Genomic DNA, 72,089 nt, shown 5'->3' with positions numbered 1-72,089 from the left:
AGTCTCTGCTCATTTAGCAACTTTGTGGTTCGACCTACTCTTAGAGATCGGATCATAGAAGCACAGGATAAAGACCCATTCTTGCAAAAGACCAAGAACGAGATTGGTACTGATAAGAGAAAGGATTTTGGAATAGCTTCGGATCAGGTACTAATGTTTAAAGGAAGAATTTGTGTACCAAATGATGAAGTCTTAAGGAAAGAGATATTGGAGGAGGCTCATTCCACCCAGTAAGTCGTACATTCTGGTGGTACAAAAATGCATCGAGACATTCGAAATACATTTTGGTGGAGGAATATGAAAGAAGTATAGGTTCATTTGTGGCAAAATGCATAGTATGCCAACAAGTTAAAGCGGAACATCAAAGACCGGCAGGCTTATTAAATCCATTAGACATACCTGATTGGAAGTGGGAGAATATCACAATGGACTTTGTGGTAGGATTTCCAAGGTCATCAAGAGGACAGAATGCTATATGAGTAATAGTGGATCGTCTAACAAAGTCCGCTCATTTTCTTCCAATAGAAATGACATTCAGTCTAGATCAGCTGGCGTAGTTGTACATTAGAGAGATTGTAAGATTGCATGGTGTCCCTGTGTCCATTGTATCTGATAGAGATCCGAGATTTACATCAAAGTTTTGAAAGAGCTTGCAAGGAGCCATGGGAACGAAATTGAATTTTAGTACAACATATCACCCTTAATCTGATGGTCAGTCTGAAAAAACCATTCAAACATTGGAAGATATGCTAAGGGCTTGTGTTCTAGATCTAGGAGGCAGTTGGGAATCATATATACCTCTAGCAGAATTTGTATATAATAACAGGTTCCAAGCAACTATTGGAATGGCACCGTGTGAAGCTCTCTATGGTAGAAAATACTGATCACCTGTTCATCGGGACAAAGTTGGAGAAAAGAGAGTTTTGGGACCGGAGATCATTGAAAGAACATTTGAAGCCATTGATAAGATCCGTACCAGGATAAAGGCCGCATAAGATAGACAAAAGAGCTATGCAGATACCAGGAGAAAAGACATGGAATTTGAAGTTGGAGAGAAAGTCTTTCTAAAGGTGGCACCAATAAAGGGTGTACTTAGGTTCGACAAGAAAGGCAAACGACGACCTTGTTATATCAGACCTTTTGAAATACTTGATAGGGTTGGAAATGTGGCTTATTGATTGGCGTTGCCACCTGAACTATCGACAGTTCACAATGGGTTCCATGCATTGATGATCAGAAAGTATATGCTTGATCCTGATCATGTGGTCAACTACCAATCCTTGGAAGTACAAAAGGACTTATCTTATGAGGAATTATCGATCAAGATACTGGATCGAAAGGTACATAAATTACGGAACAAGGAGATTCAACTAGTCAAGGTGCAATGGGATAATCATGGAGTAGAAGAAGCTACTTGGGAAAGAAAATAAGAAGTTAAAGACAAATACCCAACACTCTTTGTCCAACCATAAGGTAAATTTCAAGGACGAAATTTTATTTAAGATGTAAGGGTTATAGTAGCCGAGAAAAATAAAATGGAATTATGCTATTATTTTGTAATGATCTAGCACCACGAGCCTAACCCATTTTAGAAACGACCTATGGAAGATCAACCCATGTAAGATTATGAAAGCCTAAGTCATAAGTTAATTAAAAGCCCAGTAATTTAAGGATTAAGTTTAAGTAAAATCGATTACAAAGATTTAATGAATAACTGGGTTCTCACAATGGTCATCTACATGAAATTTCATATAGGCAACCCAGGTTCGAATCACCATGTAGATGTTTTTTATAAAACTTTCATATGAATTATTTTTATGGCTTAGAGACTCTTCAAATTCTTAGTTAAAGACTAAGTTTAATAAATTTAATAATAATACAACTCCCCTACTTAATTTTTCATTAAAAAGAAATGTTATAAAAGTGGAAGGTCACTTTTTCACTACACTCCTCTTCAAATCCGAACTTCATCTCATTTTCTCTCAAAAAAAATATTTCATACCAAGTTAAGCTGAAGGAATAACAAGGGTGAGAAGAATGAAGACTTTCTATACATTTTGTTCTTTTATCCAAGAAAATTCAAGGTAGGTAGAGGTGCAAGTGTTCATTTGTTTTCAAATCTGATTTTTTTATAAATGTTTAAATGAAATGGTACCTTCGGGTACGGCGCTTCAGCACTATAATAGTTTGAATGATCATTCTCCGGCTCTACGTGTTATGATAATATTATAGTAATTGGATTTTGTCGAAAATCCATCTACGTGCGACGGTATGAATCTATAGTTCGAAATTTTTAATTTGATAACGAATTGCACCGGTGGTATCTATTGAGCTTCAAACTGGGTTAATTCCCTTCCTACAGGTTGAATGGATTTTTCTTGGGGCATAGATGATGGTAAAGGATGATGCAACATGTCATGGAGAAGCCGGTGATTTACATCTTTAGTTGATTTTGAGATGTTTACGCTTTCTTTAAATTTGATTCCTATGAATATTGTGTGAATCTATTTTATGAACACTCGTTATGAATAAATTACGCTTGAAAGTAGATATGCATCATAGGAATAAATTTACAAATCACCGTATACAAAAAAAAGTTTCTTCAGAAATTTCAGTTTCTGCCTTATCTTTAAAAAATCATAACTCTTTCGTTACTTTGTATTTTTATATGAAATCAATTGCATTGAATAGCCTAATAAGTTAGATACTGAATAAAATTGGAATCATATCAATCCAATATCGGTAAAAGGTTATATATCACATAAAGTAAACTGTGCTGGGCGCTGTCTCTGTTTTTCAGCTTCTACCCTTCTTTTCAAAAATTCATAACTCACTCGTTACTTGGAATTTTTGGATGAAACCAATTGTATTTGATATCTCATGGATTAGCTACTGAATAAATTTGAAATCATGTGGTTTTGATGTTCGTGGAATTTTATAAGCCATTTCAAGTGAACTGCACTGGTTTACCTTTCAACCGAGTCGCTGCTGAGTTTTGAAAAATATTTTAATACCCCATATGACGTCGACGGAAGCTAATTTTTTACTATGTCATATTATAAGGAGTTTACTACCTTAAATTTAAATTTGACGAAGTTTCAAGATCAATAGCTATGAAAACAAATTTATTTTGACAATTACTGTTTGAGATAAAAAAAACTAGAACAGTAACATTACTTTTTAAGTTTTGACAAAATTTCACGTCAATAGTCGTTACATGCATGGAACCCATTCTAAAAATATTTTTTTGAAATTGTTTTTTTTTAGAATTGGATTATTTTTTAAATAAAAAAAGAAAATTCTTTAATTAAATTTTGAAATTTAATCTTTATATCTTCTATTAAAAATATATTGAACTAATTTTACGGCTAAGGTACAATGGTTTGAGTGACGTTTCCATCCATGCGGGTCGGAGCGTTACACCGCTGGACACGAACACCTGAGCTTCATGGATGCTTATTCAGGTATAACCAAATACCCATGTTCCAACCTAATAAAGAGGCCACATCTTTCATCACAGACCGAGGATTGTACTGCTACAAAGTGATGTCCTTCGGATTAAAAAATGTCGGTGCCACATATCAAAGGTTGGTCAACATGATGTTCTCCGACCTCATTGGCAAAATCACGAAAGTCTACGTTGATAACATGCTGGTCAAAAGCCTCCAAGTAGGGAATCACGTAAGTCACTTGGACACCACTTTTCAAATTCTAAGGAAATATAAGATGAAACTGAGCCCGCTGAAGTATACCTTTGGGGTAGCATCAGGTCAATTTTTGGGATACATTGTGAACCAAAAAGGGATTGAGGCAAACCCCGAGAAGATAAAAGCCTTATTAGAGATGAAGTCACCCCAGCAGCCAAAAGAAGTGCAAAGCCTTAACGGAAGGATTGTTACACTCAGTCGCTTCATCTCCAAAGCCATTGATAAGAGCCTACCCTTCTTCAAGATTCTGAAGTAGGGGAGAAAGTTCCAATGGACTGAAGAATGTGAGGTAGCCTTCTAAGCGTTGAAGAAGCACTTGGGAGAGACGTCCCTACTGTCTAAACTTAAGCCGTGCAAGACACTCCTCCTTTATTTGGCAGTTTCGGATGAAGCAGTCAGTGCGGTGCTCGCCAGGGAAGAGGAGACACGCCATCTACCAGTATACTATATCGGCAAAGCCTTACTTCTGACAGAGACTCGCTACCCAGACATGGAAAAGCTTGCTCTCTCCCTTGTTACCGCGTCAAGAAATTTAAGGCCATACTTTTAGGGTCATTCAATTGAACTACTCACTAACTTTCCACTGAAACAAGTGCTACAGAAAATAGACGCTTCTAGTCGATTGCTAAAATGGGTAATTGAGCTCAATGAGTTCAACCTGCTGTTGAAACTCCGAAGTACCATCAAGGGCCAGGCCCTCGTGGATTTTGTTACCGAGTTTGCCAAAGCCTCAGAAATGGAGGCAATAATGGATCCGACAGAGCCCCCAACTTGGAAACTATTTGTGGACGAATCGTTAGGAGAAAGTAACTCCAGAGCCGGAGTTATCCTGGAAAGCCTAGAGGGCCATAAGCTAAACTGCGCAATCGGGTTCGACTTCAAAGCCTCGAACAATGTCGCAGAGTATGAAGTCCTCTTGGTAGGCCTCAGGCTGGCTAAAGAAATGGAAGTTGAAGAATTACAAGCTAGTAGCGACTCACAACTTGTGATGAGTCTGGTCAATGGAAAATTTGCGGCCAAAGACAGTGGCATGGCCGCTTATCTGAGACTAGTTCTTCACTTTGAGAAGTTCAAACTGGCCCCTCGCCTCGAAAATACACACGTGGACGTCCTGTCTAAACTTGCCAACAACAAGGATTCTGACTTGCTAAGAATCATCCCAATTTAGCATCTGCTGAACCCCTCCATCTTCGAAGGTGAAGAAATAATGTGAATTGAAGGTACCCCACCTTGGATACAACCCGTCATAGCCTATTTCAACGATCAATCGCTACCACCATCAAAGAACGAAGCAAAGAAGTTGAGAAGAAGAGCTGATCACTTCATACTTCAAGATGGAGTGTTATATAAAAGAGGCTTCTCATCACTCCCTACTCCGATGCGCTGGAGGGGAGGAGGCCATGTACATCCTGAGAGAAATTCATGAGGGAGTCTGCGGTAACCACTCTAGTGGAGCAGCCCTGGCATAACTTTGAAAAGAGGCTTATAGCACATCATATGGTGGTTACGATCATTGAGTATGAGGTTGCGTAACCTATTGACATCGATTTTCATTAAATACGTCATTTATGAACATTTTCATATGCATGCACAACATATGACATGGTTGAAAAATTCTGCATCCAAAACATGATTTCAAAGTGAGTTTCATTATAAATGTTTTATTGACCACTACTAGGGCATCGAGGCATGTGAGGCATGCTTATGTGATATGTTTGGCATTGCGAGTGTTACTTCCTGGGTGATTGTAAAGGTAGACAGGGGATGGGCCTTTGGTGATCACGGGAGGGCGGACCACTCGACGTGCCCTTGTGATATTATGATTATTGGCACTTCCGGGTGGGAGACTTCTTGGGTGATCATAGGGGTAGTCAGGGGATGGGCCTTTAGTGGTCATGAGAGGATTGTCCACTCGTTGGTGTCGATTTCATATTGGCCATTTGATTATTGATATTGATATTATGCAGAGCTCTATCCGGTGCATAGTAGGTGGGTCAAGGGCCCAATGAAATGAAAGATTTCATTTCATTGATATTGATACTTTTTATCGTGATATTTAAAGTAAATGGTATGGTGTCATATTTCGTTATTACTCATGTTCAGGACATGCAAGATTTTGCTTACTAAGCATTGGCTTATGTAGTTCTTGCATTGTAGGTGAACATGGAACTACATAGAGAGCATGGCTAGCTATGGAGCTCCTACAGGATTCCAGAGTTCGATGTACATGGATGACGACCTGTAGGGTTATTTTGTAGGCTGCCATCTGTGGGTTATATTTTGGAATCCTATATAGTGTACTTTTGAAATGGTCTGTAGACATATTTATAAGCTCTAAATATATATGTTGGATTATGGCAATATGATTTTGGGTTTCGATATATTATATGATCGTGTTACATGTGATTAGAAGTTAACAAACTCGAAAAAAAATATATGTAAAATTCTATATCTAGGTTGTGTATAGATATCAATATTAATTTGGGGGTGTGATAGAGAGTGGTATCAGAGCGAGCTTATAATTCTGTAGACTGTCAGTTGATCTCGGAATATGAAAGAGCACAGCTATGCCAGTAAGTTTTATTTGTTGCATTATTTTTTGCATATTTCATGAATGATATTGGCCAACCTTTATTTGAGCCATGGTGAGAACCAGAGATGCTAATAGTAGTAGAGCTAGAACTCCAGGGCAAGAGGCATCTGTTCAAGATGACTGTCGGGATGTTGTTATTGATAGGCTTACAGAATTAGTTGAGCGCTAATCTCAACAAATTTAGCAATTAATACAACAAAGAGAAAGGAAAGAACAACAAAGGGCGGAATTCTTACAACCACAACAAAGGGCTTAACATATTGAGACAGTTGGAGAAAGATTTAGAAAACTAAACCTTCCAATATTTGAGGATGCTTTATTTCCAACTGCAGTAGAGGATTGGTTGAGAACTTTAGAGAATATGTTCAGGTATACGAGAGTTTCAGAAGTAGAAAAGGTGGTTTGTGCATCCTTTATGCTACGAGGTAGTGCTGGACATTGGTGGGATACGATGAGTAGCATTGAAGATGTAAATGCCATGACTTGGGAGAGATTTAAAGAGTTATTTCGTAATAAATATTTTACAGCTCCTATTTGAGCCATGAAGATGAATGAATTTAGAAAGTTAAGACAAGGAGGGATGACAGTGGGAGAGTATATTTGTAAGTTTAAACAACTATCCAGGTTTGCTACCCACATGGTTAATACTGAGGTACTAAAGGTAGAAAGATTTCTTGAAGGGCTAAGACCAGAACTATATAGAGATGTAAGCATGGCAGGAATCCTAGATGTTTCATATTCTCAAATTGCGGAGAGAGCCTTAGTTGCAGAACAAGCCGAACAAAGGATTAGTCGTGCTCAAGAGGCTCGTCGATAGTTTAGGCAAGGCCAAGGACAGCATTAGCCTAGAAATGAAAAAAAAAAAGCATGTGTGATTCTTAAAGAAAATTGAGAGCTCTATGCAGATTTAATTATGTTAGAGATGAAAGATTATGATATAATTTTAGGTATGGATTGGCTGTCAAGATATCAAGCTACTATAGACTGTAAGAGAAAGTCAGTAACCTTTCAACTTTGGGGAATGAGCCATATACATTCATTGGGATCGAAAAAGATTTTAGAGTTCCAACCATATCGGTATTGAAAGCTCAAAGGTTACTAGATAGTGGGTGTGCAGGGTATTTGGTTAGTGTTAATGCTATTGAAGCACAACACAATCCGAATCTTAGTGATGTGCTAGTGGCACAAGAATTTCCAGAGGTATGATTTACCTGGGGTACCACCAGATCGTGAGATAGAGTTTGTAATTGATTTAATTCCAGGAACATCTCCAATTTCCAAGGCTCCATATAGAATGGCCCCAACTGAACTGAAAGAGTTGAAGTTACAACTACAATAGTTGTTAGATAAAGGTTTTATTAGACCTAGCTTTTCACCATGGGGTGCACCAGTATTGTTTGTTCGTAAAAAGGACGGTACTATGAGGCTGTGCATCGATTATCGAGAGTTGAATAAGGTGACAATTAAAAATAAATACCCATTACCGAGAATTGATGATTTGTTTGATCAACTTCAGGGTGCATCTATATTTTCGAAGATTGATTTCCGATCTGGATACCATCAACTTAAAATAAAGGGAGATGACATTTCTAAGACATCATTTAGTACAAGATATGGTCATTATGAGTTTCTGGTAATGCCATTTGGGTTAACAAATGCCCCAGCAGCTTTTATGGATGTGATGAATAGGGTATTTGGAGACTTTCTCGATAAGTTTGTAATTGTATTTATTGATGATATCCTTATTTATTCTCGTACTAAGGAAGAACATGCGAAACACTTGAGAATAGTTCTGAAGGTCTTAAAGGACAAGCAGTTATATGCTAAGTTTAAGAAATGTGAGTTTTGGTTAGATAGAGTTATATTTTTGGGACATGTAGTATCGGGTGAGGGTATATCAGTAGATCCAAGTAAAGTAGAGGCTATTAATAATTGGCCATGACCTACAAATCCTTCAGAGGTCAAAAGTTTTATGGGTTTAGCTGGATATTATCGTAGATTTGTGGAAGGATTTTCCAAAATAGCTTCTTCTTTAACGAAATTAACCAGAAAGAGCACTAAGTTTGAATGGACAGATGCTTGTGAGCAAAGTTTTCAGGAATTGAAGAAAAGACTAACTTCAGCCCCTATCCTTTCAATCCCATCTGGTATTGGAAATTTTGTAGTTTATAGTGATGCTTCAAAGAATGGTTTGGGAACTGTATTGATGCAAAATGGTAAAGTTATTGCATATGCCCCTAGACAACTAAAAGAGTACGAAAAGAATTACCCTACACATGATTTGGAACTCGCCGCAGTTGTGTTTGCACTTAAGATATGGAGGCATTATTTGTATGGAGAGCAATGTGAGATTTACACTGATCACAAAAGTTTGAAATATCTATTTACATAAAAGGAATTGAATATGAGACAAAGAAGGTGGCTAGAGTTGGTAAAGGATTATGATTGTGCTATAAACTATCATCCTGGTAAGGCTAATTTTGTAGCTGATGCATTGAGTAGGAAGTCGACATCCACTGCTGCAAGTATGATTGTAACTCAAAAATCAGAATTGATAGATTTACAAAAAATGGGTATTGAAGTTGTGTCACAAGGATCTATAGAGGCTAAACTTGCTGCGTTGACACTTCAGCCAACTTTACTGAACAAAATTCAACAAGGGCAACAAGAAGATTATTATTTTTCCAAAATAAAGAATGATATACATGATGGAAAAGCTTCAGATTTTCATATATCGGCAGATGATATCTTGCGATTTAGAGGACGATTATATGTACCTGATACAGAAAATATCCGAGGTGATATTTTATCTGAAGCTCATATGACACCCTATTCTGTTCATCCTGGAGCTACTAAAATGTATAGAGATTTGAAGTTGCACTATTGGTGGCCGAACATGAAAAGTGAGATAGCCGAATACGTGGGACAATGTTTAACTTGTCAACAGATAAAAGTAGAACATCAAAGGCCAGCAGGAACATTACAACCATTACCTATCCCGGAATGGAAATGGGAAAGAATCACAATGGACTTTGTGGTGAAATCACCAAAAACGACTAAAGGATATGATAGTATTTGGGTTATTGTAGATAGGTTAACAAAATCAGCCCATTTCATTCCAGTTTGTTCCACTTACTCCATGGACCGATATGCTCAGCTTTATGTACAAGAAATAGTCAGACTTCATGGAGTACCACTATCTATTGTCTTAGATAGGGATTCTAAGTTTTTATCTCTCTTTTGGAGAAGCTTACCTAAGGCTTTGGGAACACAATTATCTTTTAGCACAACTTATCATCCTCAAACTGACGGGCAATCAGAAAGAACCATACAAATATTGGAAGATATGCTAAGGGCTTGTGTATTGGACTTCCAAGGCCAGTGGAGTAAATTTTTTACCTTTGGTAGAATTTGCATACAACAATAGTTATCAGGCTACAATTGGTATGGCTCCTTATGAAGCATTATATGGTAGAAAATGTAGATCTCCAGTTTATTGGGATGAGATTGGAGAAAGGAAACTATTAGGTCCAGATATGGTACGTGAAATGGCTTAGGTTGTGACACAAATACGTCAACGGATGCAAACCGCTCAAAATCAACAAAAATGTTATGTAGATCAAAGAAGAAGAATATTAGAAGTTACTGTGGGAGATCAAGTATTTTTAAAGATAGCACCAATAAAAGGAGTGATGCGGTTTGGAAAGAAGGGAAAACTAAGCCTGAGATATATTGGTCCCTTTACTATTATTGAGAGAATCGGGAATGTTGCCTACAAACTTTACCTTCCTTCATCGATGTCTCAAGTACATAATGTGTTTCATATATCCATGCTAAGAAAATATATTGGAAATCCTTCTCATATATTGAGGAATGAACCGATGGAAATAAAACCAGATTTGACTTACGAAGAAAAGCCGATAGAGATCCTTCAACGAGAGATAAAGCAACTGAGAAGCAAGAAAATTCCATTGGTTAAGATATTGTGGTGGAGTCAGTCAACAGAAGAGGCCACTTGGGAAAGAGAAGACGAAATGCGGATTAAATATCCTAAACTTTTTGGTAAGCAAATTTCGAGGACGAAATTTTTATAAGGAGGGAAGGATGTAATACCCCGAACTTCACGTTCTACATTTGGCCAATATGATTCATGCATTCCATGCTAATTACATTGTTATTTGTATCAATTTCCTAATTGCCTTCTCTTAAAACGATGCATTTCATCATCAAGGATTTAAAATCTTATATGGTGATAACCTTCAACTCTTCGATCTAGGTGGTGAATTTTATATTGAGCTATGATAGAAAGTTAAATTAACTAAATGTTGGAGATTGGCTTGGTAAGTAATGTAATATTTGAAAGGCCGAAAATTTGTATCAACGAAGGTTCTAGCTTTCCATTCAGCTAACGGAGGTCACCTTAAACCCTAGATAGGTAATTCACATATTTGGGACATGAGGGATGAAGTGACATTATCACAACGTAATAATATATGTCTCATATGACATTATAAATATTGAGGTGCGAATTGTTGAAATCGGTTGAGAATCGGGTAAGAAATTAAATGAACAGTTGAGGAATTAGATCTATAAAATACTTTGGGATCTTAATGCAAGTGAAATAGATTGTAAGCACATCAAAATAAACCAATGACACTTGATTTATACCTGCAAGGCTGCAAGGATAGATGTAAAATTAGAATTTAATCAAAGGAGACAACACCTACTTAACATGTGACGACTTGCCACTTTAACCTCTAATTCCTTCAACCTTAAGCCTCCAACACGTCCTATAAGTCCTTAGAACTTTACATAAGATATTTATAACTCTTCTAAGTCACATATGGCTCCATGTGGTGCAAGGGAGAAGTCAAAGTTGGCTGCAAGAAGCCACCTCCTACTTGGACAGCTCATGCTAGGGGACTTTTCACTTTAATATATAATTGCTTCAACCTTAAGGCATAAATTTCGTGTCTAATCCCCAAGGACTTAATATAGGATGAATATATATCTTAAATATCATAAATGGACACAAAAATATTGGTAGAAAAGTCAAGTATTGCAGCTAAGATGACAGCTCCTACTTAGTGACTCACCTTGATTGCTTGAGGTGGCTGCAGCCCATGATATTCTTAATCCTTAAGTAATATGCATGACTTCAACCATTTAAAGACCACTCATTTACCTCCTAGATAATATATTAACTCCCTTAACTCGTCCCTAAGTGATTCCAAGTGAAAAGAGGGTGAAACAGTCAAAGAGAAATAAAAACAAGAAGCTGGAATTTCTGAACAGCTTTGTTACTCCACAGTTTTGAGGTTTGTTTCTATTATTTCTTAAGGGGTTTATGATTTCTTGAACATCTGAACTTGTTTGTGATTAAGTTGGAGTGTTGTTAATGATGATATGATGCCTAAATAGGGGTAATTAATTGCAAGAATTTTTGAAAGAAAGTAATCTGGACAGAGATGAGGAATTGTTGGATTGAGTGATTTATACCTTGATTTTGGGATGATACTTAGTGTTTAACTTATATATATCAATATGAACGTTTTTATATGTAAGTAGGGAGTGTAGAAATGATTTTTAATGGCCTAGAATTCTGTTGGTATCATAATAATAAAATGGAAATCGAAAACAGTCAAAGGGAAAAACTGCCTGATTTTATGTAGTAGAAAATGGACTGTTTTTGAAGCTCCAAACACTTCATTTGTGACAAAGTTATGATCTGATTATCTTTACATATATGTTATAGGTGTGTGGTAAAATTTTGGGAGCCGTTAAATGTAGGTAAGGACATGAAAAATAATTTGAAAAATGAGTGGACGGTGATGGAAACCTAGAAAATGGATTCTGTCCAATTGGGTATTTAATATGATTTCAACATTTAGATGTCCCCTAATGAACTCTTGGGCCTAGAAAACATATCCTAAGGAATACTAGGTTGTCGAAAACAATTGGATGACGTTGACGTTCATAATTGGACCCGAGAAATAGCGAGACTTATGGGATTAGTTTGTAATGCCATCGGTAACTTGAAATAATGATTTTGTCTAAATTGTTTTGGCGTGAATGGACGTATTTTAGGATTGTGTGTGTTAAGATTATTAAATGGACGATTGTATTTAATATTAGATGATAATACAGGCGACTTTTTGACGTTGAGCAAAAAAGAGAATTGATACACACTTCATAAGAGCTTACACACATAAAGGCGAAAGGTAAGTGAAAATCCATTTGAAACTACGATGCAAGAACCTAGTATATGTGACGTAGTAATGTTGAAATATCTACATAACTTTGAAAAGAGGCTTATAGCACATCATATGGTGGTTACGATCATTGATCATGTGACATAGTTGAAAAATTCTGCATCCAAAACATGATTTCAAAGTAAGTTTCATTATAAATGTTTTATTGACCACTACTAGGGCACCGAGGCATGTGAGGCATGCTTATGTGATATGTTTGGCATTGCGGGTGTTACTTCCTGGGTGATTGCCAAGGTAAACAGGGGATGGGCCTTTGGTGATCACGGGAGGGTGGACCACTCGACTGTGCCCTTGTGATATTATGATTATTGGCACTTTCGGGTGGGAGACTTCTTGGGTGATCATAGGGGTAGTCAGAGGAGGGGCCTCTAATAGTCACGAGAGGATGGTCCACTCGTTGGTGTCGATTTCATATTGGCCATTTGATTATTGATATTGATATTATGCAGAGCTCTATCCGGTGCATAGTAGGGGGGTCAAGGGCCCAATAAAATGAAAGATTTCAAGTGAAATGATTTCTAGTAGACTTTGACGAATATTGAAATATGATACTTTTTATCGTGATATTTAAAGTAAATGGCATGGTGTCATATGTTGTTATTACTAATGTTCAGGACATGCATGATTTTGCTTACTAAGCATTAGCTTATGTAGTTGTTGCATTGTAGGTGAACATGGAACTACATAAAGAGCATGGCTAGCTGTGGAGCTCCTATAGGATTCCAGAGTTCGATGTACATGGTTGACGACCTGTAGGGTTATTTTGTAGGCTACCATCTGTAGGGTTATATTTTGGAATCCTATATAGTGTACTTTTGAAATGGTCTGTAGACATGTTTATAAGCTCTGAATATATATGTTGGATTATGGCGATATGATTTTGGGTTTTGATATATTATATGATCGTGTCACAGGTGATTAGAAGTTAACAAACTCGAAAAAAAAAATATATGTAAAATTCTATATCGAGGTTGTGTATAGATATCAATATTAATTTGGGGGTGTAACACGAACACCACAAAGTTCGTCTGAAAGAACATCATTTGTAGGTTTGGCATTCCCCACTCTTTAGTGTCTGACAATGGAAGGCAGTTCGATAATAAAAAGATACAAGACTTGTGTGACGAACTCAGCATAAGAAAGAACTTCTCAACGCCTCATCATCCCCAACAAATGGGCAAGTCCAAGCAGTCAACAAAATGATCAAGTACACCCTGAAAAGGAAGTTTGATGGCTCAAAAGGAGCATGGGTCGATGAACTTTCCCATGTCCTCTGGGCCATATGAACAACAAGCCGAACCGCAACAGGGGAAATTTTCTCCATGACTTATGGAGTCGAGGCCATGAGTCCAGTCGAGGTAAGAGTCCCTTCGATCGTCATATAAACTTCAATGAGATCAACAACGACGAAGCGGGAGTGTGCGAACTCCTTCTCCTGAAAGAAAGAAGAGATTCAACCCAAGTCAAACTGGCTGCATATCAAAGGAAGATGACCCGCTATTACAACTCAAGGGTCATAAGCTGAACTCTACGCTTAGGCGATTTGGTACTGAGAAGGGTGTTGCCATCATCAAAACCAATAGGCTCCGGAGTGTTTGGACTGAACTGGAAGGCCCGCACCACATCATCAAAGAGTCTCGACCCGGGACTTATACAATTGAAGATATGGCAGGGAAAGTGTTGCCTCATTAGTGGAACATTGAACACTTGAGAAAGTACTACCAATAAGTAAATGTGTATTCCGATCCAACATAATTATGATCCACAAATTGTAACTTATTCCTATCTGACTAAGCACTTGAATTGCCTTAGCGTATGTTGAATTCAAGTTATTTGAATCTTTAGTTCGTCGTTACATTCAATGGATTATCTTTTGCCTCAATTGCTTATTGATGGTTAGTAATATTGACTTAAGCAATGATCAAATTACAATGGAACAAACAATTCAGCATTGATAAAAGAGCTTCAATACTTAGAAAATAAATTTCAATTCATTATCAAAAAACATTACAAGTGGTGGGCTAGAGCTATTACAATAGTCCTAGTCTACTTGTACAACTGGCTCCTCTGCCGCCGTCGCTTCTGCTTCTTGGAGAGCCTCGTCAGCTTCCTCAGCAGCCCTATCTAGTCGACCTCCAGTAGGTCCACCGAACTCTACCTCCAAAACAATTAAGTCCAAAGTAGGGTGAAACTCCTCAAGCGATTCAGCATCGCTAGGGCATTCCAAGAAGCCCAGACATTGGCAAAGTCGTCATACAGAGGGTGTTCTTCGAAATGGTCAATGAAGTTCTACACTGCTGACTCTCTCGCTGCCTTCCCTTCAACTTTCAGAGAACCAGTCTCCTCAGCCTGGCTTCAGCCCGCTACCTCAGCTCAGCCTTTTCTTGAATTAAAGCCTCTAGAGCTTCAGTGGCCAAACGGTGGTGCTCGTTGGCATGATCAACTCGCTTCGTCAAAGTAGCCACCTGACACTCCACCTTATATAGCTCCTTCTTCAGCCTCTCTCCCTTAGCATTCGGCCCTCTACCTCCGTGACCTTAGCATCAGAAGACCGCACTGCATCCCCATAATGTAGAGCCTTCTCCAGTCGCTTCGTCAGATCGTCCTTTTTAGCCCGGAGATCTTTCACAAGACCCTTCAGTTGAACGCTAGTGTTGAGGGCTCGGGCGATGCAAGCACTGTTCACTGCCATGAGGTCTTCGACAGTACATAAGGCCGTGTAGTCTCTCTACGCCTTCATCCAATACTTTCTCCGCTGCTGCTCTGGTACTTGATCGATTGGGAGAGCAAGAAGAGGTACACTAGCCAGGACAGTAGCAACCTCTGAGGAAGGAGCGACCCTCTCCTATATCACCACTCCAGTGGGGATCGTAGCCTGCTGGAGAGTCGGACTGCTCCTTGCCATAGTGGGTCGCTTCGACGGCCCGACAGTCTTTTTTCCCTTCTTCAAAAGGGCTGCCTCCAGATACTCCTCTTCCTCCTCCTCTGCTCGTGGCTGGAGCTTCTTGCTTGTAGCCATAAGGTCATCCGTCTGCTTCTTGTAAGCAGAGGAGGAGGTCTTCAAGGCTCTAGCCTCAGCCATCATTTTCTGGATGGTTTTAAAATTAGGGCTCAGTGGCCACTTCTTATTGAAGTCATTTGCAGCAAGAAATAGAAAAATCAGCACTACGTATATTGAGTTCGAAAATTAAATCTAAAGGGGTTCACCTCAATTATTCACCTTGGGAGGCCATCAGTTTGTGTGTCATGAAATGGATGTGCCTCCTAATCAACTCGTTATATGGCCTCCTCTTCAGTGGGAGCTGATAACCGATGCAGATGGTGTTGAAGTCCTCCACAGATAGTTGGCACCGAGGAAGATTACCTGTATAAACAACGGTTAGCAACCGATCTGAAGCAGATAAAGATTTAATAAATAGAGCTCCAATACTCACTAAGGGTTGAATACATAGTCGGGACTGTAAGAGAAGCCAGAGGGTCCCCCTCCATCATATTCCACCGTCCGAAAGCCCAGCACCATGAAATTTTCTCGTCCTTTATCGAACTCGACAGGTCCACTACGAATGGAGGATGGGCCCTCCAAGAGGTTAAGTAATACCACCCCTTCGTCTTATCACCTCTCGTCGCGACCTTAGGGATGTATAAGGTTTGGAAGATGGAGAAAGGCATCTCTACCCCGTAGGAAGACTCTTTCCAAAGCATCCACGACTCGACCATTTGGCTCCAAGAATTTGGATTTAACTGGGTCAGAGCTAAACCATAGGACCTCTGAACGTACCTAAAGAAAGGATGGATCGGCAGCCTAAGGCCAGTCCTAAAAAGAGCTTCACTCACAGCCGCACATCCTGGCCTGGGATAACAAGCACGCTCATCATACTCGGGAAGAATCAAACCTACAATATCTGGGATCCTATACTCTTTCCTAAGTCTATCGAGGTTGGCAAGCTTAAGTTTGGAAGGGTAGTCAGATAACCCCAATGTACAAAAGTATCTACTGGACTATCAAATTGCCTCCAAATGTTCTCCCCCTAATATTGCATCGGACGATTTCGAGGAGGTCGCCAATATAGGTTGGTCCACCCTCATTATTTCCAGCTCCCTCCCAGACGACCACTACCCTCAGAGGCCATATTTTTAATAAAAATCATGAAAAAACTCAAGAATACTTATGAAAGTTGACTGGAATTAGTGTCCTAGCGCCGGAAAGCTCAAACTAATACCCTAAAAGTCGTCGAAAATCGTAGAAAAACTCAAGAATCTCGAAAAATCACCACTGTTGAATTCAAATGATTTTGTTCTGGGCCGTTTGTCACAACACAAATCTGGACTGTTGAAATGAAACGCCAGATTTGATCAATGTCCAAGATCTGCTTGTGTCCCTCATGCACGCATAAAATGCGTCACCTCGAACAACAATAGTCGTCAATAACAAGTAGCTGTGGTAGCCCTTTTTTGGGAACAGGAATTACATCCAACTATCGCCTTGGAAATACGCGACATCTATTACATCGATTAATGTCATAATAAGGCACTTCGGATCAAGTTCAAGCTGTCCTATTTACCTCGAATGTAGCGCTTCTTAGTTTACAGAGCTTTAACGCACTTGAGGGACTTCGCTTCAGACCCAGCATTTCCAAGCTTTACAAAGCTTAAGCCATCTCCCAACGCGTCGTCCCCTGTAGGTCAATGCACCGGTTGTAGACACGCTTCTTTCTCAGCTTTTCAGAGCTTCAACGCACACGAGGGACTTCGCCTCGGATACAGCGTTTCCAAGCTCACAAATTTTCAGCCATCATCCTATGCATTGTCCACTGCGGGTTAACACAGTGGCTACAGATGGGCTCCTTTCGCCTTCAGCATCATGACTCATATGCCTTGGGCCGAAACTAACTGCCCTTCACGAATTAATGAAGTACCGACCAAGATGACCTTACCAACGTCGCCCGATTTAACAATACACTCCAGCCATAAAGCGTTTGACACATCTACTCGCTTCGTACTTTGACGTTAACACTTCACTATATACTACAAATCTCCCCTTAAGGTCAACATAATCGAATAAATAAGTCCACCCATGATAAGAATATTCGTGCCTAAACATGGAAGGACTACTGTTACACCCAGCACCAAACCACTTCGGAACTCCTCTCCCTCTCCCTCTCCCCTATGAGGTGCCACGAGTCCTTGCGAAGTGGTTCAGAAGTGATGTTGACTTCGGTCGAGCTCTAACTTGATGCACCGTAAGGCACACACTTCACAAACTAAATCTACTGAAGTAACCGAAGCGTCCCTTGCAACCGAAGCATTTGACTCTTCGAGGTGCTCCCATAATAGATACCTTCGCCGCCAGTTTCAAAAGCATATCTATAACATGATCTTCTATAAATGTGACATCTCCATGGGTTTAGTTGATGTGACATCAACTTTATATCAACTCAACTCAGGAGAATTAATAACCCATCCACTCTAGACGCGGCTGATTGATGCCTACAAGCAGACGTCTCATATCGTTAGATGCATACACGTGTTCCACATCCGACGGTGCTCCTCATCTATAAATACTCAAGGTTTGGCAAGAGACAAAGGTAGTGAAACTTATACTAAACTTAGCTCTCCACATTCAAGTATTATATATTCTTCCTCCCCACTCTCTTACACAATTTTGGCACCGTTCTGATCATCGACTATTGACTTGACCGTCTGAGTGTATACAGCCGTCGCCACCCCCATTGGTTTCGACCATGTGCTCCTGACAGTCTATTGTTGTTTGTAGGGAGGAACACGTGGAGTGACTCGTAATTGGCCAAGTGAAGGTCCAATTCACGAGGTCAACAGAAACGTTTTCGCCATCCCGAATTCATCAACCTCTACATGTTCACAGTACCTAATCATTGCAAGAATGTTTGTATCAACTGCATAAACAAATTGATATTGCTAATGAATTTATAGCCCTCATACAAATAAAATGTGACCCTTATCTTACAGAGAGAGAGAGAGAGATGGTAAAGGAATACATTACAAAAAAAAAAATTCTACATCTGAATATTGCAAATGCTCTTAGACATATATATATTTATTGGAGCCCTCTCTAATCCGAGTCCCCTTCAAACTCTAAATGCAAAGCAAGTGTGTTTCACTTACATTTTTTTAATTGTTGTGGGGGTTGGGGTTGGGATCAAGTAGAGAATAAAGAATAACACAGAAAAAACTACCCAATAATACATTCTCGTATTTCACGTCTACTAGTTCATCCAATGACAAGCCATGACAATGTAACGTATATACAAGCTCCTGTTTGATTTAACTACAAAACTTGATAAAAATTTAAGTTGAAGTTAATAATTCATTTTAACTACACATTTCAAGGGATCCATAAATTTTATCTAGTTCCCAACCACACATTTCATCAACCTCTATCAAAACCTCTTAACAATCTAATTTTAACTAAACCGAATAGGGGCCAAATGTAAAATTAATGAGCAGCTAATTTTTACCATTGTAATTAATAATGTTCATTTGTATCGTGGCATTAGACTGCAGCATATCATCCAAAAAAGCCAAGATTTTAGTTAAAATAGTAACCAACTGATCTTATTACTAACATTTTTATTATTACTGTGCATAATCTAAACGTACCTTTCGTAATTTTCTTTATTTCATTGCATTTGGATGTTCAATCACATTACTGCATGAAACTAACTCAACACCTCCGTTAGAGGTTAAATATCTAAGTAAAGAGATCTATGAAAATGATTATTTGAATTTCAATGTTTACCATATTATCTTGAACAGTGTTTTCAGAGCAATCACGCCACCCGAAGGTTCTACTTCACGTTTGAAAACCTCAATTGCATTTTGTAGACAGCCACAAATAACTGTAATAGGGTCTTGGATTCTCTGCAGTTCCAGGTCATCTGGATCAGGCTACTCTGTTGTCGATTTTATATCCCACAAGTTAGGGTTGGGCCCTAATCTAAATCATCATATTCGAGGACATGGCTAGAGGTCATCAAGCTAATCTCCACATCTTCGTCCTTATAAACAGTTTCCTTTAATTCAGACAGCTCGAGGCTGTCTGCTATATCAAGAACAGTCTTAAAGATGTCGGGCTAAACGTTAGGAAGCTTGGAGCGAAAGAAAACTTGAGCTTCTTTGAATGTATGGAGATAGGTTCTTGAAGCATATTTCGCCTTGAGCTTGAAGCAGTCCTCGGAGGTCTTGAACTTTTCCCAGGCTCGTTCCTTAGCCTCGGCAAGCTTGGCCTTATACTTTTTCCATTTTTCTCAAGCTCAAGCTTCGTGTCTTCGATCTCATTCTCGATAGCCCAGAACTCATCTCAGGTTTTAGGAATTTAACCTCTGGCTTCCTGCTCTCCTTCAAGAGAAGCTCGTACTTGGCCTAGAGATCATCAGTCTTATTATTCTTGAGCTCGATAGACTCCACGAGCCTAGCCATTTTGTGGGACTCATCCATGCTTGCAGGGATAGATGACTGAGGATCCGAAAATAGAAAAATAACGAGAATTAACATCACAAAAATCACTTAAAGACATACGTTCAAATTGAGAACGAGATTCACCTTTAGGGTAATGAGCACAAGAGCCTTCATTCTCTCATCGATCTCGACGCTGTCTATGTATTTTTTCACTATTCTCCCACTATTCCCAAGACAAGGGGCAACACTAGAAATCTTGGATAAACTAGGCCACCATCGATTTTATAGTCATCCTTGAGATCGATAACCTCAAGGATACGTCAAGAAGGCAAGACTCGAGGTGAGGATGAGCGTTGATGGGGTAGTGGGGGCTCAAGATAGGTGGAAGAGACTGTAAAAACTCACCAAGCTCTCTCATTGACTAGTCTGGCTTCAAGACCCTTGGCCTTTTCTTTCCCTTTATTGAGGCAGGAACATTAGGCTAAGAAGGCCTTTATGTTCACGTAGTTGCAGAGGGCAAAGGCATTAAAAGACATTTTTGTTAAAAAATTGAGCAAGTCATTAGATCAATCATAATGTCGAGGAAAGGAGTGAAAAATGAGTAAAAGAGAATCCTACCCTCGATGTCTCTTACATCGTCGAGGTCTAACACTTCGTCCCAGAGGAGGGCATTCATGTTTGGCACCAATAGTAAGATTTTCGAGCATCTTCCTATCTCACTCCAATGACTCAAATATAAGTCTGGTCCTCATGGAAACCTAGCAATGTCGTGGACACCCTACCTTGGAAGGGAAAGTTAGGGCCTTGGGCTAATACATAGAACCATTTTTCATTCCACCCCTTTAACAAGCTTGGTAAGATTAGGACCCTAAACCCATCTCGGGTCGATAGATTAACAAAGCACGTAAATTGGGAGAGTTGTTTGAGGTTGAACACCATGCAACATAGGTAAAGGTATGGTATGATGCCCAAATACCTACAAGCTATGAAAAAATAAATAAGCATCCTCCAGACATTGGGCACTAACTGCCTCGAGCACAGGGAGTGCTCGACCAACAAACCTAAGGAAAAAAGATGCAAGGGTCACCTAAACCTAGCCTTAAAAGTGTCCTTAAAAATGACAAACCCTTCTTCTCGAGGCTATACCATTCTACCATCGAGGTTCGATGACCTAATGCGCAATTAGGCATTAGCCCAAACTCTCTAGTAGCGGCCATTGCTAGGTGTTTTTTAAATCTTCAAGTCTCATTGGGAAACTTAAATCTGGATTACTCTGATACCTAGGTCAGGCGTCTAGAGGCACGACCATCGAAATGATCGATGTTCGTATCTCTGAGCTACTGTTTAAGCAATTAGAACCCCAGTCACTCTCATTGCTAGACATCACTCTTACTTAAAACTAAGAAAATAACTTAAGGTCTCGAACCTTACTTCTAAATACCAGACAACCAAAAGTATTTCTAAGGAATTTGCTCGAGCTTGATCTTACAGAAAAAGATTTACACCAAATGAAAAATTAAAGGTGAAAGGGGTATTTTATAAGCATGGGTGTGGAAAGCTAAAGGTTTCCATCTTGACCGTTAGATCATGCCACTTGTCACACATCTAGAGGGTTATTCAAACCGCCTTATCTTTGCCCGTGCATTCAGCATCTACATTACGTAATATCCTCAGTATATGTCCCAATTCTCATTAAAAGCTCGATGACTCCTATAATTTAAAAACTATTCCCAACCAATGTTGTACCCTTCCCTAAAATTTCGAACATTTAGGAATGGATGCATGGGATGGCACATCCCCAAGGAGTACTGCTTGAGGACTCGTGCGCTGGCTCATCGTATATGAGTCATGGAGTCCTCGAGTATAATGGTGTCCTTGGGAAAATACCCAGGGATAGTACCGCACTTCCACGAGATTTGGATGGCAACGTCCTTGGGATACCTTTTTATCTTCCAAGGGACTTGTGTCCTCGAGTACTTTCCTTTGTTTAATTTCAAATACCTTTTTGATTAAACCCAAAAGGATCCTACTTCTTAAGAACTCTATTCTCATCCAGACTCCTATGCTTACTAGGACTTTATCTCAACAATATTACAGTTAAGATATGATTGGCCTTGGAATTATAGTAAAAGTCCAACACCCCACCTAAGTAGGACTTTTTAAGATAAGGATATTCAACTAATTTAGTCCTATTAGGAGTGCACTATCTACCTCTACAAATACAGAGCTTTAAATTATTACTCAGGTAGCTTTTACATAATTTTTCAGTTTATAACCTCACAAATAAATTCTCTCTCTAACTTAAGTATTAGAAGGGCAACGGGGACACACCTTCAGGTACTAGAAGATCTCGTTCATGCACATTCTTAATCATCAAGCTAAAAAATTAGCAAGTACGATTTTTGGTAGCATCAAGCATCATATTACACTTATTGTATTTACTATCATTTTATTCTATGGGTAAGTTTTTTCGACTTCACATTTATTTATTAATTAATGCAAACAATTAGAAGAAAAATATATCAGAAATTCAGTATTGTTCCATTCGATATCTACGAGAGGTCAACAATAGTTCGAACAAAATAGAGAGAGAAATATTGATTAATGGGATATTGAGAACATCTTCAAGAGACTTTAGAGGCCCGTTTGACATGACTTTTGTTTTTATTTTTTACTTTTTCATAGAAGAGTTGTTGGAGGAAGTTAATTTAATTTTTGTTTGAAAATTAATTTTTAAAAGTACTTTATATTCTATGAGTGCTTTTTAGAGAAAATTACATTGGATCAGCTTTCTCTTAAAACTCTTATAACTAGAAGAAACACCTTTTTTCATAAAATTAGCCAAAAAGATTCAAAAGAGGGTTTTGGATCTCAGGTCCTTTTGACATTTTAAAAGATATACAAAATGGACTTTAAATGCAACATGCTCTCTATTCTAGATAGTCGAATTTCATGATTTGTTTGACATATATTTTACTAAATTTACTTTGTACAAATCATTTTCAGTCAAGCATTTTATATGATCCATAACTTTTCAATCGCACATTCACCAAAAAAAATTTTCACTTTAATATTTTTGTGCCGAATGAGGTTTAAAAAATAAAATCCAAAAGACTCTTTATTATTTACTTTTTAAAATAGAGTGAAGAACCAAACCTTCCCCGTATTCTTGCTTTATAATGATTATATTTAACAAACTCCATATTTCAAAACTCTACTTCTTAAATTAGTAAAATCACATGTGAATTAATTGGCCATTGATATATAAAAAATATATTATGAAGAAATCAATAAATAATATTCAAGCAAAAAAATTTTAAAAAAATGAAGAGGGAAAATAGAGAGTATTATTGGAGTGTATAAAAAAAATTTCCTTTAAAATTTAAAATATTTTCTATTATATATAAGACATTCTTTATAAAGAGAAAACATATATGTCCTTGTTTGATGGTCAATATTTGGGAAAAACAATATTTTGAATAATGATTTTTGGGAAAATGTATGGTTAGAAAGTAGATAAAAATTTTAAGTTTATGTGTAGCATATTTTATTTTGTGAATGTGGTTAAAAATGATTGTATAGAAGAAAGATTTTTCAAATAATGATTGTCCAACATGGACTATTAGAGATGTTACAAGGAATGACAACTATGTTAAAAGGGAGATTTTCACAGTTGTCATTAAAATTTGTGCAAAATTTTAAATTAGCCCTTAATGTTTGCTTTTGACTTACACAATTGATTTTTAATGTAGATTTTAGAATAATTTAGCCTCTATTTTGTTTAAATAAAAATCAATGTTTAATAAATTTAGATAAAAGTTGATGAAATGTGGTATTGAAATGTTTTATATTTTATGAAGTGTATGATTATAAATGAATTTTAGAGGATGAGAACTGAATAGGGACTTGATAACTAAAGGTGATTAATGTAACACCATTGATCACTATGTTGGGGAAGCATGTGCCCCGTGTTCTTTTCCCTAGTTTTAGTGCAAAAAATAAAAGCAAAGTTCAATGAAAATTCAATTCGGACATACTTAAAATTTATTGTATATAAAAGTATACAATTTAATACTATGGCTGTTGAGTTTATTAGTCCTTGAATTATATGTAAAATATTACTTTCGAATCATTTTAATGCATATTTTTCTTAAACTAATCAAATTGGATGATGTTATGGGAGACTCGACTATAATTTATTGTGATTTCTTAAGATTTATAATGAATATTTATTTCTTTTTGAGGATAGCATGAGCTTGTAAAGTAATCACTACCTTATTAGTTGTTCGTGTCAATGCCACCTCGTCAAATTGGAAATTCTTTTCACGTACAAAGTGAATAATAGTGTATCATTAATTAGCTTTAGGTATTAAAGTAGGACAAAAATTATAGTGATCAATGTACTTTCAATGTTGTTTTTAGTAGAAATTGAACTTCAAAAATTTTCAAATAGTCTTGTACTTTCCCATTATCGCCAACTTTAAATTATTTTCAAGTAGTCATAGTATTTTCAAAGCTATTTTTTATCGATAACTGAACTTTTAACTTTGTCTATTATTCATTATTGTGAAAAATGTCAAATTCAATTTTAAAAATGGGTACTCGCAATTTCGATTCGTAATCACTTGATTAGAATCTTCAATTCTAGTTTCGCAAAGTTCTATTCCAATTAAAACGTCCATTCCTAACAACCACCATTATTCGTGTGCCAAGAAAACAAGGTTGGGATATATGTGCAAAGAGTTACAAAGGTTTGGGATGACAAAAGTAATTTACTAAAAGTTCAAAAGTTGTGCGTGAAAATTAGGGATGGCAATTTGAACAGTTAAAATCGAAAACCGCGGTTAACCGAACCGAATAGGGCGAAAAAAACCTAATCGATGGTGCAGTGGGGCGAATATGGTATTTGATTTTAATGAACCAGTTCGTAACGGTGCGGGTATGGTATTTATGCCGTCGAACCGAAATCGAACCGATTACCCGCTTAAAAAATATATATATATATATTTTTTAAGCGGGATGACAAGGTTTACTGAGGAGTAAGTTGACGAAGAGATACATTTTTTTATTTAAATCTTAGTTAAAACCATTCTGGATTAGGTAATATCATTGTATTCTCTACTTCCATTTCTTATTTAGTATAAAGGAATCAATTTTGAGTGTTGACCTATACTAGTAAGAGTTGTGGGAAAAAATGAAGATTGAATATGAGTTAAGGTTGAAACTTTTGAATTATTGAGCATGAATCAAGTAACTACAATGCACAAGAATCAAGAATGAAGAAAAAGTTTAGTATTATTATATTCATAATATTGTTTGTTAAATTTGTATTTTGCAATTGAAATTTGGGATAATGTTTGTATTTTCGTTTGGAATATTGTGTTTTTGTTTTCATTGACTCTATTTTCATAAATTGTTTTATATCAATTTGACGGATGGATTTATAAAAAACAATTTATCTTCGTGGTTATTAACCGAATCGAATCGAGCTGAACCGAGATACGAATCGAATCGATTTACGTGATTATGGTGCGGTTATGATATAGTAAAAAATTTGATAATTCGATGATGATTTTGATCGAATCGAACCGAAATCGAACCATTGCCATCTCTAGTTAAAATGATGGTCCATTAAATGACCAGTTTTCACCGAACGCACATACATCGGCCAATACAGACTGCTGCACCAGAAAATTGCCCAAATCACATTAGACTATTCATTTTCCCGCCTAGCAGAACAGGGGAAGGTGAGAGAAATATCGCAAGAGCGAATGCTTGGAAGATTTCGTTCCGATTCATCACAAGGTGATAGTTTCTCTTCATTTTCAACTTCTCCGTTATGCTTTATTTTCGGACTCTTGAAGTAAAACGCAATTTTAGTGGCATTTCACTTGGATTCTTCTATTTCTCAGTATTTTCGCCTGTTTCCCTAATAAAGTTTGTGATTTATATAAATATGTGATTTTTGGCGAGTCTGTGTTGCTACATTGTTCTCTCGTGTTTGTCGACAAAGGGTTTATTTTTGTTGTTTTGCCCAGATATCAATTTGTTAAATTGGATTATTAACTATTTTAACTTGTCTGTGTCCATATAATTTAAGTTGTAGGTGCCCTGCAGATTTTGAATTTTGGTTTATTTTTCTCATTGGAACTTTTCAGTTTGTATTTTGTATATAATGTGTTATTGGTGAATAGGTGTTGTACATGGTTCTCCTGCGTTCATGGACAATGGGCTCATTTAAATTGTTTTGCCCAGTTATTAATTTGTTGAATTGGGTTTTGGTTTGTTCTTCTTAATGATTTTTACTTGTTTCTTCTTAATTATTTTTACTTGTTCTGTTAATGCAATTTCGGATTGTTGGTACCCTGCCTATGTCGAATTTTGATTCATTTCTCTTATTGGAGCTATTCAGTTTGAGTTTTGTATAAATATGTATTTTTGGCTAGTCTATTTTGCTAATTTTTCTCTTTCAATTTGTATTTTTGTATAAATATGTATTTTTTGTGAGTCTGTGTTGCTAAATGTGAGGGTTGGCCCTCAACACCTCAACAAAGCAACACAACCCAGAAATATTAAACACAAACAACTCAGCACCCAGATTTAATTGCAGTAAAACAAAAGTTTATGGCTGACTTTGATTAAAATGAAAGAGAGAGATGAGAAATAAGAGATGAGAGAGAAGATTTGGGATAGATAACTTTAGACTACGCATTAATCAATCCCTTTTCCCTCTATTACAGTTGTTATAATAAATCAGATGAAGAAAGCATGAGTGCAAGGATAAAACGTGTTCAGCCATTGCAATTTTAGAAATAAAACAAAACAACACCTTTCTTCTAATTTTGAATCTTCAGTTATGGCGGTTGGTGCTCTTTTCCCTTTGGTAATTTGCGTCTGCTCCTCTTCTTCTTGTGTTGCCACTTCCACTTAGCCATACATATCCACTTACTCCACTGCTTGGGATGTTTCTGAATCATATACCTAAGATACTTTTCCAAACTGATTTAATCTTTCCGTCTGGCCATCAGTTTGAGGATGATAGGCAGAGCTAAACTGGAACTTGGTTCCCAATTGTTTGATTAGTTCCGACCAAGATACACTTGTAAAAACCTCGTCTCTATCTGAAATGATGCTTTGTGGCATGCCATGGAGTTTATAGATGTTATTTAGGAATAACTTTGCAATACTGGCAGCTAAGGAAGGGTGTGAGAGTTAGAGAGTGATCATATTTGTTGTATTTGTCTACCCCAACCAAGATGGCGTTCTTCGTCCCAGAGTTAGGCAATCCTTCAATAAAGTCCATATAAATGTAACTTCAAGCATACTGTGTTTCGAGTAATGGATGCAACAAGCTAGGATATACAACATGCTTTCCTTTATAACTTTGGTAGATGTCACATTCCAAGACCTCTTTTTTAATTTCTCTCACCATTCCAGGCTAAAAGAAGTGACACTTGCCCTGTGAATGCTGGCTTGAACCCCAGAGTGTCCCCCTTCTTGGGATGAGTGAATGGTCCCAATTAATTTTTATCTCACCCTTGCTCGAGAGCCAATGTAGATTTTGGATTTGTACTTGAGCAACCCATTCCTGTAAGTATATTTAGGTTCTGACTTTTCATCAAGAACCAATGCAATTATCTTGCTCTTTTGCTTTCTCATCTTCCTAATAATTTGCAATTACCTCTTGAATCCAAGCTAATGTCATGATGGTTATGGTCATGCAGTCAATGTCCTCAGCGTTTGCCATCTTGGACCATGCAGTCAATGTCCTCAGCGTTTGCCATCTTGGACAGTGCATCTGCCACATTTTAATTTGTCACCTTCATGCATTGAATTTCATAGCTAAGTCCCAATAGCTTGGTTAGCCATTTTTGCTGCAATGGAGTTGTGATCCTTTAAGAGATTGGTTGTCTGTTTTATTTGTGTAATGTTGTCCTTCCAATTAGTGCCTCTACTTTACTACAGCTGTCACTAGTGCTTGTAGTTCCTTCTCATATATGGATAGTCCCAAATTTCTATTGTTGATCCCTTTATTTAAGTAGGGGTTTGGTCTCTTGTTCTGCAATAAAAACGCCCCTATTCCTCTATGGCATGCATTGGTTTTAATCATAAAAGGGATATAGTAGTCTGGGAGAGCTAGTACAGGAGCCTTACACATGGCTATTTTCAATTCTTGAAAAGCCATATCAGCAATCTCATTCTACTGAAATTTATCCTTCAAGATATCTGTCAAAGTTCTGACCATGGCCACATATCAATCACAAATCTCCTATAGTAACCGATGAGCCCTAAGAACCCTCTCAGTTGCTTGACATTCCCTAATGTGGGCCTGCATGGCAGCAATCTTGGAGGAATCTACAGATACCCCTTCTACTGTGATGATATGCCCCAAGAATTCTATCTTGGGTTGCCTAAAGAAACATATACTTCCCTTAGCATAGAATTGGTGTTCTCTCAACAGCTTTAAAACCTCAAATAGATGTTCACATTGAATGTTAGTTCGTGCTATAAATCAATATATCATCAAAGAAAAACAAAACATACTTTCTAAGCTGTCTTTTGAAAACTCCATTCATTAAGTACTGGAAAGTGGATGGAGCATTAGTAAGTCCAAAGGGCATTACCCTAAATTGATAGAGCCCTTCATGTTTTTTGAAGGCCGTTTTGTGAACGTCTTCCTCAGCAACTTTGATTTGGTGGTATCATGCTCTTAAGTCTGTTTTTGTGAACTACTTTGCTCCCCTTAATTCATCTAATAGCTTATCAATTAAAGGCATAGGGTACTTATTCTTGATATTTAGACTATTTAGCTGTCTATAGACTACACAAAACCTCCAATTGCCATCTTTTTTCTTAACCAACAGTATAGGATATGCATTAGGACTGTTGCTTTGTTGGCCTACTGATGAGGACATTACCTATTTCGGACCTCTACTTGTGGGCTATTTATTTTATGTGTTATTAGTTTAATTGGATTGTATTAATGGGCTGGCCATGGCCCTTTTATGCTTTAGGTTTACTTGTTTTCTTCCATATGTATAGATGTGTATTGTAACCTGAGGAGGCAATTGATGAATTGATGAAATGAATATGCAAGTTTTCCTCCCTTTCTCTTAATTTTTCTTCGTTTGGTTTTCTTCTCCAGTCCCTACTTTCCCCTTCTTGCTGCCTTTCTTCTTCTCTTCCTCTTCTCTACAACTTCGTCTTTTGTTCTTCTCTTCTTCAGCTTCTTCTTTCTTTCTATGGTTGTAGGCTGTTCTCTATCCTACATCAACTTGGTATCTTGGGAAATACTTCAACTTCTACAGCCCCTGCTCTATCTGCTGTAATTTCCACCAAGATTTTGTGAAGAGAGTAAAGTAAACCGCCCACTAACACAACACAACCGGCCCTACCACCACTTGACCATCGATTTCAATTCAAACTCCCATCGGTTGCCAAATCACAACTCCAACCTAGACTTCTTCAATCCCCAATACAGTAACCACCAAACCTCACAACTACTAACAGGCCTACAATCCTCAAACCCACCTCCCAAAATTATCGGACATCGCCTTCCCTGCATCTGTTTCAACCTCCGCAACAACCTCTATCACCGACCTAAACCACCCGCATATAACACAGCCCACTGCCCAGAGTTTCCGTTCACAACAAAACCCGATTCAGCCACAGCCCCTTCACTCCCTGCAACTGTCAACCTTCACCTACCGAAGTCACCACATCGTCCACTTCACAAGCCCCATACACAGAATCAAGCCCCGAAATCATCAACCCTGTTGAAAACTTCACAGTAATCAGTGACTTTCAATAGCACCATAGTAATACCGTCGACCCAGGCCTCAGACACTTTCGCAGCCACCAGTCATCTACAAATCAACTCCAAAATCGCTAAATGCCGACTCCAATCCCTACCTCCTGGCACCGCCAACAATCGACTCCAAATTGCCATAAACTTGGGCATTTATTTTCAATTGGGCCGTGACTTACTTAGTATTTTGGGCATGGGCTTGTGTGGCTGGGGTTTAATTTTAATTGGGCTCAATTTTGTGATTTGGGCTCAATTATTGCCCTGCTTCTTATATGTAAATTAATTTGATTTTGCAAGTTTTAAAAAATAAAAAAGGAAAAGGAAAAGGAAAAGAAAAGAAAAAAGCGAAAAAAAAGTGAAAATAAAACGTATTTTCTATTATTTGCAGGCACCTCTTTTTATTCCTGTTGATTTGACACAGCTACTTCAACGACGAAAGGGAAGTTACTGTTTTTATTTATCTTTGGTTTATATTACTGTTTCGTTTTAAAATTGCATCAATATTTTTGTGTGCTATTGTTATTCCAGTTTTTACCTAAACTCACGTAATTGGACCCATTACCTTCGTTAAATTTCACTTTTACCTCACTTATTTTACGTGATTAGGTCCTGACTAGTATTTGGCCCCTTGCTTTATTATTTTACATAAACCAGCAGTATTAGTTTGCCGTAATTAGATTTATTTAATCCCAAAATTTAGAAAAAAGGGACACAAGTTATTTTCCATTGCTTGCACTTATTGTTCATTGATCTCTCTATTGCACATTATTTAGCTACTAAACAGTGCATGCATAGTGATCAACTAGTCGTCTTGTCATTTCTAGTGCCTGTACCTAAACATGGACCCTTCACAATTCGATGCACTTACCCTACAAATAGCAGCTATTCAAATCCAGATGACTGCTACTCTCGAAGAGAGTAAGGCCCTCTCCGCTAATTTGAAAATTCTAAGCAAATCCCTCATTCGATCAATGTTGATAATTCTGAAGTATCCTATAATAAACATTATTGTCATCGGCGAGGAGATCGAAAATATTTTCGATCCAATCGTGCTGATAGGGATCAAGTTCGTGGGCGAGAACGAGCTTATGACCGTCATAGTACTCATTCTCTTCCTCGTTGTAAAGAGCGTTTCTCTAGAGACATTAAATTAGATACTCCTACGTTCGATAGTTTAGACCATGAAATTTTTACTCAATGGACACCCTTACACAAGAAAATCGGCTACGCACAATTTGAGGAATTTCGAATAAAATGTCATGTCATTGAGGATGAGGCCCTGACCTTAAGTAGGTTTAGCCAAGGTCTATGAGATAATATTAAGCGTGAGCTTTTCTTTCGAGGTGTCACTACTCTTGAACACGCTTATTTTTTAGCGTGAGATTATGAGTTAACTATTAGTACTCCATATGAAAAGCGCGATCACCAACTTTCATCCATGTCATTAGTGCCACCTCAACATGAGTCTGTCATAGAGCCTTCCCCGTCTAGTAATCCTCCCATTTGGAAAAGTAAGTGTAAAGGTCGTAATAGTCCAAGGCCCCTTTCTCCATATAGAAGGCTTATTGACAACCATTTTTCTGTTTCATTGGCTCCACTCACTCCAGTTAAGTCCCTTCTAGAACCTCCCTCGTCTAATATTTCTCCAATCTTGGAAAATAAGGGTGAAATTTTTGAAAATCGAAGAACTTCTTCTCACTTGCTTTGCATCAGCTGTAAGGACCTTGATCACATCTCTTCCAAATGTCCTAACCGAGCTTTAGTCATAGAAGAACGAAAAATTGTAATAGAAGAGTCGTTAGAAGATCTAGTATATGAACCTAAACTTGAAGATTTTGATGATGATAGTGAAGACGCTTACTTAGGTGGCACCCAGACTCTTCCTAAGACTCTAGGTACTATATCCCAAGATTTCACTAGTCACTTTTGGAGAACCTACGCCTTCTATTCTTCTCTTCTTCAGATTCTTCTTCCTTGCGCTTCTTCTTTCTTTCTATGGTTGTAGACTGTTCTCTATCAATCCTACATCACTTACTCCACTGTCTTTCATTTCTTTAACTAACCTTTCAATCTCTGCTTTTTATATATAGGGGCACCTGTATAGCCTTAGTTCGAAGAGTTGTGCTCCTTCCTTAATTGGAATATGGTGGTCATTAAACCTAGGTGGGGATAAGCCTTTTGGTTAAAAGAAAACCATGGTAAACTTTGTATTTCAGTTGGTACCACCTCTGGCTTTTCGGCATTTATGTCAATTTGTGTTATCACTCCACAGGTTTGTTTTCTAGACCAGCTTCTTCCTTCCTCTTCTGTCATCACCTAACATTCTTCCTTAATTGCATCATGGCTTAGTACTAGCTTAGTGTCACCATGATTAAAGGTTATACTCCCTTTGTAGAAATCAAAGAGTACAGGGTTAAACTGGTTTAACCAATCTACTCCAAGCACCGTATCACTTCCTTCCAATTTGAGACCTTCCACTGATATTGAAACTTCAAATTCTGCATCCTCTAGGTTAATGGGTTACAAATAACATTACTCACCAATTTTTCTCCACCTGCTACTAACACAGATATGGATGATTGGCTGCAGCTTACAGTTGAGATTTCTGGCCAAGTGTTCATCAATAATCCCACTATCAATGAGGATGGAAACTCTCCTATTCTTGATGCTTCCTAGAAGTTAATGGTTTTGGTCCTATTGCTGCCTACTAATGCATAGATTGAAACTCCATTTCTTCATTTGATTCTTGCTCCATTTCCTATTCTCCTCCCTCTCCGGGTAATTTCTTATCTTTCCCCTATCTTCTTTGTCAACCACCATGAAATTCAGCATTCTATTCTTTCACACATGATCACATGTTTATTTCTCATCACTCTTGTAGCACTGCCCTAGTTCCCTCTAGGTTTGGAAATATGAGGGTATAATAGCTTTGAACTTTAGGGGATTGTTTGGGTTTTTTGAACTTGGTTCAGTATAGGGTGTGACTTTGTGGGTAGTCTCGCTCTGGTACTAGGATTGGTCCATTTGGTTTGTGTATGAGGTTTATAAGTTTTGGTCCCTCTGCTTATGGCTGTAGCGGTACTCTCCTATAAGAGAGCCACTTCAAAAGCCTTGGCTAAGGTTGTAGGTTTGATAATTTAGTTTCATTTTTCAGACCACATGTGAAGATAAATATGTAGTATGATTCAGCTACGGGAGGCACTGATAACAGGGGCGGACCCACATGGGGTCATGTGGGGTCAGATGACCCCACAATATTTTGGTTTTTTTCTTCCAAAAAATGGTTATTTTAATTCGTTTTCGACCCACTTTAATACATACCAAATGAAAACGAAATATTGCATTCTTAATATCATTTCTAAGCATTCATGGACTAGTTTTTCGCTTCTTAATGGTGTGCGAAATGATCGATCATAGCAAAAGATACGATGTATTAAACTTTTGACCCTATAACTCAAAACGGCTGGGTCCGCCCCTGACTGATAACATCACATGAGACTTCAGTTCCTCGAATTTTTCTTAATACTCAGCAATAGATCCCTTCTACCTTAGTTTGCTGAACATTTCAATCACCTCTTCAACCGTGTTTTTGATGAGCCACGAAGATCCCGCAGGTAGGCTCAGAAGAATCCCAAGTATCACATGCATGCAGATACGTGGAGGGTTGAGCCTAATACATGCATGTAGGTGGAAACCCAAGAACGAGTAGGGATGTAAACGAGCCGGGCCGAGCCGGCTCGCGAGCCTAAAATTTCGGCTCGGACTCGGCCCGGTTAAAATGACCGAGCTTTTTTGCGGGCTCGAGCCGGGCCGAGCAAAAGCTCGACCAAAAAAAAAGGGCTCGGCCCGAGCTTTTGCTCGGGCTTTTTACGGGCCGAGCCGGGCAGGCTCATTTTCTCCCCAACATATTTTTTTTTATTTTTTATTTTTTATTTTTTATTATTATTTTTTTTTATTATATGGTTCTTCCCTCCTGCTGCCTTAAAAGGCAACAGTTTTGCTGCCTTAATATAAGGCAGCAGCTGGCTGCCTTAAAAGGCAGCGATTTGCTGCCTTAATATAAGGCAGCAGCTTGCTGCCTTTTAAGGCAACGAACTGCTGCCTGTTTTGCCTTAAATTTTTTTTTTTTTTTTTTTTTATAATTAAAAAGCTCGCGAGCTCACAGGCCGGCTCGGGCAAAGCCCGTGTCCCCAAAATGGGGCTCGGCCCGAGCTTAGGCTCAGGTCTACCGAGCCCCGAGCCGAGCCACGGGCGGCCCGAGCCGGCGAGTCCGATTGCCATCCCTAAGAACGAGTCAATGGCAATTCTATTAGCACATTAGGATTAGAGATAGGATTAAATGCTATATTTCTTATTTGTTTCTTGTGGCTTAAGTTACTGCATTTCTGTTGATGTATAGGTTATATAAAGAGTTGCCAGCATGAATAAGCCTCGAGCAAATTATTTCCAGTATCATTGTGGTTTACTCTTACCTAAAATAGAGTTATCTTTGCAAGCTTTGACTGGGACCATCCACTGGTATCAGAGCTGTGTTATAATGGCTACTAACAGAGAATGTATTGAAGCATTGGAGACAGGGCTCAATGGGGTTTAAGAGGGAATATATCGGATGGAATTTGGCATGATGGACAAGCTGAACCATCTTAAGGCAATTATCTAAAAGCTTTCGATGCTTCTGTTCAAGCAATGCCTCATCCAGTCACAATAACTGTGAACGTAAAGGCCAATCTCGTTTCCCCAGAGATGAAACGGAGGGGAGCAACCCAGTTGCTCACTCTAAAATGACTTGGCTGGAGTTTCCCAAGTATGCTGGAGAAGACCCACCAGAATGGCTCTTAAGGGTGGACCAGTTTTTTGAATTCCAAGGAACAAAGGAAAATCTGGTATCTGGCTTCCTTTCACATGGAAGGTGAAGCTAATCGGTGGAGGTGGCTTTAGCGGACATACAAGGAAGAAGGCAGGAAAGCGTCGTGGGCTGCATTCAAAGAGGAATTGTGGGCACGATTTGGTCCCACTGAAGGAGAAGACTTTGATGAAGCCCCCTCACACATTCGGCAAATGGGTTCTCTACGTGATTACCAACAGGAATTCGAAAGACTAGAGAACCGCGTGCATGGGTGGACACAAAAGGCTTTGGTGGGTACCTTCATGGGAGGACTCAAACCTGATATAGTTGAAGGAATTTGGATGTTTAAACCAAGGACGCTGAAAGACGCCATTAGTTTAGCCCAAATGCAAGACGAACAACTCACAAAGTAGCGAAAGTTCATGCGACCTCCACCATTTGTGAAGGCTCTCCCAGCTCCACCAGCTCATGTGACACCTAATATACTTGCTGCACTAATTAAAAGACTTACCTGGGACGAAATGCATAGACTCCAGTACAAGAGCTATGCTTTAATTGCAATGAAAGCTTCACGGCTGGTCACCGCTGTCAACGACCACAATTATTGCTACTGGAGGGGCACACCAATGCCGACCAAGAGGTCTACAAAGACATCACAGACCAACAACATGACGAGCTAGGGGAGACCTCGAGACAGGAGATGAAGCCAGAGCCAGAGATCCCACTTCATGCCTTGGCGGGATAGTTGGGACATCCGTCTCTGCCTGTGTTATGATATCAACTGATGAGTGCTAAATTTTCATAATATCAAGAATTACTGAAGGAATCTACTTCAGTTATTTCCCTTGCTGAGTTAGGTAAAATATGTCTTATCTCCTCTTCAAACAATTGGGTGATTGATTCAGGTGCCACAGACCACATGACAGGTAATCCTAACACTTTCTCTAGCTTTCGATCACACAAAGCTCCCTCTCCAATCACCATAGCCGATGGATCAACCTATAATATTGTGGGATCTGGAATTGTTAAACCAATCCCCTCTATTACCCTGTCATCTGTTTTAAGTCTACCCAAACTTGCTTTTAATTTGATTTCTATTGGTAGACTTATCAAGGATCTTAACTGTTGTATATCATTTTTTCTTGATCATTGTCTTTTCCAAGATCTTATGACGAAGCAGATTATTGGTAAAGGACATGTATCTAATGGTCTTTATATTCTTGATACATGGGTGCCTCAATCTGTTGCTTGCTCCAATGTCATTTCTTTAGTTGAAGCACATTGTCGGTTGGAACATTTGTCTTTGCGTGTATTGAAGAAGCTGTGTCTTTAGTTCCATGATGTATCTTCACTAGATTGTGAATAATGTCATTTTGCAAAACATCACGTAGCTCGTTAGGTCCAAGAATTAATAAACGAGCCCAGTCTGCTTTTGAGTAGGTTCATTCTGATATTTAGGGACCATATCCCGTTATCTCTAAAATGGGATTAAGATATTTTATTACTTTTGTAGATGATTTTTCTTGAATGACATGGATTTATTTTATGAAAAATCGATTTGAAGTGTTTTCTCATTTTTGTGCCTTTTATGTTGAAATTAAAAATCAATTTAGTACTTCTATACATATATTGCAAAGTGATAACGCCAAAGTATACATGTCAAACTCATTTTAGACTTAATGACTTAATATGGGATTCTTCACCAATCCTCATGAATTGATTCTCCTTCTCAAAACGGAGTTGCTGAGAGGAAGAACAGACATCTACTTGAGACAGCTCGGGCTCTTTTGTTTTAAACAAAGGTTCCTAATCAGTTCTGGGCTGATGTTGTCTCTACAGCTTGCTTTTTGATTAATCACATGCCATCCACAATTCTTAATGGTGATATTCCATATAGTGTTCTATTTTTAAACAAATCACTGTTCCCAGTGGAACTACGAATATTTGGAAGCACCTGTTATGTTCGTGATGGAAGGCCAATTGTTACTAAATTGGATCCAAAAGCTTTGAAATGTGAATTTCTGGGATATTCTCGCCTTTAGAAAGGATATCGGTGCTACTCTCCTGATCTCCATAAATACCTAGTTTCTACTGATGTGATCTTTTCAGAGAATACACCATTCTTCTCCTCTTCTTCCCTGTCTACAAGTCAGGGAGAGGAAGATAATTGGCTTATCTACCAAATCACATATCTAAGTGCTCCTATTGATCAATCAGACGATGCAGCTTCCATGAGAGACCTTTAACTCCAACTATGCTACCTATCATTCATGTTTACTCCAGAAGACAAGAGACCAATGATACATGTTTTGCACCGGCTACTTCGTCATTTAATATTCCAAATGACCTTAACCTTCCCATTAGCCTTCGCAAAGGTAAAACATTAAACACTTCCTAAATCTATTTATCCTATAGCTAACTTTATTTCATATGATCATCCGTCTCCCGCATCTAGTTCTTTAATTATTTCTTTAGACTCAGTAAATGTGCCGAGTAAAAGAAGCATTGGGTCATCCTGGATGGAAAAATGCAATGCTCGAGGAGATACATGCTTTAGATGAAAATCATACATTGGAAATTGGTAGATTTGCCTAAAGACAAGAAGTTGTGGGATGCAAATGGGTCTTCGCTGTTAAAGTGAATCCGGATGGTTCTGTGGTAAGACTTAAAGTCAGACTTGTTGCAAAAGAATATGATCAAACTTATGGAGTGGATTATTCAGATACCTTCTCCCTTGTAGCCAAACACACCTCTGTTCGCCTATTTATATCCATCGCTGCTTCTCAAGATTGGCCCTTACACCAGTTGAACATCAAGAATGCGTTCCTTCATGGTGATCTCCAGAAAGAGGTATATATGGAGCAACCACCTGAGTTTGTTGTTTAGGGGGAGTATGAAAAAGTTTTGTCATTTGAATAAATGTGTATGGTCTAAAACAGAGTCGCCGTGCTTGGTTTGGCAAGTTTATTGAGGTAGTTCAGGAGTTTGGACGGAAGAAGAGCATATGTGATCACTTAGTTTTCTACAGACAGTCAACAGCTCGTGTTATTCTTCCTGTTATTTATGTTGATGACATTGTCATTACAGGAGATGATTGTGCAAGAATCTCTTCACTCAAGCTATTTCTACATACTAAGTTTCACACAAAAGACTTGGGCCAGCTAAAATACTTTCTAGAGGTGGAAGTAACAAGAAGCAAAAAGGGAATCTTATTGTCTCAAAGAAAGTATATACTTGATTTTTTGGCAGAATTTGAAAAGATGGGAGCCAAGCCATGCAGCACACCAATGATTCCCAATATACATTTTATAAAAGATGATGGTGACTTCTTTGATGATCCAGAAAAGTACAAGAGATTAGTTGGGAAATTAAACTATCTTACAGTGGCTCGTCCAGATATTGCTCATGCGGTTAGCGTTGTCAGCCAATTTATGTCTGCACCTACAGTGAAACATTGCGCAACCTTAGAACAGATACTGTGTTACTTGAAAAGAGCTCCGGGTCTTGGCATAATGCATAGCAATCAAGGACACACTTTCATTGAGTGTTTTGTAGATGCGGATTGAGTTGGATCTAAAATTGATAGACGATCCACTACGGAATATTACGTCTTTGTTGGTGGAAACCTTATTTTTTAGAGGAGCAAAAAGCAGAACGTTGCATCTCGGTCTAGTGCAGAATCAGAATATAGAGCTATTTCACAGGCCACATGTGAAATTTTGTGGATACAACATCTTCTAACTGAGGTTGGATTGAAATTGTTAATACTAGCAAAACTCTGGTGTGACAACCAAGTTGCCCTTCATATCACCTCAAATCCAGTATACAATGAAAGAACTAAAAACATTGAAGTCGACTATAATTTCATTCGTGAGAAAATCCGAGCAAATTTAATCTCTATTGGTTATGTGAAGACTGAAGAGCAACTTGGATATATCTTTCACAAAGGTATTGAATGGGAACCGAATTGAGTATCTTTGTAATAAGTTGGGCATGATTAATATCTACGCTCCAGCTTGAAGATGAGTGTTACAGAATAATTTGGCTGGATAAGTAATAGATTTATAGGAACCTAATTTCCTTAATTGGATAAATTATATTTGTATACACTCGTACTCTCTTTTGGAATGAAATAAGATAAAATATTCTTAAAATTTCTCTTTTATCTTACAGAATATAAGGAGGTGTTTGATAGGTATTTTTATGTAAAAATGTATTTTAGAATAGTAAATTGATGTGAAATGTGTGGTTGAAAAATAAGGAAATTTTTTAACTTACGTGTAATATTATTTTAACAAAGTATGTGTGATTGAAAAGAAGAGAGAGAAAAATGCATTTTGAAGAAAATGGCTACCATATGGGCTCTAAATGTCACTTTATAATTTACGATAACCATTAATTATCTTATAAAGTTAAAAAGAAATGAAAATTATCCTTAACATTAATTGAGAAATAATTCATGTCCAAACATGAAACTTAGATATTGTTCTCCGTAATTGTAGGAACAAAATAATATTTCTCTAATTTTAATATTAAGCTTGAAGGCAATGGCAAGAAATATGTTCATACATACCTTACTCCATTTCCAGCATGCAAGTAACTTCTCTCTTCTGCAGTGGTCTATTGTATAGTGTACTCATATTTATATACATGAAATCCATATCCAATATGTAATACCTTAGAAGCTAATGAAGTTGACATATTAATTTTAATAACAAGGATACTTAAAGTAAAAGTTTCAAAAAACTTCTTTCCCCGTAAGCCTTTCATTTCTTCTTTCAACGATCTTTCATTCCACAATGGTAGCAAGGGTATGATGATTTGGTATTGTCATTCTTTGCTTTGATTGCCTTAGCCATCTTCGATGTTCTCCTAAAGTCTCCTTTAGATTCTCTTACTGTGCTTACAGGAATCAATGGCCAACACTTGCCCATTACTAACTTTGATGTTGGGCTCAACAATTTTAAGCATGTTTAGCAGCTCAGGAAGTGTGCACTCGAGCTCATTCATATTAAAGTTCGTAATAAATTGTGATTAGCTCACTGACGAAGATTGCAAAATCAAGTTAATATTTAGTTCATGATTCATGACTGAACCCAATTGAGACAACTTATAAATACAATCAATCATTTTTAGTACATTAGTATTGACTGAAGATTTTTCTGCTATCTTGCACTGGTATAGTTACTTGGAAATATCATATCTTTCTACACGTGATTGTCCATCATACAATTCTTTGAGATAAAAAAATCATGGTGTTAGCATCCGTGCCCTCACGTTGATTTTGTAACTCGGGTGACAATGCTGCAAGCATCACATGTGTTGCAGTATTATTATCATCACTATGTTTATTATGAGTAGCAATTCTTCCTCAGTCGAATCCTGAGTAGGTATCTCTGAAAATAGCTGCTCAAGGATATATATAACCAATTTTCTCATGCTTGAGAATAATTCTCAAATTATGCTGTCAATTGAGAAAATATATCACGATCAATTTGTGGGAATGTGTTGTACATGTGGCTCATATAGAGTGGAACACAGACCCTGGATCAAATGGGCCGATACCTGCGCGGAGTGGAGTGGAGTGAGAGGAGCGGAGCGCATCGAACGGAACGGAGCGGAACCACGTAAAATTCTTGTGTTGATTTTCGTTTTTTATCTCTTTAATATTGCGCATAAAATCCAACAACTGGTATCAGAGCCAGGTTCGGATGGCGAGTTCTTCTATTGCAAAATTTGATGTGACGAAGTTTGACGGATCTGGGAACTTCGAATTATGGCAGCGAAGGGTGAAGGAGTTGTTGGAGCAGCAAGGGATGATGAAGGCACTATCTAGGAAGAAACCAGAGGGTACGTTAGATGCCGATTGGGAAGAGCTTGAGGCGCGAGCAGTTGGTACAATTCGGCTTTGTTTGGCAGACGAAATCGTGTATCAGGTAATGGACGTTGAGTCTCCGGCGGAGGTTTGGGAGAAATTGGAGAGTCGTTATATGTCGAAGTCTCTCACGAACAAGCTGCATCTAAAGGAACGGCTGTACGGGCTGAAAATGTTGGAGGGTACGGATTTGATTCAACACACCAATGTGTTCAATCAAATCATCAGCGATCTATTGCGACTTGAAATCAAGTTTGATGATGAAGACAAGGCAATGATTTTGTTGTACTCACTGCCTCCTTCGTACGACCATCTGGTGACCACGTTGACGTAGGGTAAAGAGATTCTCGAATTGGAGGAAGTCACATCAGCCCTGTTAGCCTACAAGCAGCGGAAACTGCGTACTGGTGAAACTTCACAGGGTGAAGGGTTGATCGTAAAGGGCTACTAAGATCGTGGGAGAAGGAAGGACAAGGGTGTTTCTTTTAGAGGGAACACAAGATCAAAATCTAGAAATCAAAGTAAGAAAAACATGAAGTGCTACAAATGCCATCAGATGGGCCACTTTAAGAGAGACTGTCCGAATAAGAAGCAGAGTGATGAAAGGAAAGGTGATGGGTCCTCAAACTCAGCTAGTGTTGTAGAAGGAGACTCGGATTCTGGAGATGGAGACATGTTATCAGTCTCTGCAGGTAATTCTGTAAAATTAAATGACTGTTGGGTACTTGATTCAGCCTGTTCATATCACATGTGTCCTCATCGGGATTGGTTTCATTCATATCGTTCTGGTAATTTTGGATCTGCTCTGATGGGTAATGATGCATCATGTAAGGTCATTGGAATGGGGTTCATAAAATTTAAAATGTTCGATGGTGTGATAAGGACCTTGGAAAATGCTAGGCATGTACCTGAGTTGAAAAAGAATCTAATTTCTTTAGGCACTTTAGACACAAATGATTACTCTTATAAGTCAGAGTGTGGGGCTCTAACAGTGAAGAAAGGGGCTATGATTGTGATGAAGGGTCAGAAATTAGTAGGGAATATCTACAAACTACCCAGGGATACAGTTGTAGGTGGAGTTGTTACAGCAGAATCAGAGTCAGATGACACTCTTCTATGGCATATGCGACTGGGGCATATAGGAGAACGTGGCATGGTTGAGCTTCACAAGAGGAATTTGTTGAAGGGGGTAAAATCATGCAAGCTGAATTTCTGCAAGTTCTGTGTACTTGGGAAATAGTCCAGAGTACAGTTCAAGATGGGAAAGCACAAGACAGAGGGAATTCTTGATTACGTGCACTAAGATGTTTGGGGACCAGTGAGGGAGTTATCCAAAGGTGGATCTCAGTATTTTATTACTTTCATTGATGACTTCTCTAGAAAAGTTTGGGTATATTTCATGAAGCACAAGTCTGAAGCCTTTGCCAAGTTCAAATTATGGAAAGCAGAAGTAGAGAACCAGATGGGCAGAAAAATTAAGTATTTGAGGACAGATAATGGTACAGAGTATACAGATTCACAGTTTCTGAGATTTTGTGAGGAGCATAGTATTCAGAGACACTATACAGTTCGCAAGACACCGCAACAGAATGGTGTTGCGGAAAGGATGAATAGAACAATTGCAAAACGGGCAAGATGTTTGAGGATGAATGCAGGGCTCTCGAAGAGTTTTTGGGCAGAAGCAGTGAACATGGCATGTTATGTCATAAACAGATCACCACGAGCAGCACTAGATAGGAAAGTTGCAAAGGAAGTTTGGACAGGTAATGAAGTTGATTATTCTGAATTAAGAGTATTTGGTTGTCCGGCGTATGTGCATGTATCTAGTGATCAGCGATCCAAACTTGATCTGAAATCAAGAAAATGCATTTTTCTAGGCTATGTTAAAGGTGTAAAGGGATACAAGTTTTGGGATCTAGAGACAAGGAAGATGGTGATAAGTAGGGATGCAGTATTTGATGAAGCATTCATGCTTAAAGTTTCTACAGATAAAGAGAAGCTCAATTCAGACGAGGGCAGAGGTGAGAGCCAAGTGGTGCAAGTAGAGCTAGACAATGTTAACACAAAAATTAATGCTTAGGAAGCATATAGTTCTAGGTCAGAGTTGGAGCAGTATCATAGTGATGCCTTAGATAGACCACGTCGCACTACCAAGCCACCAGCAAAGTATGGATTTGAGGATTCGGTTTCTTATGCACTCATTACCAGCAATAGCGATCCTATAACTTTTCAGGATGCCATTGGTAGTCAGGAGAAAGGTAAATGGATAGAGGCTATGACGGAGGAAATTGAGTCATTGCATAAAATGATACTTGGGATTTGGTGGAGCTTCCAGAGGGGAAGAAACAGATAGGGTGTAAGTGGGTGTATAGAAAGAAAGAAACAATGTCAGAAAAGGAAGGAGAAAGATACAATGCTCAATTAGTAGCAAAGGGATACTCACAGAGGAAGAGAGTAGATTATGATGAAATTTTCTCTCCGGTCGTCAGACACACTTCCATCAGGATTGTTTTGGCAATGGTAGCTAATTTTAATTTGGAGTTAGAGCAGCTAGATGTGAAGACTGCTTTCCTTCATGTGATTTGGAGGAACAGATTTTCATGGAGCAGCCAGAAGGGTTTTTGGAACCAGGAATAGAGAACCTTGTGTGTAAATTGAAGAAGTCTTTATACGGGCTTAAGCAGTCTCCACGGCAATGGTACAAGAAGTTCGACTCTCATATGATTCAGATTGGCTACAGTCGTTGTGAGTATGATTGTTGCGTCTACTACAGAGTTCTTGAGGACAACTCATATATTTTCTTGATGTTGTATGTGGACGACATGTTAATTGCTGTTAAGAACATGGATAAGGTAGGCAAATTGAAATCTTTGTTGAACAATAAGTTTGATATGAAAGACTTGGGACCGGCTAAGAAAATTCTTGGCATGGAGATCAACAGAGATAGGAAAGCTAGAAAATTATGGGTGTCTCAGAAAAATTATTTGAAGAAAGTGTTAGAGAGGTTTAGCATGTCATATGCAAAATCAGTTGCCACACCACTTGCAAATCACTTCAAATTGTCTAATAATCAGTGTCCAAAGAGTGAAGAAGATGTTGCAGAGATGTCAAAGGTACCTTATGCCAGCGCAGTTGGATGTTTAATGTATGCAATGGTGTGTACTAGATCAGATTTAGCACATGCAGTCAGCGTGGTTAGTAAGTATATGGCTAATCCTGGTAGAGAGCATTGGAGAGCTGTAAAGTGGATTTTCAGGTACTTGAAAGGTACAATGGAGTGCGGGATCATGTTTGAGAGACAACATGGTGATATTTCAGTTCAAGGATATGTAGATGCAAATTATGCAGGGGATTTGGATGACAGAAGGTCCCATACAGGTTATGTTTTCACACTCGCAGGTGGGCCCATATGTTGGAGGTCAATGGTGCAATCACTTGTGGCATTATCTACAACTGAAGTAGAGTATATGGCGGCAACTGAGGCAGTCAAGGAATTATTGTGGTTGAAAGGGCTTGTCACGGAACTTGGGATCAAGCAAGATAGAATGAAACTGTACTGTGATAGTCAGAGCGCGATCTGCTTAGCTAAGAATCAGATTTATCATGCAAGAACCAAGCACATTGATGTGAGATTTCATAAGATAAGAGAATTGGTTACTTCAGGAGAGCTGTTGTTAGAAAAAGTGCATACCTTAGGAACGCAGCAGTCATGATGATAAAGCCGATCACAATGGATAGGTTCAAGCATTGCTTGAACTTGATTAACATCTCTAGCTGTTAGAGAGGATGTGTCTCAACCCATTGATCCTAAATGGTGTGATTTTTTTCAAGTTATGTTTTTTCTCCTAAGGGGTGAATATTCGCCAAGGTGGAGATTGTTGTACATGTGGCTCATATAGAGTGGAACACAGGCCTTGGATCAAAGGGCCGATGCTGGCGCGGAGTGCATTGAACGGAGCGACGGCATCGGCCTTGCGTGAGTCTAATTCACTATCTGGTTGTTAGGGACGCTGAATGGGCGGTACGATACAGAGGTATTTTCTGTACGGGCTTTAAAGCCTTATATGGGCCCAGGCTAGGGTTAGTATAAATAATATGTTGTAACCCTTTTTTCATAACTGAATAAAGAAATCTCCGCTTCGCTCTCGTGGACGTAGGCACATTGCCGAACCACGTAAAATTCTTATGTTGCATAAAATCCAACGTAATGGTTACTCATAATTCAAAACTATAAATGACAAAAAATAAATTAATATACGTGAAAAATATTTCAATTAATTTAACATGATCTTTTATTAAACTAATTATGCTCTTACTATTTAACTTAAATTTATGACTCTCTTACATAACTTTATAGAAACCGTACTTGATTCCTAGTGGCCTAGGACCCCATTTGTAGTATTAAAACATTAAGTGTACTCAACAAGCTTTAATTAATTATTTAATTAGATTCTATTATCAATTGTATCTCCATACAACTTTTAGATCATTAAGTGACAATGTCTTCACATCTTATGTTTTAACTTAATATATCTCTAGAATTTATCTCGAGTATACCTAACAAAAGATAAAACTTTAGTTAAGTCAAAACTTATCATTCAAAATTATCTAATATTTCATAGTTTCAAAATATCCCTAATGTGACGCCTTGGGTGTACTCAATAAGGGGCGCTCTCTCTCTCTCTATATATATATATATACACACACACACACACATATATACACACTCCCAATATGCAAATAAACAAACATAATAATGTGGACGCTTATGGATTTTTACTAACTAGTCTTCTCGAGCCAAAAGGAAGACTAGTTGGTCATTCCTGGGGGCATGTCATTGAATCATACATTGCTTCATCACTATGGTCTCTACTTGTTCTTATATCTTCAATTAGTCCAATTGTAACTTGTATTCTATACTAATTGGCACGCGTACCTAAAAGAATTGGACAAAGGCCCATAATAATAACGGACTTACATGTCCAAAATTAATAATGAGCTCACAAGCCCAAAATTAATAAATGGCTCGCAGGTCCAAAACAAGAATTAAAACTAGTCATTCAACACATCTACATGTTCGAGTCTAAAATCATCCAATAAGTATTCACTCATCACATAAATACATTATTATCTAATATCAAATATTATACATAAACATATTTTAAATTTCTAACAATTAAATTTGTCTAAACTGATTTATATAAAAGGATGGGAACAATTAAATAATTAATTAATCTAATTAACAATTAATTTAATAATTTTATTTAATCGAAATTAAATTTAAACTACATACCAAATTAGAGTACAACTCTATTTCTAAAAAGAAAATTTCGGACGGATATATTTAATTAAAATCAAGTTTTAATTAAATACCAAATTAAGGTCCAACTTTAATTCTAAGATTATAGGGCGAATTTGATCTAAATAAAATTTGTAAAATCAAAGTTTAATAAAATATAAAATAGATTCCAATTCTAATTTCAAAATTTTATGGCGAATTGATTTAACATTTTAATATAGGATGAAACTCCTGAACAAATTAAAATCCAATTTGGGGTTGAAGTTCTAAAATTTTAGTTAAAATCCAATTTTGACATTAATTTAAAGCCTTATAAATAAATATTAGTCAATTCAAAATAAAATTTTGGTCAAAATTGAATTTGTGGTCAAACTCTTTTGAAATTCAAATTTAAATCATTTTCAAATTTTATGTTGAAAACCCTTTTTGAAATTGTATTTTGATCCCCCCAATTTTTCTAGTTGCAAATAGGCCCTTTTAAAATTGTAAGATAACCCCATGAATTAAAGTTGCGTGTAGAGGCCTGCAATTTGACAAATTACACAACAGGCCCCCCTCCAATATATATCACTTGGGCGATGTCGACAACAACTCAATGACCACCAACAGCATCACAGGGAGCGCTATCATTATATGGCAATTGTGCACTCTTTGCTCCTACATAAAAGTTGGTGCTGCAAAAAGGCTCATAGCGACGATTGGCGCTATTGTGATTAGCGACTTAGATTGCCTTGAGATGCAAAGCCAAGTCGCTAATGTTGACTATGATTGCTGCCGCTAGCACTTTCGTTGACCACTTATTAAAATCAATTTTCTTAAAAGCTAGACAAAGAAATTATCAATAATCAACTATTGATTGTTTCCAGATTCAAAAATAATTTTCAACTAGTACAAATTCGGCTCCAATATCATTGTTAGGAATTTATTTATACATGCATGGTAAAATTTAAAAATAATCTCAATTCCCTTCGATGATCATTTTTGTGTTTAGATAGAAATCATGATTAGAATTATGCATTTAGTAAATTCTTCAAATTCCTTCAAGAATCTTGGATCATGAACAATTACAATCTTTGCATGCCTTTGTGAATTGATCTTTCCACACAATACTCGTTCAATTGTTCAACCTTCAATGGTAATCTATGTTTGAGAACAATAATAAGAGATTAGTTTTTTTGTTTGTTTTTTGTTTTTGCGCTAGCAAGGTTGTGATATTGTGAAATGTATTAGTTATAATAGCAATCTCAATTGTTATTGTACCAACTTATGAAAAATTGAACTCTAATTGTTTATTTATAGATGTTTAATTGAATAAATATAAGCCAGTCCAATATTAAATTAATCCAATTAATTAAACGTAGCATATAAGTTAATTAATACAATCAATTAACTTAAGCCCATAAATAAACAATCTAATTAATTAATTCATAATATCATTCTTCTAATTCTCCTTTTGTGTGTGATCCATTACATTCTCTATCACGATGTTGAACGATTGAATTACTATTTTGATCTAATCATAATAAGATAAATTAAAACTATCCTTTAAATTAATCTTAAATTTACTTAGATTAATTAATTCACATTTGTTGTCACAAATTGAAATCTAGCAATGTGTCAGGCAATACATATGACTAAAAATGTCACGTGGATTGATAAGACCAAATTTGTTCGTTTAACATGAAACTATAATCCCTTTGTAACTAGAATTCAATTAATTACAAGATATGGAAGTGCGTAATCTCAATTATCGATTATAACTTTCATCCCACTCTTAAGTCAATAAACATTGAAACTTTTTTCAATTTAGGAACTCACATTGGCTAATGATTTCATTATCAACTTAACTGAATGAAATATAGATCATAATATCTTATTATCTAAGAGTGACGAATTCTGTATTGATCATTCAAAACATTTATATGATTCTTGACATGCCCTATTAGCAACTCTTTGAAGACATTGTGATGACCTCAAGTTGAAGGACTAATTTCACCATTGAACGTTCGAGATTAATCATTGATGCTCAAATAGTTATCTCTTAACAAAACATCTATGCGTTCATTTAAATGTCACTGTATTTTAGCTTGTGAGAAATGTCACACGTGTAGGCCTTATTCACAACAATGATATTCATATTTTGTTATTACTTACGATCACGGCTAATTTAAAATTGTCGCATGTAATTTGTTTCTTACAATCATAAATTTTTGTGATTGATAAGTTATCAAGACTTGAATCTGCGGACTCTATTAATTTAATTTGTTTGAATAATAACTCAATTAAATAATAGATCTGCAATAAATAATAATGTATTAATCATATTAAAAGTGTTACTTTTAAAATTGATTGGACCTAGGGCATAAAACATACATGTAATTCATTTTGTTTCCTTGCTTTGGTTTGGTTGTTAAAAGGATGATGCTTATTAAAATTTGTTGCTTTACTATTTTAGGTTACTTATTCGACTAGGGAAATGGAAAAGGTTTGTGAAGAGATGGATAATTCCCCATCTTTGCCCTCATTATCACCAACTATACCACCAAGTGTGAAGGTAGAAAAAGTGGACTTGCTCAAGCGGTCTATAATTAGCCGGCCTGGATTTGGGACTTCTGGACAGCACATCTCTCTGCTCACAAATCACTTCAAAGCTTCTGTCAAAAATCCTGATGAAATTTTTTACCATTACAGCGTACACTTACCAGTTATCCTCTCTTTGTTTATACAGGTCTTTATGATACAGCAATAAGTTATATGATTCATAATGTATGCAGGTTTCCATTCATTTTGAGGATGGAAAAGCTGTTGATGGCAAGGGAATTGGGAGAAAAGTCATTGATAAGCTTTACCAAACATACTCTTCTGAACTTTCTGGGAAGAGTTTTGCATATGACGGGGCACATAGTCTGTATACAGTGAGGCCATTACCTCAAAATTGCTCGGAGTTCACAATAATTCTTGAGGAGTCTATTGGCAAAAGGTGATTCCTATTATCATATGTTGACGTTGTGCTTATTTTTTCAGACTTAACAGTACATCTAGTTGTAACACAAGCAAAATCCTTTGTTTTGTAGTAGTGGGAGTCCTTCCAATGACGGGAGCCTGAGTGAATCTGGTAAAAGGTCTAAGCACTCTCTACAGGCGAAAACATTTAAAGTAGAGATCAGTTATGCAGCCAAAGTGCCGTTGAAATTTATTTCTTTTGCCCTTCAAGGAGCTGAACCAGAAAGAGTTCAAGATGCAATGAGGGTGCTAGATGTTATACTCAGACAAGAAGCTGCTAATAGGCATAATTAAATATCGGTTCTTTATTGTATTTGAAAAATTGTTATCAGCTTGTTGCATAAAACATGAATGTTGGATGCAGAGGGTGCCTTTTAGTGAGACAATCATTCTTTCATGATGACTCACGGATGTTCTCTGATGTTGGAGGGGGTGTGACTGGTGTAAGAGGATTTCATTCCAGCTTTAGTCCGAATCTTGGTGGCTTTTCTCTGAATATGGGTAAATTTTTAATATCATCTTGCAACAGCGATCCTCTTCAGTGAACATTTTAAATTTTTAATGCTGCTTAATTTTCTTGGTACAGATGTATCTACAACTGTTATTTTGACACCTGGACCTGTACTAGATTTCCTGCTTGCTAACCAAAATGTGAGAGAACATTGTTATATTGACTGGACAAAGGTAAACAACTGTCAACTCCTTGCTGTTAATTTCCACTTGCTATTCCTTCCAATTCATTTTATTAATAATATTGAGACTGCATATAGGCAAAAAAGACGCTGAAGAATATGAGGATTAAAGCCAGGCATCATAATATGGAGTTCAAGATCATTGGTTTCAGTGAGAACCCTTGCCATCAGCAGTTGTGAGTGATTACTAACCTTACGGAGTATTATCTTCACTCCTTACAGCCGAAAGACTCTTGATGGTGATTCACGTTTCCAGTTTTACGTTGAAATTGAGAAATGGTAATCGTGGCGATGACGGAGGGGAGACTTCTGAAATTACCGTGTATGAGTATTTTACCAAACACCGTGGCATAGAACTTAAACATTCAGCCTTCATGCCATGCCTTGATGTTGGAAAACCTAAACGACCGATCTATATGCCACTGGAGGTGCGAAATTCTTTCTGTAGTTATGTTCTAAAATCTGAACTATCTCTGTTTTTCTTTCACAACTCCTTGGCCTCTTTCAAAAAATTAGTTTCCTGCTTTTTTTCTTCTTCAGCTGTGCTATCTGGTTCCTCTACAAAGATACACAAAAGCATTATCACTGACGCAGAGAACATCTTTAATTGAAAAATCAAGGCAGAAGCCTCTCGATAAAATTAAAGTTATAACAGATGTAAGTGATTCAGCCAATTCCTTTTCATCTTTTTATTTAATACTGCAGTTTCTCTTCTACCATGAAACTTTGCAGGCTGTGAAGAACTATTGCTACGATGGCAACCCACTCCTTGCTACTTGTGGCATTTCAATTGAAAAGCAGCTTACTCAAGTTGATGGCCGTGTCCTCGAGGCACCCAAGGTGATTATTGACTGTTTTGATGATCCTTGGGTAGATTCTTTTACATTGCAGATTTACGATTGTTTTATGTTCTTCTACTTGCAGTTAAAGGTTGGCGGAGGTGAAGATTGCTTTCCTCGGAATGGTCGTTGGAACTTCAATAACAAGGTAGTCTTTTGTGTTCTACAACGGTAATTAAATTTGTTTTGGGAAGGAAGGGCATAAAAAGGAGAAGACAAACAGATTGGTGTTTCTAGTCCATTTTCTGTTTTGCTTAATTTTAGAATTTTACTTCCGGCGTAGACAATGGTTATAGTTTCTAACTTATCAATTGACCATTTTAAGTTTTCTCTTTTGAAGAAACTTTATAGAGCCACATGGATAGACAGCTGGGCAATTGTCAACTTCTCTTCAAGTTGCGATATAAGCTATATTTCAAGGGAACTTATCAATTGTGGAAGGAACAAGGGCATTGTATGCTGTAAATAATTCTTTTTGATTATGTTTTATTTGCTTTCTTAATTACCATTTATCTTTTCATTTCCTTCACATCAGCACATTGAACGCCCATATACATTACTTGAGGAAGATTCACAATCTAGAATAGCTGGGCCTGTGATACGTGTAGAAAAGATGTTTGAACGGCTAATGACCAAGTTACCTGACCCTCCTGAGTTTCTTCTCTGTGTCTTGGCGGAGCGGAAAAACTCTGATATTTATGGTATCAACTCTTTTGTCTTATATTAGCAAGTTTATATTGTTTCATGCTAATCACACACCTTTTTATATCGGGAAAAAAATTTGGCGATAACATATAGGACCTTGGAAGAAAAAGTGTCTGAGTAGCTTGGGTATTGTTACCCAATGCATTGCTCCTATTAAGATTAATGAACAGTACCTCACAAACGTGCTTCTCAAAATCAATTCCAAGGTAATATATCAATCAGAACTCATAAAAACTAGTCATGTTTTACGTTCTCATTCACTGTATTTTTCGCCTTATTTTTCAACAATTTCCTTTGTAGCTAGGAGGGATCAATTCATTGTTAGCAATAGAGCATTCTCGTGGAATTCCCCTCATCAAGGATACACCAACAATGATCTTAGGAATGGATGTCTCACATGGGTCTCCTGGTCGATCAGATATCCCATCCATTGCTGCTGTAATTCTTGATGCCTGTAGAGTTGTTTGCAGTACTCTGTCATCACATTCTAGATATGCTTAACACTGTATCAATTTATTTTGTCTAGGTTGTAGGATCTCGACCATGGCCGCTGATATCAAGGTATAGGGCAGTTGTGCGAACCCAGGCTTCAAAGTTGGAAATGATTGAATCTTTATTCAAGCCTTTAGCAAATGGGGAGGATGATGGCATTATGAGGTACTAATTTGAAACGATTTTCAATGTCCCTTTCACAATTATAATTCTTCTTAATGCTGAAGGAATACCACATTATCGTGCTTTAGGGAACTGCTTCTGGATTTCTATCAAATCAGCAATCGGCGCAAACCATCTCAGATTGTTGTTTTCAGGTAAGACTCATCATGACAACAGTGTGTTTGGATGCTTGTGCATTACATACCTTTTCATTTTCTAATTTAATAGCTATATATCTGTATACATACCCCACACTATTGTACATTATACATCTTTTCATTTGTTCGATTTGTGACACGCCGAATCAAAGCTTTATGCAGATGATGAACTGGCAGCCTGACATTCCTTTTCAAAAGTTATACTTATGCAAATTTTCTACTAGTTCTTGCATGTTGAAACTGGAATTTTAAACTATTCAAGTTATTATCAAATAGATGCATTTGAGTTTCTCAATTTACTCCTATCTTAATTTGCGTATTTTTCTTCCATTATAATTATACCCAATTAAGTAACAACTAGAAAGCATGTCAATACTTTCCAGCTTTCAAACATTGTATCAAATTTGAGCACTCTTTCAAGGATGTTATTCATCTATTAAATAACTAAAGACCCCTAAATTGATGCATAAAATCTCATAATAAAACCCATAAAGAATGAAAATGAACCAAGTATGTCAAGTGCACATTCACAGTTATCTATATAAGCCCGATAACTTCACAATAAAGAATATGGTAGGTGAATAAATCCAAGATCTTTCCTAATAAGAAATATCTTCCGTATGTATCTATATACATGTAACCCGTTTAGAATCAATGTATGAAATATGTTATTCTCCCAAAATCAACTTGGTATCAAATCCTTAACCTTTTTCTCAACACGTATGGTTGCGATGGATATTACGATTTTCTTCGAGACGCTCAGTTCTTGATGTCCACATAGTCGACATCACTCAATTCATCATCGCCGGCATCACTATGGTTGTCCCTTGAGTTTTTGGAGCTCGGTTAATGGTTCATAATCGACGTCACTCGGTTTAATCAGAATTGGCATCTCTACAGTGGGTTTTCTTGGGCTTTCGACGGTCGTCTTCTCAGGTATTGCAGCGTCCTTGCGTGTTCTTCAATTTTTCGGTGAGCATAGCAGTAGGTCTTGGTCGGAGAAATTTTTCCCCTCTTCGGGCGACGTCGCTTGTGGTTTTCTGCCTCCTCTCTGTGTCCCTCAAGTTTCGACGTCACTCGTGAATAAAGCTTTCGCAATTTCTGGTTGGGCTTTGCTGGTGGCTTGTGATATAGTGATCGGTTCCTTTTTTTTGGATTGCAGTTGGCTTGGTGTGTTATTGGACTTGGGCTGATTTTTTTTTTTTTTTTTCATTTCACTTGGGCCTATTGAGAATTGTGTTTGGGTTTGAATATATTGATTTAGACTGTTGTTTCAATTTGTTCCTCCAATTAGGCAGTTTGGTTATTGTTGGGAAATGTGTTTTTGGGCTGTTTGTTGAGCTAATTTATTTGGGTTATAGTTTAATTAAGTTGTCCAATTGATTTGTGAAGTGGGCTGGACTGTTTCAAGTGTGGTGTTTGGGCCTATTATTTTGTGCGATTACTTATTTGGGCTCCATTTTGATCGAGTTTGCAATATTGTTGGACTTGTACTATTATTAAGTTGCTTTGGAGTTTATTTGAGCTACTTCATTTTATATTCTTTTTGGTAATCTATTTATCATGGTTGAAAGTGATAAGAAAATTGTGAATAAAATCTCTAGTAGCGGTTCTCGTGATTGTTATTATTGTGGATAGCAAGGACATGTGAAAAGAAACTGTTGGAAATTAAATGGCAAACCAGCGAAAAACACAAGTTAGACTCGTGTGGGGAAATTTGTCAATGCTGCCGCTTATGATGGTCTTTTACCTACACCTCCTACATCTCAGCATCAAATTACCATTCCAGCAGATGAATATGCTCGCCTTACACAATTTTACTTTTCTCAACAGCCCGTTCCACTTTTTGCTTTCACTTCCGCTTCCACTTTAGCCAATAAAGGTACTTCTGTAGCATGTTTATCTACCTCATCCCACAATTGGGTAATTGATTCCGGTGCTACAGATCATATGACTAGAAATACAGGTATACTTTCGTCATTTCAGTATTCTTCTAAATTACCATATGTCACTTTAGCTAATGGCTCTACAACTCCTGTAGTCGAATGCGGCACTGCACATCCAACAAACTCTCTACCATTGTCTTCCATTTTATGTTTATCTCAGTTTCATTTCAATCTTTTATCTGTGAGTCAAATTACTAAATCCCTTAGTTATAGTATTCTTTTCTTTCCTACCTATTGCGTTTTCCAAGATCTTAAGACGAAGCAAATTATTGGTAGAGGGCGTGAACTCAATGGCTTGTATGTGCTAGACTCTTCTCCTACACAGGTGCCGAGGTCAATTGCATGCACTAGTACTTCTTCTCTTCTGCAGCTCCATTGTCGTTTCGGTCATCCCTCCCTTCCCGTTTTGAAGAAGTTATGCCCTAGTCTTAGTCAGGTACCTCAATTAAATTGTGAGTCGTGTCAATTAGCAAAACACCACGGGGTGCCATATTTCCCTAGACTAAATAAACGAGCTGCGTCCCCTTTTGATGTAATATATTTTGATATTTGGGGTCCTTGCCCTGTTTTATCTAAGATTAGGTTTCGCTATTTTCTTACCTTTGTGGATGATCATTCTCAAGTTACTTGGTTATATCTTATGAAAAATCGTTCTGAACTATACTCAATTTTTTGTGCTTTCTATGCTGAGATTAAAACTCAATTTGATAAATCTATCCGTATCTTAAGGACTGATAATGCTAAGGAATATTTCTCCTCCACATTTACTTCCTTTCTTTCCCAAAATGGCATTCTTCATCAATCTTCATGTATCGTTACTCTGCAACAAAATTGTATAGCGGAAAGAAAGAATCGCTATTTATTGGAAGTTGCACGAGCTCTTCTTTTTCATATGAAAGTCTCAAAAGAATTTTGGATAGATACAGTCTCTACTGCATGTTACTTAATCAATCGTATGCCTTCCTCCATCTTAGATGGTAAGATCTCTTATTCCATTTTGTTTTCCTCTCATACTTTATTCTCTCTTGCTCCTAGAATATTTAGATGTACTTGTTTTGTTCAAGATATGAGAATTCAAGTTTCCAAGCTTGATCCTAGATCCCTTAAGTGTATATTTTTGGGCTATTCTCGACATCATAAAGGTTATCGATGTTTTTCTCCTTCTTTAGGACAATACTTTGTGTCTGCTGATGTAACCTTTTTCGAGTCCACACCTTTCTCCAGTACTACTATGCCTTATGCTCCATCCTCTATTGAGTCTGAGGATGATTTCCTTGCTTACACTGTAACTACACCTGTGGTACTAGTACCTTCTCGTCCTATTCGAAGTATTTGCACTCGTCGTGTGCAGCAATCTCCGGTTACGCTTGCTATTGACCATGACTTATCACCTCTACCTGCTGCTTCGCCTTAAGATTCATTGTCCCCTCCTGATCCTTCTCTTGATCTTCCCATTGATCTCCGAAAAGGTAAACGATCATGTACTTATCCTATCTCTTCTTTTGTTACTTACCATGCATTGTCACCATCTTCCAAGTCCTTCATTGCTTCCTTGGAGCATGTGTCTGTACCAAAATCCGTCTTTGAGGCTTTGTTCCATAGTGGTTGGCGAGCAGCCGTGCAAGAAGAAATGATGGCACTGGAACACAATCACACATGGGACTTGGTTTCTTTACCCCTCAATAAACAGGCAATCAGGTGCAAATAGGTGTTTACTGTCAAGATGAATCTTATGGATCTGTTGCTCGGTTGAAGGCTCGTTTGGTTGCTACAGGGTATGCTCAAACTTATGATGTGGATTACTCTGCGACTTTCTCTCTTGTTGCTGAACTAGCCTCTGTTCGGTTATTCATTTCTCTTGCTGCTACCTATCATTGGCAGCTTCACCAATTGGATATTAAAAATGCATTCCTCTATGGTGATTTGCTTGAAGAAGTTTACATAGAGCAACCACCCGGTTTATTGCTCAGGAGAGTCAGGGAAGGTATGCAAACTGCAAAAGTCATTGTATTGTCTAAGACAATCACCCTATGCTTGGTTTGGAAGATTTAGTGAGGTTGTAATAGAATTTCGCTTGCAAAGAAGTGCATATGATCACTCAGTATTCTTTAAACAGTCTACAGTTGGATGTGTTTTGTTAGTGGTATATGTTGATGATATTGTGATTACTGGTAGTGATAGCAGTGGCATGAGTATGCTGAAAACTTTCTTAGGCACAAGGTTTCAGACAAAGGAGTTAGGTCCTATGAAATATTTTTTGAAGATAGAGATCTTTTGAAGTGGTAAAGGAATTTTTCTATCTCAAAGAAAATATACTCTAGATCTATTGGATGTGATATGATTAGCTGAAGCAAAATCAAGTGATGCCCCTATGATACCAAATGTGAAACTTGGAGCAGAAGATGGAGATGTGTTGGTTGATGCAGTACAGGAGGGTAGTGAAAAAGTTGAACTATCTCACAATCACTCGTCCAGATGTTGCCTTTCCCGTAAGTGTTGTTAGTCAGTTTATGTCATCTCCTAGAACTTCACATTGGGATGCTGTAACTCATTTATTAAAATATCTTAAAGGAGCTCCAGGATGTGGGATTCTTTATAAAGACCATGGTCATTGTAGAGTTGAGGGTTTCTCGGATGCTGACTGGGCAGGTTCTCTTGTGGATAGGCGCTCTACTACAGGGTATTGTGTTTTTGTTGGGGGTAATCTCGTTTCTTGGAAAAGTAAGAAACAAAGTGTTGTAGCTCGATCAAGTGCAGAATCTGAATATCGAGCTATTACACGGGTGAATTGTGAACTTATGTGGCTACATCACTTACTTGAAGAGATTGGCATTGATAAGTCCCACTGTATGAACTTGTGGTGTGATAATCAAGCAGCTATTCACATTGTCACTAATCCAGTATTTCATGAGAGAACAAAGCACATAGAGGTAGACTGTCATTTTGTTCGTGAAAAGTTACAAGGATTGATTTCAACAAAACATGTCAAGACAGGAGATTAATTAGTTGATGTGTTCACTAAGGCCTTAGCTGGGAATCGAGTAAATTATATTTGTAACAAATTGGGCATGATTGATATCTATGCTCCACCTTGAGGGGGAGTGTTATGAGATTGTATGCATCAATTTAGGGGGTCTTTACTTATTTAATAGATGAATATATGGTAGGTGCATAAATCCAGATCTTTCCTAACGAGAAATATCCTCCGTATGTATGTACATATATGTAACCCGTTTAGAATCAATGTATGAAATATGTTATTCTCCCAAAATCAACAGGTTTCAACTTTTCTCAGGGATGGTGTGAATGAATCACAGTTTGCTCAAGTTATGAACACTGAGCTTGACCAAATGATCAAGGTACTTTTCTGTTTTTGGCTTCCATGAAAATTTGAATGAGCTTCTATCGGCCTTTTTCTGTTGCTTTCCTTCTAACGTCATTGTGTTGGGGTTACTTTTTTTGAAAATTGTGGAATTACTAAAAAGAATTTTCAAAAATATGATTCATCTATTTTTGTTTGATTTCCAATATTTTGTATATAAGTAAACTAACTTGCTGATCTTTTTTATACATCTACTAATAGAAGCAGACGTATTCGGTAAAAATATTGCTGCTCTTTGGTGTAAGTTCATTTATGACAACTTTGATTCAGAAGTCCTAAAGTTTTCCTATTGTAGGCGTATCAGCATCTTGGTGAGGTTGATGTTCCAAAGTTCACTTTCATAGTGGCTCAAAAGAATCATCGCACTAAACTATTTCAAGCTGCTGCCCCTGGAAATGTCCCACCTGGTCAGTTTTTTTCATCAATTTACTCCTGTTTCATAGTAAATCAAACACTGACATCTCTATCTCTCTCTCTCTCTGCAGGTACTGTTGTGGACACCAAAGTTGTTCATCCTACAAATTATGATTTCTTCATGTGTTCTCATGCAGGGATGATTGTAAGTTGTTATTATTCTTCCCTCTAACTATATTGCAGAGTAGTTAGAGACCACCCAGAAATTGTGTCCTCATTTTTTTTTTTTTTTTTACCCCTTGTCCTTCCATTTTTGGTCGTCAGAAAAATTGAACAAATGGACAAGGATGTATATTTATGAATGATTTACATCATCTTTCTGTTGAACCTCATAATTGTCTTTTTTGTACCCATGCTAATGTGGCAAAATGATGGCGCCTACAGACCCAATGTGACAAGTTAAATCAATACGTGTAGCCAAAACTTCAACAATTACCAAGTCCATGCTCAATCACCATCTTGGTAGAGGAAGTCAGCAAATTCTTTGTACTTTGCAAGGGCCTTGGATGTTTGCAGAGATTTTGCCTCAGTTGCCTCTTGGAGTCAATCATCGCCTTATAAAGTTCGAGATAGACAATCTTCGTGCCTGCCTATCATTATCATCCTTCAGGCTCACAGTTCGATACTGTTGTAGTTGATCATTTCTCTTAGGAATCTATCGATCTCTACTAGCTTGCCCTTACATACTTGGTCCTCTGAGATTGCTACATTTGCCTTAAAATTATAGAATATGTCAGTTTCCACCATCACATTACTCATCAATTAGAGCCTCTTGTTATTCCTTGGGGCCCAATATTTTTTGTTTGTGACTGCCTCAAGGATATCAATGTTGCTTGGGCATGATGCTTGAGCAAACCCTAGAATCGGAGGTACCACCACAACCACCTTCTGTTTCCCTTTATCCACTCTTTTAAGAGTGTCTTGATTAGAAAGAGAAGAGGATTTCTTCCTTGGCCGAGCTGACCAGAAATTGGAGTCTTTTGGTTAGGGTCTTTGAGACTATAAAAGACTTTAGAAAGCCTAAAATTTGACAATAACAAATGCTCAAGCCTTTGTTTGGAGAAAAAAATATAATCGGTTTAATTTATGAATAGATAGAAATGAGTTATGGATAAGTCAATAGTACTTGTAGGTCTACTAAAATGTGTGGTTAAGAGTAAAATTTAAATAATTTATAAATAATATATAAATCAAGTCTTGTTTGTGGCAAACGAAGCAGGGAAAGCAAGAGGTGACTGACTATTACCTAGAGATAATGGCACTGTAGCAAGAACTCGACCTGAGTTATGAGGAAAAGTGAAGTGCCAAGAAGATAGCGTATATTATCAGAAAAAACTGGAAAATGAAAGTGTTCGAGTTCTTTACTGGGCTTCACGAGATTTGGAGGATGTCAGAAGCTGAATACTCTATTGGGAACCATTGTCGTCGCTGCTAGAAGTTTTTGCAAAAGTGAGGCATGAAGAGAGTCGTTGGAGAGATGCTAAGTGGGTCGGGTCTAGTATTGAAGTTTTAGGCCGTATAATGAAAGGAATTGGGCCTCAACATAATGGGTCATCCAATTTTAAAAGTGGGCCTTTATTTCAAAGAGATATAACTTCTATTGGGCTAAGTTCTAATATTGGGCCCAATTATTCCGGTGACGGGCTTGGAGCATTGGGTCTATATTCTAAAGGGCCAGTAATTGGGTCAAACTCAAAACAACAAAAGGGTCAACCCTGGTATGAACGTTGTTGCAAACCAGGACACAAAGAAGATATATGTTGGGACATCCACAGAAAGCCAGCAAATTGGAAACCGAAACAAAACTAGTCTATATGAATTATGGTTTGGTTAGCGTATGTATTGAATATGTTTGAAAATATATGGGAAGTTGGAATTATTGGTAAGGAACTAACCAGTTATACGAGTCGATCACTCATCGTTTTTCCACAAAATGTTATTTTTCTACCAAAAGTTGCAGAATCAATAAAATCCATTAATAATGAGAATTCAAGTCATAGTTAGTCAAAGAAGTATTCCATTGGACAGTAAAAGCATTCCAAGCAAAAAAAGCTAGTACCATAGCAGTACATTCTTCAACAAATTATTGTAGATATAAATGTATTATTGTACACTAGAGAAATAATTCAAGGTAAAGCAGAAGTTAGAGCCTGAAAGTCCTAAAATTCTTCATCAACGGCTATTTTTCTTAATGAAATGTTGAGTACTCCTTAAAACGTGGTTGTTCTACAACACTTAGGTGTCCATTCGTGATGAGGAATTTGAGCAGTGTAACTAAACTTCAAGGCATTGTATTGTTAAACGATGCTCTGATAGATATTTCGTTAACTTAAACTCTGTAAAATTCAAAAACTCCTTAACATTACTCAATACTACATCTAGTTCTGTCCAATATTGAGATTCAATATTTTTGAAATCTAGAAACTTATCCTCCATATGTATGCTTCTAACAATACCCGGATTTTTCTTGTCCACTTCAAAAGGAGGAAGTGAATATTTTAAAAATGAAGCTCTCCTTCAAAGGAATCAGCTTCTTTTAGAAAATCAGCCTTTTATTACATAGAATATTTTAAGCTGATGTTGTCGACTAAATAAACTAATTGTTGAATCTCAAGAAGATTAGGTAAACCAAGGTCACAAGTAGGCATATCCTGAAGAAGTTACAAATTCACATACAAACTAACAAGTGATATCTTTATTCTTAGACCGGAAAAAAGTGTGTTATCTATACTTCGAGAAAAGTGGACCATTAGAAATTAATAGAAGGTAAAAAATTTATCTAGATTGTGTACATATTTAAAGCATTTAGCTCTATGAGCAACAACTACTAAAATAGTCGTGGGAATGCAATTTTCAAGGGGTAAAAAAAAGACTAGCATTTAACAAGTTTGAAACAAATTGCTTCCTTGGGATAAACTATAATGTAGGATACTTACAAGATACCACCCTCCTCCATTGACTTTCCTGAGGCAGCCCCAATGGTTTATGTCCTCATCTCGTTCATTTAAACTAATAATTATATCTCCAGCTACTAAATCATTAATTTTCAAAACTGTCAAATGAAAAAGTTGAACAGTGGACTGGGAAAAATAAAGAATTATTCCAATTCTAGCTGCACGTCCACCGCTAAAAAAATGATGTTTGGAACTATCGTGAACAATATTCAATACATATGCCTGGAGATGTGAACAAAAATTTTAAAGCATTTACCATAGTACACTCAGCAACTTAACTCTAGAAGAGAATATCCAAGTCTTAATTCTTATGTTGGTGAAAACAGCTATAACTAAAGAGTAACTTAGTGAGAAACATCACTGGTAATTTGACATGATTTTCTTTTATTATTTACTCTTTGAGACAAAATGTTTACATAAGCACAAAATTAATCAGTTTGTGTAAGATTTTTTATGTATATCATAACTCATGAGATTAGTAAAACTTGAGGTTGTGCATAGTAAATAAAGGAAAAAGAAAGGGAAATAAAGTTAAGTTACAGTTATGTACAAACCAGAGGAAAAAAGAACAATGCACTAATTTCCATTAGTTTAATACTAAACAAAGTGAAAGAGGATATTCGGAATTAAATCCTCAAATGAAATGAAATTGAAAATCCAAAACTGAATTTGGTGACTAATGAATCCAAACAGCATTCTGAATTCGACTGAAATTTAAAGGGTACTTCTTCAAAACAATAGCAATACAAATAACATTTTTTCCTTGTTAAAATAGAAGTACATTTTTTCGTGGTGGATGGTCAATGAAGTTTGTAAGAAAGTCATCAACTTTAATGATTTGTGTAATTACATAATTTACTTATAACTAACGGGGAAGGGAGAAAATAAATAGAGAAGAAGAGAAAAAGGAAAGGAAGCACTTCTATTGAGACTTGCAGTTCGAAAATAGCTAATTTGTTGTAGAATTTTGTTACTTGCAATATTTGGCTAGTGAAATTTTTCGGTGAACAATACATTGAAAGTCAATAAAAATGGTAAGGGGGAAGATAACAGCTAATCCTGCAATATTGAAAATAATAAATAGCATGGCTTCAAAGTTAATCATTTAAAAACTCCACAAGAATTAAATTGTTTTCCTTTACTACATTCATTCCAAATTAAAAGTAAATATAGTATCAAAAAATTGCACAATATAAAAAAAAAAAAAAAGAATTTAGTAGTGGAGATTATAAAATAGTAGCTATGATCAAAAGTAATCACAATTAAGAGAGCGTAAATACTGTAAGAAAGGGGATCAACCCCATGGACAAAGATGGGTCGACCCCATTGGTAAAATTTGTTTTTAGAAACAAACACGTGTCTGGGAAAATTGAATAAAACCCATCCCCTATTTATATTTATTTAGGAGGATTAGGACTACTCTGCAAATATTATTTTCAAAATTATGTTTTTTTTTACCTAGGTAGAATTTACAATTATAATATTTTATTTTCAATATATATAATGAATATTATGAATTCAGTAAAACAAAAAAAAAAAAAAAAAAAAAAAAAATTCAAAATGAAACCAATTCACACAAAACACAAGAAAAAAATCAATCAAATTCCGGTAAATGATATTGAGCTGCCGTCGACAAATTTCAATAAAAACAAGAATAAGAACTAAAATTCAGAACAACAAGACCTCAATCAATCCATACAAAATATATAACAAATAATTTACGTGGTAAAATGGAGAGAACTGACAGTAGCGTCTAAAAATGGAAAAGAAGAAAGATCCACCTAAATTGAGGATAAGTGGGTGCATCACTATAGCCTGCATGTTTTTTTTTTTTTTTCATTTTTTTGCAAACGTTGTCGTTTTTACTCTAGAGATGAAAAAAATTGCTGTGAAATGGAAGAATCTAATGTTCTTTCTACAGTAGCGAAACATTGCCCTTTTTATATAGTAGTGATAAAAAAAATCGGGGCTATCAAGTGTCTGTCGATCATCAAACAGAAAAATCCAATAGTGTTGTAACACCCTTCAAGCTGAAGCATAGATATTGATCATGACCAACTTGTTACAAAGATACTCAATCCTATTCCCATTCAATGCTTTTGTGAAGATATCTCTAAGTTGCTCTTCAGTCTTCACATAACAAGTAGAGATTAATTTTTTGGATTTTTTCACAAATGAAATGACAGTCAACCTCAAGGTAGTAGCTCGAAGTAGTGCTGAAATAGAGTTCAAATCTGTTGCACAAAGAATTTGTGATGTTGCATAAGGAATTTGTGAAGGACTATGCTTGAGGAAGTTTCTGGAAGAGTTACATGTCACAATAAAGTTGCCAATCAAACTCTATTGTCATAATAAAGCAGTAATATACATCTTTTAATCTAGTTCAGCATGACACGAAGAAACATGTAGAAGTAGACAGGCACTTTATCAAAGGAAAAGTTGAGGAAGGAAGATTCGTATGGCCTATGTTCTCACAATAGCTCAAAAATTGTAGATGTCTTTACCGAAGGACTGCCCAGACCAAAATTTGATGATTTCATGTCCATGTTGGATACAATCAACATTTACGATCCAACTTGAAGGGGAGTGTTAAAATCCCTAGATGATTGGAAGAGTGATTTTATATTATTGTTAGGGATTCTACTTTCTATAGACATAGTATATTATTTGATTATTGCCATGTTTAGAGATTATAGAGGATTTGATTTGTATTTTTCCTTTTCTGTTTTTCTTTTTCTTGTACTATAAGTAGGAGTTTTGTTTTGCACAGTGAAACGTGAAATAGAAAATTCTTTTTCCCAATTCTGTTTTCATGAATCAATGAAAATGGATATATAAATTTATTAGAACTCAAAGGAAATGAAACACGACGATGTTTGGCAAATTAACATACTTCACAATGAAGAGATTTTTCATCCACGTCTTCAAACAAAGTACGAAGCATGGTTTTAGACTCAAATGCTCTGACTCTTCGAAATAGTCCGATACTCATGTCGAACATGACACACACGGGTATGGATATGGGATATGTGTTGGATCCTCTAAATTTCAATTGAACACTTCGTCCTTTCTTCTTTCCTTTTTTCTCTTTTCCTTTACTTTCTCTTTTCTTCTTTCCCATTGTTGCTCTTTATAAACCTAACATCATCACAAAAGGATGGAGAAGGATAGTGACGCTATGTTTTCCCTTCTTTTTATTCTTCTTTCTTTTTTCTTTCAATTTTCCTTCTCTCTCTCTTTTTGTAATGGTGGTTTAGGGTTCTGTTTGTATAAAATGAAAATGGATTTCATATAGTGCTCCACTAAATTCAAAGTGCAATCAAATCCCTCATTTTCTATTTTGTATAATATTTAATAATTCCTATGATTGAAAACTAAATCCCAAATTTCTATTTTATTCGTCTTAACCTCTTATTTAATACTCATTTCCTTCCTTGTTAATAATTTATTTTGATCCATTCAAAATGACATTTTGGATTAGTAAAAAAAATAAATAAATAAAATAAAAAATTGAAGTTTGCAAGACATACCCACGCATTCGTGTCTGAAATTTGGACTTTTTTTAGCCATGTCCCCCTGTAATACATTTTTAGAAAATAAGATATCCGATATTTAGATACATACCCGTACCTAAGTCCGAGTATCATAGGGTTTAGAAACTTAAAAAGATGGATGTTTTAAACGAAGATGCCAAAGCCAAATTTGAAGTTTATTTGGTGAGATCCTTCTAGCTAAATGAGACAGAGGTATTGATCTCCCTCTACTGTCACAACCAAGAAATAAATTTCTTCACTCTCCTTGTCAAGTCTAATATTTTTCTTATAACTATTTCCTAAAGACACAACAATCAGAGAAGAATATAATGCTGCAGTTCAGGTCTTTTGTGAGTTTATGAATAGACTACAGATTAATAGAAAAGTTAGGCACTTGAAGTACAAATTTTAATGAGAAATTGAAAATGAGGAAAATAGTCCATTTTCCAGCAGTTGAAGTTAATATGTACATCTGCAACTTTTATTTTTTGTTTTCTAGGAAATGGGGTGTACGTAGTGAAGTGACGTGGTAAGTTAGTCATGTGATCAGTAGCACCTGAATTAACAACCTAGTTATCATGTGTTTTACAGTCCTTTGATGCATTAAAAGCGTTAGATGAATTATGGTTGCCTTAGTGTGCAAATGAACACAAACCAATAGTTTTCCAGTTGAAGTAAGAAGATTTTGAAGCTTCTTGACCTCCTCTTTATTTAGTGTATTTACCTCTGGTTCATTGCTGGACGGGTATTCATCTGTAACAACTATGTCTGCTCAGCTGTTTCATGGGATATACTACTGCTGGTTATTTCTACCAAATGATAGCTTTCCGTTCAATTTCTAACACATCGTCCTTGTATGTTTGGAACTCTTTCAAAAGTTACAACAACATTCACGTTTATTTTTCGGTGGTTCTCTACTATCATGATTCTGCTTTGGAACACCGAAGCTATTTGAAGATGGCTTCTTTCTCGCTACTAGCACAAATCCTTTAGCAACAGGGGAGTCAAGCATCACAATCTTTCTTCCCTTCTTAGCTTAATGGAGAAAACTTCGCTCAAGACACCTCTTCCTTTCTAAGTACTGGCTCTCAGATTTCGAATTCCATGTTAAGTGCAGCCAAGAATTCATATATTCTTTCTCCTTGACAAATTTCAACATGATCGGTGCATCATCACCACAAGTCGTTTTGAGATTTCGATTGTAATCATGTTCAAATTATAAACCATTCAAGGTATTATAATATTCAGTAACCAACATTGTACCTTGTTTAGTGGAATGAATCTCGGTTTTAACTTCAAAAAGATAGGCTGTATCGTTGACTTGGGAGTGCGAGTGTTTCACAGTATCCCATCTCTTTTGGCAGTGGTTAAAAACATAAAATTTTCACTAATTTCAGATTGTATCATGTCCTATAGCCATGATATGATTAAAGAATCCTCCACATCTCAAGCCTCAAATTTTGGACCCTCTTTGCTGGGTACAGGGCCTGTCAAATGGTTGAGCTTCCCTTTACCTTTCAATTTTGTTCGAACCACTTTAGATCAAATTAGGTCATTTTTCCCATCCAGAACAGGATGGGTGAATAATCTGAATTTCATTGAGTGATGTTTGAGTAGACTAATTGACATTCTGGGGTGGATTTGAGATTTTGGAGGTAATTGACATTCTAGGCTAAAAAAAGGGCAATGAACTCAAGGTATTACACAAAAGTTAGAGAAGAGAAGAAAAAAATAAAGGATTTTCTTAGGAGAAATTCTTGAGCTCCAGATCAAGATTAATAGAATTTTTGACTTGTAATTAGGACACTAATTCTGTGCAAAGAAATAGGGATAAATCTTTCTAGGAGATTTTAGACCCTAATGACCAGATTTTTAACAATTAAATTAGGAAGATGCCAATCTATTTACAACTATAGAGTGTGGGAATCGAATTAGGGATTTAATTCCTTTTTTGCAGTGTCAAACATATCCTTCAGAATTTGTCAATGGACTTATTTCTGCAGTACTAGAAAGCCACGATATCATACATAGCTAAGGACGTGACAAGAATTGCAGTCAAATTGAAGAAAATTGACTGACAATGTGGAATGACGTCTGTATTTTAACCTCATGTTCAAAATTGAGCATGAATCCCTAAAAGTATCAGAAAAAGAAAATTTTTCTTTTGAGAATGGTTGGGTATTAGGTTATTGATTACTGAGTACCATTGACCAGGTAATGTAGGTAGGTAATACTGCTCCAACGAATCAGGTTGGCCTTTCACTGTAGACGCTGCCTGAGACTCGTTCATGGATAGCTAGGGAAATTGAGTTCATTCTAGAGGATGAAGAGCAGAACATAGCCCTCTAAACGCTAAGATCAAACTGCATGGGATCTATCATGCAAACCCTCGAAAAGCCCTGTTAATGAATAGGAAGAATGTGATTATGTGAGAGTGATTTGTGCTTGGGGGTTAAGAAAATGCAAACTGATGGTACTGATTCAGGTGTAGGACCCCACTCTGTTCCTCTCACAGGGGACTCCGAATCCTAGAGCTCCCAATTGATTTTTGACTTGTGAAAAAGGTATGTTACAACAATTGTTTTTTACTTTTATAAAGGAAATGCTACCGGTACTTGAAAGGGGGACTGAAAATTCAAATAAATTGTCCAAATCATTGCCATTTATGCAATTACCCATGACCTCCTGTGATCCAAACCACACGAGTTTGCCATGCTAAAGGCATTATTGCACAGATACTTTTGAAGAAAATCATGGTATAATCTACCCAGAATCCTAATGATGTGACGAAACAAGTCAGCAGGCAAGATAGGGTTTCATTTTCTCAGAATATGAGATGTGACAACCACATCAACATCTCAGCTTAGGAGCCCTAGTCGTCTGCTTATTTATGATCAAAGGCCATTTGCTTTAGGTAGAAGAGAACAATTTCCAGTTGGATCTTTGTGCTGGACTTCCACACTGCTGCTACAGCAATTCGACCTGACCTTCGGAGTTGAATTGCTTCCAATCTGCAATAGCATCTCACTGGCCAATGACTACTGCAGATTTTTAGTGATTTTCGGTTTCCCATTGTTGGCCATCTAGTGGATTCATGTCAAGAATGTATAATATAGTTTATTTTTAAGTTGACGCCATTATTTTTTTCGATGCACAATGCTGAATCATATATATATGAACTTTAATGTGTTTTGAGTTTAGAATTTACTCTGGCATGTCTGATTGGAATAAGTTATAAGGCTAGACCGAGATTTTGATTTGTTAACTAAAGATATTATATAAATTTTATTCTTCTATCCATTTTCTCTTGTCAACTGAAGTAAAGCCCTGGAATTTTCTTGAGTGAACAACTCTGACCTTTTTATTTACTGAATGTACCCCCATGCATAACTTAAAATGACAGGGTACAAGTCGGCCTGCCCATTATCATGTCTTGCTTGATGAAATTGGTTTCTCTCCTGATGATTTACAAAACCTTATCCATTCACTGTCATACGTGTAAGTTTCGGACCTTGAGAGAGTTTTTTCCCCCCTTATGTCCCAGTGGATTAGTATTCTTTTAATTGGCCTCAGTAATTGTTTTAATTTGTTTCTGCAGGAACCAAAGAAGTACTATTGCGAGCTCACTAGGTACGTTAAGAGTCCTTGCTAAAATTTGCTATCCTGTTAATCATCCTGATGAGAAAGTTGATCATCTTTGCACTTTTCTTCATTGCAGTTGCACCAATATTTTATGCACATCTTGCAGCCCATCAAATGGGACAGATTCTAAAGTTCGAGGATTTTTCTGAAAGTTTGTCCGGACAGGAAAGTATCCCCGTTCCTCAGCTGCCCAGGTTGCACAAGGATGTTGCAGGTTCCATGTTCTTTTGTTGAAGTAACTAGAATGTTCTAGCATTAGATAGGAATTGATCAACTTAACAAGAAAATACTCGGGGGTACAGGAATATAGGTCACCCCGGGTTTTCATCATGGTGGGGTGAAGAAATAGACGAAGATCATTCTGAAGAAGCGTATTGAATCGTTCTAAATGTCATATCTACTTTTTGATGATTTGACTATTTGACCTTTGGCTGCTTTGTTTTTTCTTTCTAGCTATATTTGCCGAGATTTTGCATCCACTTGTTTGAATGCTATCTTAGATGTCTATATAATTTCATATTTCTTGAAAATCAACTTGTCTCCTACATTAGTAACTGTTCCATAACGTTTTGAGACACATTCAGGATCGTAGAATCCTGTTTACAATGAATCACTTTTCTTATAATCGATTTTAAATGTGATTATATCTTTGTCTGTGAGAGTTTTGAAATTAAATTGTTTCTTTAGTTCTGTGATTCATTGGTGAAATATGCCACAATCACATCCAAATGCACCAGTAAAGCCAAGCTATTATGGACACTGATGTGTATATCACCTGACCATGCACTTTTCTTTGGGTCTGCATATATGAATTGGAATTTATTTCATTGGGATTCAGTTGGATAAAGGTCCTTATATCCGTTCGAAGAAAAATACCTTCAATTGGAATGAACAAAAGTGTATTCAGTAAATAGTTGCAGCGAAAACCTATTGAAGTTATGAAGACATTTTCATATGATCAAATTGCAAGTGTTATATTTTCTTATATTTGTGAGCAATTGAAACAGCTAATTAAATTACAAATTTTTATCAGCAAAAAAATGCAGAATTTAACAAAGCATAGCAATATAGTTTCAATATGAGTTTGCTATATCTTTGTACAACCTAGGTTGATTTACACTTATGGTGTGTTTGATTGTAAGTATAGAAATTGCATGGAAAGAAAATAAATTATAAGCAATTCAATTGTCTAGAATTTATTTGCGTGAAATTGTCAATTAAATATATTTGATTGATTTAATTTTTAATCTAGAAAATATTATAATTGTCCTTTTTTTATTGGTTGGTAAATGAGTGAGAAAGAGAGATAGAGTGAATTTTTTGGAAAATAAAATCCTATTTTTCTTAAAGAAAATATTTTCTTTGATTTTAAGGAAAATATGGTCACATGATCAAAAGTAAGAAAATATTTTTCATAGGAAAAAATGTTAATCAAATAACACAAAAGTAGGAATTTGAGTGAAAAATACATTTTTCATGGAAAATATTGACAATCAAACACACATCCTTACATTTCACATAAAATGAAAATTGTATGGATAGGAAATAGATTTTTTTTTTTTTTTTATGTATCTAATTTTCATTAATTACATTTCACATAAAATGAAAATTGTATAGATAGGAAATAGATTTTTTTTTTTTTTTATGCATCTAATTTTCATTAATTAAAAAATTTACAGTCACCAGTTTAATTTAATAGTAGACCCAGAATATCCCTACATTAATAATTATAATACCTAAATGACAAACAGAATCACTCACATCCTTAAACAAAGACAGCTACTGCTAATAATTTTTTTGTGAAGCTCAACCTTTAGGGAAATGATTGATATTAATTTAATTCAGGATTCCTACACTCAGTATTCCTTCAATAACTTCTTCCCACACAATGAGCCATATCAATATTCGTTCCTATCCGATTGGAGCTTCTTTCCATATTAACAAGTCTGTGTGTGTAGAATCCAGAAATTTTACGAGCTTATCGCATACTATTTAATTGTCAATTGATAAGAATGTTATGTCTATTCAAGTCTTTATACAAGTCAATTTGTTATGTTCAATATTTAATTGGATCTTATATGGATATTTTTCATAGTTGATGGACTGAAGTGAAAATAAGTATTAAAATTTACATTTTTATTTAATTAGGCCAATAATTAACTATTGAAGGCGTTAGAATTACCCTATAAACATTAGGCTCATTTTGAAGCTGGTAATAATTGTGAATTACAGACTCGAGAGAAAATTAATTTTGATAAGTCAAACTTGAGTTAGAACTAATTAAGAAAATTACTTAGGTAATAATATTAGTTTTCAATTTAGAACAAATTACTACAGCAATATTGTAATCATTTGATAACTTGTAATTAATCATGTATATTGGGTTTGAGAAATGATATTTTGGATAAGCTCGAACTAAATTAGGATTGACAAAAGAAAAGAAACAAGACGAAAATGAAATTATGAATAATTAACATTCTTATCTTAAACTGATTTTTGACCAATAACAGTTTTAGGAAAACATAAATAGTTTAATTATGGAGTTTGAACCTTCACTTCTTTAATTAGGATAGAAATTTAATCTAGGATTCTAATTAATTGAAACTTGCTAGGTTGAATCGTAATTTTGGCCAGGATGTTAACGAAAATTGATTGGTTTGGTTTAATTAAGAATATAAACAAGAAGAGATTAAAATAAAATTAATCTTAGTTGGTTATCAAAATTAGTCTTTAATTGGAGAAAGCTATTATATATACACACCCACATACTTGATAAGGATTGAAATTGTAGTCTATTAGCTAATTCATCTTTACGTTACAAAAATTCATTATAACACCTTTTTGCTGACCTCGTTTTTTTGCATGGATGACATTTTCAATAGACTTGTGCTCCGGTCATGTTCATGTAGCCTTTCTCTATACACTTTAACAAATCATTAGGAAAACGTGACCTTCTCGAGTGGTGGACTAGGAGGTCGCATGCACTACGATGGAAATCTCAAAATCCGTCTCCAAACTGTTTTTCAACTATTTTCCAAACCTTTACCCCAATTTCTTTCTTTCAAATTTCAAACTCTAATCAAGTGCATTATTGGATTCAAACTAAGATTGTATCTTCTTTCCTCTCTAAAATTCAATTTTGGACTCAAAGAAGGCAAGAAATCAAATACCTAACTTTTGTAAACAAATAAAATCTTTAAGATTTTTCTTTTTATTCTCATGGGAGTTCATATAATATATTTTGCTATAATAAAATAATCATTTATAATAAATAAATTTTGATTTTATTTGTTTATTGGATTTATTTATTATTGAGCATGCAAACTAAAGTGTCTATGATCATTTGAGATAATATAAGTAGGGTAATTATATTAAAAAAAACAGTGTAACACAACTTATATTTTGATCATAAATAATTTGTTCACAACCAATGTATAAGGGTTGACACCTTGTAATGTAAGGTTATAGTATTGACCAATTCACTATTCAAACTTGTGATTTGTCCTTATCATAGAAATAGTTAAAGGTGATACTAATACACTTGGAATGTATTAAATGGACCGCATGTCAAATTTAATTCTATATCACGATCATGTGGAGAATTAAATTTCGTTAGACCGCTGTATATTTCATCTAAAGGGATTATGTATATATTTTCGTGATTTTAATGGTTCTTTAATTCATCAATCGGCAAAATTAATTTGATTGGTCAAATATTTCAATGAGTTGGGAATTTGAAAATGAGTGAAGTAGACAACAAGAATTTGTGTCAGAAATCGTCACCCTCAAAAACAGGTAGAGTTATTACTTAATTATTTTCTATTAGATGGTTAAAATCTGAACTCAGTGTTTAATTATGGCTAAACTTCAACATCTATAATTAGTTCACAGGACCATTAAAGAAAATGAAATTTAATTTAGTGAGAATAATTAGAGGAGCCAAACAATCATTTATGCTCGTACCTAATTATCGGATCTCGGACGGGGATAAAATATATATACAGCAGGTTAGAGAAAAGTATTATAAATTTATTGGCTTCTGCAATCTTATATATTCTCAGAGTTCAATATTTTGCCTTTAGTGAAAAAAAAAAAAGCAAAGACTAATGACTAGATTTGGAGCTTGAATAACATATGTCCAATCAGGTCCCTTGGTAACTTCATGAAGTAGTGAAACTTAATTATTGTAATTATAATAGCTTTGGGCTTAATTGTAATTACAATAAAGTTTTGTACTTAGTTGTAAACTTAATTATAATTGTAATTGTAATTGAAGTTCTAAGACTACACACGTAATTAAATGTAAATTAATTGGATTTGGACTTGAATAAAA

The 72,089-nt window shown here is 36.6% G+C and overlaps 1 protein-coding gene across 5 annotated transcripts; it reads left to right on the top strand.

The window, feature by feature from the left end:
- The first annotated feature begins 25,677 nt into the window (after positions 1-25,677).
- On the top strand, positions 25,678-68,381 carry LOC111412439 (protein argonaute 16). Of its 5 annotated transcripts, none has more exons than XM_023043371.1 (24): positions 25,678-25,811; positions 48,290-48,526; positions 48,609-48,814; positions 48,912-48,949; positions 49,049-49,121; positions 49,202-49,338; positions 49,424-49,521; positions 49,608-49,705; positions 49,786-49,957; positions 50,070-50,186; positions 50,262-50,369; positions 50,454-50,516; positions 50,709-50,822; positions 50,904-51,069; positions 51,167-51,279; positions 51,374-51,511; positions 51,600-51,730; positions 51,817-51,882; positions 57,127-57,190; positions 57,509-57,620; positions 57,699-57,772; positions 67,518-67,612; positions 67,713-67,744; positions 67,833-68,038. In XM_023043371.1, exons 2-24 carry the CDS (start codon positions 48,311-48,313, stop codon positions 67,988-67,990), a joined length of 2,589 nt encoding a protein of 862 aa, XP_022899139.1. In that variant the 5' UTR covers positions 25,678-25,811; positions 48,290-48,310; the 3' UTR covers positions 67,991-68,038. The 5 variants fall into 5 exon arrangements, 4 of the variants coding, with proteins under 4 accessions (XP_022899139.1, XP_022899138.1, XP_022899136.1 ...); XM_023043370.1 differs by having other exon boundaries at positions 48,909-48,949; XM_023043368.1 differs by having other exon boundaries at positions 48,909-49,121; positions 67,833-68,381.
- The last annotated feature ends 3,708 nt before the right edge of the window (positions 68,382-72,089 follow it).

Source organism: Olea europaea, chromosome 16, assembly GCF_002742605.1.
Source record: "Olea europaea var. sylvestris chromosome 16, O_europaea_v1, whole genome shotgun sequence".
Taxonomy (NCBI): domain Eukaryota; kingdom Viridiplantae; phylum Streptophyta; class Magnoliopsida; order Lamiales; family Oleaceae; genus Olea; species Olea europaea.
This window is presented reverse-complemented; position numbering and strand designations above follow the sequence as displayed.

Bases quoted from the DNA above. Each gene is read 5' to 3' on its own strand.
- LOC111412439 (XM_023043368.1), top strand. From the start codon at position 48,311: ATGGAAAAGGTTTGTGAAGAGATGGATAATTCCCCATCTTTGCCCTCA. The intron at 48,815-48,908 runs GTGATTCCTATT...TTTGTTTTGTAG, and splicing joins GAGGAGTCTATTGGCAAAAG to TAGTGGGAGTCCTTCCAATG. The intron at 57,191-57,508 runs GTACTTTTCTGT...TTCCTATTGTAG, and splicing joins AGCTTGACCAAATGATCAAG to GCGTATCAGCATCTTGGTGA.